At 43.7% G+C, this 59,200-nt stretch overlaps 3 protein-coding genes across 3 annotated transcripts; 1 reads left to right on the top strand and 2 right to left on the bottom strand.

Annotated features, from left to right (window-relative positions):
- Positions 1–28,363: 28,363 nt before the first annotated feature.
- LOC126563557 (keratinocyte proline-rich protein-like) lies at positions 28,364–29,197 on the bottom strand. The gene has a single exon (XM_050220206.1). It carries the CDS (start codon positions 29,195–29,197, stop codon positions 28,364–28,366), a length of 834 nt encoding a protein of 277 aa, XP_050076163.1.
- A 14,329-nt stretch (positions 29,198–43,526) lies between these two features.
- Positions 43,527–44,140, top strand: LOC126563546 (uncharacterized). The gene is made up of 3 exons (XM_050220195.1): positions 43,527–43,593; positions 43,668–43,811; positions 43,896–44,140. The coding sequence occupies exons 1-3, from the start codon at positions 43,527–43,529 to the stop codon at positions 44,138–44,140; spliced, it is 456 nt and encodes a 151-aa protein (XP_050076152.1).
- A 9,651-nt stretch (positions 44,141–53,791) lies between these two features.
- LOC126561794 (GATA zinc finger domain-containing protein 15-like) lies at positions 53,792–54,049 on the bottom strand (the record flags this gene model as incomplete). The annotated part of the gene is made up of 1 exon (XM_050218116.1): positions 53,792–54,049. A coding segment is annotated over one exon (258 nt), but the record flags the coding sequence as incomplete, so codon positions are not given.
- Positions 54,050–59,200: the final 5,151 nt, after the last annotated feature.

Here is a 59,200-nt window from a genome sequence, read left to right as displayed (position 1 = left end):
CCTTTTTGTACTCGATTTTATCGCTTGCCTGAGCAATCATTCCGGCATTGTGCCAGACACTGGCTACAATTTCGCAGCTGAATGCGTAGAATCCGATTAGGATCTAAGGATTAGCCGGTGAGTTTCTATAGTTTCCGATTCTTTATTTATTTGATTAGTGACACATTTAAGGGGCAGCCATTCGCCTAGTTGCCTAGTCAATAGATCCAGCGTTTTAGGTCTCTGTTTAGTTGACCGCCCTCGAAAAAGTTGTTGCATAAAACAAAAAAAAAAAAACACCCCTACTGACGCTGTCTGCTTCCGTTTACACATGGTCTCTGGTACCTTCGCACGAAAAACCCTTGAAAGCACAGCGTTCCGGGACCAATTTGCTGTGAGATTAATTTTTTATTCGAGTTTTTTGGTGTTTTTTTTTTCCCGTTGCTGTTGTTGGCTGCCTTCTCCCCTCCGGTGCTTAGCAGTCATTTCCGGTTTCCTGCCATCCGTGGTTCATCCTCCGCGGGACCATATGGACACCAGTTGGGCCGAAGGTTTCATGTTTCGGTGGCAACATTTGCGTTCGCTCGCGCCAACGCCATACGGTTTTAATTGCCCTTCTGGAGTCGTATTTCTGCTAGGATACGCGTCGGAGTTAGTTTTTTTGTGGCTGTTTTGGAATTAGGGGTAACTGTCATTTCTTGCTTTCTCCTCATCTTCGTCTGGTTCTCACACGCAGCAAAACGCGCTAAACGTTTGGTCCACGAAAAAAAAGGCTCTAGAGGATCCGGTACGGATTCATCGTTGATTCTTTCTCCGGGCTTTTCGTTCCAGTGTGTATGATTTAGTCCCTTCAGTTGATATGTAAGGCTGTGCAGCAAAGCCGGGAAGACAGAATGAGAGTAAAACGCTGGTAGTTAATTTTCTCGCTTGTCTGTTGGTCTGTTTTAGTTTCCTTTTTCTTTATCTCTCTCTCTCTCTCTCTCTTTCTCAATCTTGGTCCATCATATCTCGAGACGTACTGAACTAAAACTGAACATATTTGGAGTTAAATGAACCCGCAGGGAAGAGCTCTATAAACATTAGTGATGAACGGTAAAGCATGGCAATATGTAGGAAACACACACAAAAAAACAACAAACAGCAGTTAAAGAAACAACTTTGCACCGCTGCGAAGGAGACAAGGGCCAAACAACACCCGTGCTGCTAGTGACGATCATCAAACCTGGATGCACATACTGCTCCGATTGGGATCGTGCTGCATAGCCGGTACTAACCGACGGGATGTGCCACGAGAGTAAATAAATAAATCGGTGTAAAGCAGAGGGTCTTCTGATGGAACTGGTGAAAACTCAGGCACGAGTTTCAGTCTCCGCAGTCGGTGACTAATCCCAGCAAGGGCGGATAATCGTCTCTGATGCCGATGAAGATATCCAACTCACTTTGAGGGGCCAACATTTTGGGGAAGATGCATTAAACGGTTGTAAAGGATTATTGGAAAGTTATTTTCTGGGTTGTTTTTTAGTTGTGGCTGGGGTGTTGGAGAAGTTTAGGAAGAGTTTTTGAAGGCGTACGATTTGTTTTGGGGTTTTGGAGCTGCGTTAGCAAAATACGTTTTTATCAAATAATGGTTAATTCAACACCGTAGATTTAATACTTGAGTAGAGTCTAGATAGTGTTAGACACACCCTCGTGCAGAGAGCAGCTTGCAGGAGTTCAACATTTAGGTCAGTTTTCATAAGCAAATTGACATTGTGGTGGCTCCTTCCAATTGTTTCGTGAGAATCGTCTCTGTCGAGACTGGGAAATTTTCATCAGAATAGGGCATTTCTTGTGCGGCTCAATAAAGCTGGAGTTTGCATGACTTGTCCCAAGGGGTTCAGAAAGGCTATTGTTGGTTCATTTGGTATAGCAAGAGTTACATAAAAAATCTTGATTGAGCTATAGAAGGTGAATTCCGATGTTTCAACTTTGACAAGTCTGGGAGGGCCTTCTCTAATACCAGATTGCAGAGAATCCAGGTAAACCTATCGCTCCGACATAGTTGGTAGGTGAGGTCCTTGCGAACAATCTCTCCGGATTCTTCTGACCAGTAATCTGGACCACCAGCGGCCATGTGGTGTAGGGGACATCGGCGCCGGTATTCAAACGGCGGGACCTGTGTTCAAATCCCATCCGGACCGTCGTCTCCCCGTAGTAAGGCCGGAACTAACCAACTACGTGATATCAGCAAGTCTAGCAAGTCATTCGATGGCCGGCGTGACCTTAGAAGGTTGTTAAGCCAAGAAGAAGAACTTCTGCTTGTTGGAAAGCCCTACCAGACCCTAGGTCATCAAATTATTGTAGTTGGATAGTAAGTCCTCACTGCAAGGGAGCGATCCGGATGCGATTTAAACCTCGGTCCTGCCATGTGAAGTCCGGCGCGGTGTCTACCACTGGGACCGTCAAGTAAGCTAGTCGCACAATTGAAAGAAGTTTCTCAAGGACTTTAATCGTTGAAAAGATTACAATTTTTTACGACTGTAAAAATACTCGTTTTATTGAAGTCTTTAAAAGCTTAATTTGACCTAAATTTCTTGGTATTCAATGAAGACAGTGACTGAAGCAAATAAATGCTCAGTAAAGCAAAAGGAAACTATTTGAACAATGAAAAAAAAAAAATTTTACAAAAAATTGGAACAATTCTGGATCGACACAATGACGTACAAAGAAGAGATAGAAGAGCTATTGAGTTAATATTGCCAGTCATTTCAGCTTTTTTTCTGGCTTGAAGACTTGAACACCGGAAATACGCGGTACAAAGAGTCGCCAAAAAAAATCTTCTCCAAAGGAAAAAGGAAAAATGTCACCATTCTGCGTGTCGTATCTTGACAGTAATAATACAACGTGATGAATCGACGACTTCACCTGCTTCGATCCGTTTTCCCATTGAACTGTTGATCCAATACTGTAGCGTATACTCTGCCACACACACACTAGATAACAAAAGCCTGGGGCAATGGGTTAAGCAGTCATGTAGGATTTCCCACCGTTTTCGTTCAAAGATGTCTCTCTCTCTCTCGTCTAGTCTAGTTTTGCTTATGTTTGCTTTCGACAGATGAAAGAAAATTCCACCAGTTTTTTTTCCCGCATCTTGGGTGATCCTGGGATGATCAGGGCAAGAAGCAGCGCGTTGGTAACCGAATGACAGTGTTCCACCGAAGAAGAAGTTTTGTGAAACCGGGACCGACACGACACAAAGTTCTTCTTCTCACAATGCACATCAGCTGCGCCCTCCGGGTTCTTTGTTGTCGTTTTCAACTTTTTCCCCTCGATTTTATGACGGCACTTTCCGGACGGTCGGGCCGGTTTGCTTTCTTCGTTCGCTCCGTTGGTGGGGTTGCAGGGTTGCGGCCCGCAGGCAGACGGACGAGACGACATCATTAAGGGGTCACGGTGCCGTTTTTCGGCGAATGCATTTGCGCGTCCCGGTGCACATGTGGTCGGTGTGTTCCGCTCCAGTACGGTTTTGATGGTCCGGGTGCGAAGGATGGCGGGGAAAAGGAGGGGGGGGGGCCTTAAGATCGATCTTGACAGACTTGTCAGCGTGCGCGTTTTCACGGAGACGGTGCGAGGCTAATTGCGGTGCAAGTGGATTTATTTTTGTCAATCAGCTCGCCCAGTACCCGTTGGCCCTGAGTGCCTGCACTTCGTTTCGATGCAATCGACATAAAACGTCTATTTCGTGTGTTTTCGGTTGTTGTTTTTTCTCTCCTTCTCGGATGTTGCGGCGAATGGCAGTGAAAGCATCCGTAGCAGTGGCAGCAAAACAGAACGGTGGCTTTGTCTGTTCTTGTGAACAAATGTTTCGCTTCGTTTCACGTGTTCACCCCGGATGGAAGGTGTCTTTTATTCGCTAAGGAAACTGGTGGAAATTATGTCAAGTCATCATTGTGCGGATGTTAACTTATTTGTCCTTGCTAAAAACTAGAGCATTGCAGTGGAAGAATGTTTGGTGAAAGGTTTAAGAAATATTTGCAAAAAAAGGAAATATTCGCGGGAAGTCCTGTACTTGTCATTTGATGTCAGGGAAAGCCAGTGCTAGATTCTAATGAACGATTTCTCACTGCAAACTGGGCAAACATCTCAGATATTATAATAATCGGGATGTTTGTTACACTTGCATCTTCAAAAATCTTTGAATCTACGAAGAACAAGGCGAATAGAGGGCGGCCTGATGGTAGGGAGACAATGGAGCCGGTTTTTACACGGCAGGACCGGAGCTCAAATTCTATCCGGATCGTTCTCCAGTAGTGAGGACTGACTATCCAACTAAGTCTAAGTCTAGTAAGCCATCCGATGGCCAGCATGACCTTAGAAGGCCGTTAAGTCAAGGAGAAGAATAAGCAGGAGCAGACAAAGTGTCAAATAACACTTGGTTTATCCAGTTGATAACCACCCTAAGCACAACTCATGTCCGATTTGGTCTAACTTCAGAGTTATCTCCAAACACTTCCTTTAATTCGAAGACTAGAAGTGTTTTGTAGGTTGTCGTTGACGGGCTGGTAGGACCATTTGGAATTCTAAGGAAATTGCATGTTATTATTGTTAGTTTGAAGAATTTTTTTGAAAGTATTTTTAGAGTCTAGCTCTGCGAAGGACTTGAGACTAATATCACATTAATAAGTAACACACTTAAACAAAATTTTCACTTAAAATCACATACAAAATCTAAATCCTTGAAGAATAAAATAAATTTTTTGAAAGTATTTTTAGAGTCCAGCTCTGCGAAGGACTTGAGACTAATATCACATTAATAAGTAACACACTTAAACAAAATTTTCACTTAAAATCACATACAAAATCTAAATCCTTGAAGAATAAAGACTGCGTCTTTGAGTGACAGCTGGATGTTTATTCGTTCGAGATTCCTTTCGACTATAAACACTGGTGGACTCTGACGACTATAAAGACCAATGCCGAGTAACAAAAAAGACAAAATGCAACGGATCGTGAGATGTTTAGGAAGTCATCTTTGCAGCACTCCGATCGATCTGCAATTATTTGCTTTCCGAGAGCTCACCCCACGTATTTAATCCAGTAAACGATTTTCTCTTCGATCTATCACACCTCCGTCGACAAAGGCACGTGTGCTAGTTTTCCCCCTCGGGGTGTCTCAGTGAGTTGAGCTAAATAGAATTAAATCGATCGAATATCGAGTTAATTCCATCCACCTAGACGCACCATCCGAAGGCATTAGTTCGTCGCGTTTTTTTTTTTAAATTTTTTACTTTCCCGAACACACCAGCGATTCATCCATTAGTGCTGGCTGGTGCTGGTGACTGACTTTGGCTGCCGCCCGAAACGAGCAAATGGCCCTGCCGAAGTGCAGCAGCGTAGGCATTTGTTTTTATTGACAACCATTCCGCTACGCCCTGCGGGGACTGTTGTTTGGTCGGGTGCCGAGCCTTGTAGCGAAATTCGGTGTTTCGGGACTGTGGTTTGTGTTTTTTGTTTGCTCGGTGTTCGGCCATATTTTGAAGGCCGCTTTGTGATAAGTTTTCTGTTCGTCGTTAAAAGAGAATTAAGAGAGGCGTTATGGGTTGGTCTTTTTTTTTTAGAGACCGGCGAATCCTATCATAGCGCGCGGTTGGTCGGCAGGGATGAGATGAGCGATACTTTAAGTTTATGTGGCAATTTCTAGGCCATCACACTTTTTGAGGAGACATTATTGGTGTGACTTTACAGTAAAGGTTCACAAGTTTGACACGCTGCTCGGAGTTTGAGGTGAGGTGTGTATAATAATGAGCTAGAGGTTCAAGAGCACATTCTGAGGTATTATTTTGTCTTACGATTGTTCAGATGAAGAGTAGATAGGCAATGCTGATGACAAAGACAATAAGACAGCTTATCATAGTTGGAAGCAGCGGGATGTTGACAAAACAAGTCGATACATCCTGGACCTACCTTGTTCCAACCAAATACCAAATGTGTTTCAGGATTTTTGAGATTTTAAAGTAACTGAACACGAATTCTAGCTATGTCTTAACTTAAAGATTTCCATTCCACGACTAATCAATAGGTTTATCTAAAGGTTCCAATTCCTGACGCCATTTATGTCCCAAAAACAGCTGAACCAATATCAGTAAAAAACGCTTACGTCAATTTTGACCTCACTGTCATCAGTTCGGAAGTTTAGATTTTCGTACGAGATATCTTCACAATAATATTTCTTTCTATTGCTCCCTTTCGTTCCCACTCATCTGTGACATCTACCACCTTAACGCACTTTTCCAGCAAGATTTCTTCAATGTCGTAGAAAAACGAACGAAGGCTTAAGATGTTTTTGCATTTTAGGTTCGCTTCACCACACACACTCGCACACATACACCCCTACTAACGTATGTAAAACATCGCCCATTAAACATCTCCCTTCCCTCTAGTCCCTCTTCCGCACCGCTCTTTCCCGGCCCGACCGCTTACCCTCGTACACAGATCGTAGTGGTGCTGCGACGTATTGATGCGTGACTTTTCGTGTTTTCAATCGTTTTTGCTGTTGTGTTTTGTGTGTATGTGTGTGTGTGTGTGTGGGTGCACATTCTGTTCTGTTTCGCTGCTTGAAGTTGTAGCGCGAATAGTGTTTAGTTTCGTTGTTTTATAGCAACAAGTACGTGCATATGCCGCGCATTATTGGCGATGTTGTTTTACATTAATTTTGCATAAACATGCGCTTACTCTCTCGTTGGAAGACGTTTTTACTTTCACTCCAAGACTGGTGGGAGAAGAATCCTTTGTTGTAGTTTATAGTGTTTTTTTTTGTTGTTGGAGAAAATGAAGATTCTTTGAGGGGGAACAAAACATGTGTTTTTTTGTTGCGTGGCTACAAACTAAACGGTCAGCTGTGCCAGTGAAAGTCGTGTTGAAGAATTACCACGTTTGCAATACATGAATGATTCAGCTCTTAACTGTCTAGGTTAAGAAAACAAGCGTCCAAATGATTAAAACAATGCTCTGCTGGAGATACGAAACAGTTAGAGTAGTGTCGTCTTTTCAAGATCTCAAGACCTGCATCAAGATGTCATATTGTGGATCCTCTCTTTTGCGACACAATTATCCTGGATTCTTCACATCTTTATAGACTTTCTACTGGCGCTTGCTGTTTTATATTTGCTTCTTGTATGTGCACACACACATAAAAGTGTAAAGCAATTTCGTAATTATTACCTCTATAATCTTGCATACTCAAAATGCCCGCCTATATCTCACCATTTTTAACACATTTTGTGCTTAAAAGTTTAAAAAGCTGTCTCCATATTTATTTTACGACAGAAAATGTTATCCTTTTCGTAATTCTACGTGTGTGTTGTTTGAAATCTTGCTGCCGGGTATAAATCTTAGCATCCACCAGGCTCATAAATGGCGGAACATATATACCTTGACCAGACCTTGAACAGTAGTACAGCCAACACCTGGCTAGTCTCCGACCAGGAAGCACACCCTCCAGTTCTGTTTAAAGACATCCTTAAAGTGGAACCATTTTCCAACAGCCCAACATATGCGGCCTTACCAGTCCAGTACGCGTTCGGCTGAAGTGACGTGTAATGCCGTGCTCGTTCGCACGAATGATGCATTAAAAATTAACGATTATTTCAGAAAGTGCGTCTGCTGGTGCAGAATATGGTAAGACGTTTTTGAGTTGAAGAATTTAAGGAGAAAAAGAGAGAGAGAGAAAGAGAATGAAGTAAGACTGTTTTCTGCATGGAAAATGTAAAATTGTAATAAAAGAAAGGCTGTGTCACTAGCTCAAACGATGAGCTCGCGCGAAACCCATCCTCATGTGGACCCTGCGTTTATATAGTATTCTGTGACAGAAGAAGTAGTAAAAGAAACCAACGAAAAAGTAAAAGATGAGCACACAAAACCAGGTTCGGCGAAAGTAGAAAACAATTGGTATCCTTTTTTTTTGTCACAAAATGGCCTAACTTCCGATGACGCAGGTAACACACATACACACACAACACTTATCAAAGGCCGAACGAGGACCAAAAAAACCGTAATGATGGCTGATGGTGATGGTCACGATTCCCTCGCGAGGAGTTTGGATGGGGTGGAGTGGTAGTACGCGCCCGACAAAAGTAGGTGTCAGAAGGTGTGTGTGTGTGTGACCCACCCAAACGCCGTCCGAGAAAAGCACAATCGAAATGATCGACAAGGGAATTTGATATAGCTCGCTTTGTTATGGGGTTTTGTTCACTGGTTCGTTTGCACGTTTATTACATGTTTATTTGTGTTGGCAAAATAGGTTTTTAATGTTGGTGTTTTATTCATTCGATTGTGATTGAGTTTATTTGTTTTCGAAGGACTTCTTTGAGATGCGAATACGTTGTTGCGAGAGACTCTCGGTGGCATGTTTAGGAGGTGTTTATTACTGGAGGTTCATCAGTTTATGGATATAGAAGAACATACTGACATAGGACCTTATCCAGATGCGCTCGAAAAAACAACGGATTATAATGGTTGAGTTGTCGCAATGGAGCACATCCTGGATATCATTGGATATTTCAAGAAGGCATACTAGGACTCTAATGGATCTTCCGACCAGTAATAGGCACTGGTCTTAACGCTTACTTATCTAAATGCTTAGCTCTTATTGAGCCTTACTTCTAAACTTCTTCTTCGAAATTATCAGGACCGTCCTCTGGTCCCATCAGAGAAACATTTAAAAACTTGGATCTTATGTTGGTTGTACAGTATGTATCTTGTCTAATTAGCCTTGTCTAGTTCCTGAATATCTAGCTGAGGTTTGAACTACCTTCAACTAAACTGTCAGATTTCCGAACAAGATACAGTATTCAGTCGAGAGACCTCAGTCCAAAGTTACTTAGTGAATCTAGCACTAAACAGTCTGCATATCAAAGCCGCCGGTGATTGCAGATGAGGAAGCTAGGAAGCAGGAAGGTGTACTTTGATGAGATATTCAACAGATTTTTCATATCTCTCGTCTAGCTTTCCTGGAACTCGTACACGCTATAGCTAGGTGCAAAAAATACAATCAAGAGTTTATTTTAACGCGCTATAATCATCACTCCCAGGGCGTTAGCTTGTGGTTGGCTCTAGTCCTATTTAAAACGCCCCACTATATCATACCTATCGCTCATATATTCATCAGCTTACCCTCCCACAGCCAGAATTGACATCCCGATCGATGACATTTCGTGACCCGAATGGATAGATGGACATTTATCCAGTAGAATAGCACTTGCACCACATCGTTTTTTTTTTTTTTGGTTGTTGAAATACCCCAATTCTAATAGACGCCGAGGCCCTTTCTCCCGAGTCCATAAGTCAGTTCAGCGCGAGTTCGTTTTATTGCGCTTCAGATTACGTGCACGCCGAACGAGAGACGCCGGTGCAGGGGACAAAAGGGACGCCCGTTATCCAAAATTTATGTGTTTCCCGCTCGTTTTTCCGAAACGTTTACAACGCTCGCCGACCGGTTCGGACGTGCCGCCAAAAAAAGCCGTCAAAGGGAGTGGATTTTGCATGACGCCCTTCGATGCGTGTGTGTGTGTGATGATGGTTTGACTTTTGTTTGTATGTTTTCGTTGTTGTAAGTGGGCTTTCGGTGAGCAATCGGTATGGGATCGAGTGGTGATGTGGGATGTTTTCCGGAGTTTGAGGTGGCTATTTTGATAGCTTCCGCAACGGCTCCGATGTTTACACAAACCTCACATCGGTGCGGTGTCGTCTTTATTGCGGGGTCCCGTTTTGCGTACTAAACGGAGTCATTTTTTAGCAATTTGTCTTCCATTTAAGAGCCGTGCCTCTTGCGATGTAGATAATAATGCTATTTTAGGGTATTTGTGAAGCATGTTGTATCAATATTTCTTCATACTCTTGTAGAAGTCAGAGGTGTTTGTGTTTGAACATCGGACAGTTGGTGACATGAAGTTGGCAGTTTGTGGCGAATGAAATACGTTCAACTTCAAATGGCAAGCATCCACCGAACATGGTAAAACCTTTCATCGAAGGCTACAGCAACAGCTCACATATGGTTTCCACCGCACTATTTAACCATACATTTTGACAGGCTCCCTCCAATAATCGGTAAAGCACGCATTCGAGGGAGGATGCAACAACTTCCTACAGCTATTGAAGACCATCCAATTGCAACTGTTTCCTGGTAGGTGCGAGTGCAATAAAAATAACTTTAAATTCTTCGAAGCTGTTATGAGTGAACTTCAAATGAACCATCCCTCGGTACTTTAGGCAAGTGTTTTCACACTATCGAACGATCTGCGTCAGATGCGATACATGTACTATTGACACATTTACCACTTGCAGCTGCATCTTTAGCCGTACACTGGTGGGAATCCGTGACAGATCGTGGCAATTGAAATACACTTTTTGACTGTAGAGCTAACTTGGTACATTCAATTAATAATATCAATACTATTGCCTGTCACCAGAAGGTCCGGGGTACACATCTGCAGGCGATTACTTTTCTGCATCTTTCAATGAAGATGTCTTGCAGTTTCGTGACATCATTCGCACAATGTTAATGTCGGTAAGGGTTAGAACATCTTGGTCGATCGCATTAGAGGTACACTTGGTAAACACCGTCATCGTGTTGTGGTTTTGAGAACGAGACATGTACACGGTTTGTTGCCTTGAATTTCCTGATTCACTGATCAGCAGCATACATCTAAGGATAAGTTGTAACCTAAGAAAATGGGATCCAATTTTTTGAAGAGTCTATATTTTCGAATTATATTTTCGATATTTCCGAGATATCTTAGGGTCCTGTAGAAGAATGAAAAATTAACTAGAGTACGAGAAATCTCACATCGAGCCTCACATATATTTGTTGAACCTTTTGGTTCCTTTTAAAACTGTGCAGAAATGCCCAATTTGTTATATGAAAGGCATTAAAACAGCAAGATTATTGCACCAAAAGTGGTTCGTATTTTATTTTCAAAATTTTTTTTGAAGAACACTTTTGGGGGGAAATTCCTTAATTTTGGGGATACAAATCAAGAAATAACCGAAATCGATATTTTATTTTTATTTGGTTGGTTTACCATTTTTGAGAATTGTTTCACAAAATCCGTTTTGGACATTGAGTCAATGAGATATTCCAACATTTCCGATGGAATGTTTCGCCTCTTCGTCCCTCATGCATGTTTGAAACTTATGAACTGTCACAAAATGATGTCCTACACTGAAAGCTCGTCTCGTCAGGATTCCCCCGAGTTTTTCGATAGGATTCAGGTTCGGACTACAACCCAGCCAGTTCATAGTCTGGATGCTTCTATCGAATATTTCTGTTTACAAAGGTGTATAGCAATGTCATCTTGTTGAAAGATGTAGTTGTTGTCCATAATTTCCTCAGTAAAGGTCATCAAAACGCTGTCCAGGAACTACATATAGCTCTCTAAATTCATCCTGGTACAAAATGTCTCGATGGGAGTTTCATCTTTTCACGAAAAAGCAGCACACACCATTAGACTGCCTTCTTCGAAATTTCTGGTCAACTTTACCTAGGAAATCTTCCGGAGATCATGTCAATAATATGCACAGCAGTCATGATCATCGAGATTGATATGTTTTTCCTTCTGAAAATGCATTTTATTGCATTCCGCCATCCAATACATCCATCACCTTAATGAGCTTATGCTTTGTGACTTCTTCTGGCTAACAAAATGTCCAGAACCTCGTCAAATTTGACAAGCCCGTCTCTCGGATATAGGCAGGTTAAGTTCCTGCTTTATTCCCGAAATATTGAACTTTTTATTCTGACTAAGCTGTATGATACGGTAGCGTTCTCGATTGGATATTTTGAAATTACCCTTGTTTTCAGTTGCTGTTTCGTACTACTATTTCTCTACTACTGAGTCTCTTGGGTATTTCTCGAATGCTTAAGCCGATATCCTTCTACTCGAGGATCAATCTCAGCTCTGTTTCGTCCAAAAGTTTTCCTTTCGGCATCGTCCTTCAGACGCTTTATTCAGACGCTTTGACCACTGTTCGTTGTCGTAGACGAAGAAGCGCTGTGGAACCCTCAAATTATTCCTGTCAAAATAGCATCGTCAATCCGATGGAAAAGTAAATCCGATCCGAAGGTAGTGAACGTGTTAATCAATCGCGTATGTAGCGTCAAACTCTGTGATAGGTTGTTGAAATTTACGGACACGCTCCACTCTTAAGATATCGACCGCAATGAACGGTTCGCGTAATTCGCTTTCCAAAATTGAACCACGGAGACCAAACAAATGTACCTAGCTGCCTCACCTTCCAGCGCGATGATCGTATTTTGTAGGCACAAACCTGTAAGGTTCATTTAATTTAAAAGCGCTCATCGAACCCACTCCTTTTGTTTCGACCAGGGACAGGTTGAAGCTAAATTGAAACTGAAAGCATTCGTATCGATCACTGAGACAAAAGCGAAAGTAAGCCGTCCGTGGCTGTGTAGCTGAAGCAGGACACGCCTCGTTGGATGAGAAAATCGGTGCAAACGGGCTTATGTCCTAGCAGTAAGGTGTGTGGGTGGGTGGGATAAGAGATGTTAAAGGATGGTGCGATACAGTGGGCAGCCAATCTCACCAGCTCTCGGATTCAACGACACAACAATCTATTTCATTGAGAGTATATACATGTAGGTTCAGCAATTGAAAAGGGGGATTTTTTTTTTGTTGGAACATGTAGAATTGGTAAAACAAGACTGTTGATGGCGGGAGAAAATGGACGAGCGGGTATGTAGATTGGGACGACCAGTACACAATGCGATGAAAATACGAAACAACTACCAGGCATGGTAACATGTTACAGGTACTCGTAACAGGCAAGGGTATTTAACCTGATGGAAGATGATGATGATGAAGGGGGGGGGGGGGGGGGGGGGAGATGTGGTTAATGAAAATACTAAAAGTTGAAGATGTTGAAGTCGATCAACGATACGGATGGAGAAAGCATTAGAAATTTGGTTGGAATTCTTCGTTAGCTTAACGACTGGTTGGGTAATGTCGGCCATTTAATCGCTGACAAGATTTATTGATACTACGTAGTAGGGTGGTCACTCCTCATTACAAAGTCGGTTCGGTCAGGAGTAGATTTGAACCACGTTTCTTCGTGTAGAGATGTAACTACAAGCATGAGGAACAATATTGTTTGACAGATATCGGCTAAAAACTTCAATTTTCTGAGTGAAGTCATCATGACCCACTATTCCCCAGCAGAGGCGGATATAGTCTATCGGAGGCTCTAAGCGGAAATGGTGTTCGAACCCTTACGTGAAGGACCCTGTAATTCAACGTCTTCTGACCGGGAACCAAAGGCGAAATGAAGGCCTTTTGCGGAATGGACATCGAGGCTCATAAGAATCAAAATCAAAAATTGTCTTCCGAGGCAGGCCCTTCCATCCGCCAGTATTTACAACAACCCATTCGTATAGGGCTTCAACTCGAGGCCTTTTTCGAGCCGGGGGAGGGGGGGGAGGGCAACTCATTCGCTCAGTTCCACCTCTGACTGTCAGTTGGTATGCTATATTTCCGCGGATAACTTCGTCTGACGCGCCTGGTTGTCGTCATACGCCCAAAATTAAACAGTCCCTAGACGATTCGGCGAAGACGATGTGTTTGCAATTTAAATTAGAGTCCCCAGATCGACGAGAGAGAGAGAGAGAGAGAGAGAAAAAAAAAAGGCTTAAAAGGTGAAGCTACAGTAATTAAAGAAACGATGTTATTTGTATCGCGGAAAATACACCCACAAAACCGTAGAAATTGCTGCAAAAACCTTCGACCAACGCTCAATAATCCTAGCATTCCGAATCGATCCTTATGCCCCGTTGTATCGCCAGCACCACCAGCGTTGGAATGTGCCAAATGTGCGCTCCAATTGTTACGCAGCCTAGCAACTCGCCTGGGACGGTGAACGATTCACGGGTACGAAGTTGTCGACTGCGTAATTGATCGACCGGATGCGGAGGAGCGCTTTGAAGACAAAGATCCATCACGCCGGTAGACTGATTGGATAAGCTTCGGATCGGCTTCTTCTACCGACTCGGTAGGGTTTTTCGGCATCCGTGCACGCGGAGTGGAGCGCTTTAGACGGACGGAAGCCGGTAATTCCTGCTACCCACAGCCGTCGCATCCGTCCCCGCAGCACCATGCCCCAATGCGAATCTTACCCCCCCCCGGTGCCGGCGGTCCCAAAGGCAAATGAATGATAATGAAGGGCGTAGAGCTGTAGCTCTAGAGCACTCTGCACTTACGCTAATTATCTTCGCTCTTCGCCCGGGACGGGGAGATTTTTTTTCGGTGCCCTCGGTGGTGAAGCATTGTGCAAAAATAAAACCAAAGCTAAGGGTAAGAGCGGGGATACGGGATGGGAGGGAAGGGATGGTGCCGCTCATCCGCTTTTGCACGCACGGCTGACCGCCGTAAATGATGTGGAAGATAATGGTTTGGCTGGCTGACTGTCGAAGTGTGTGTCTGTCCGGAGTTGCCCACGAGAGTTCACGACACTGCATCTCGTGGACATCTCGACATGTTGACGCACGCACGTCTCGTCCGGGTTTTGGCGCGGGGTATGGAAGACGGTGTGTGTGTGTGTGTGCGCGCGTTGGCTTGGTGACAGTTTGTCTCCAGAAGAAGCCAAGCGTCTGACCGCATTCTTCCGATTCTGCTTGCCAGTTCTCTCCATCGAGTGGATGTAATCAGATATCGGAACGTTGGCTGAGTGATGCGTTCGCCAGAGAGTTCGACAGTTCAGACAGTGTCCCCGGTTCGACTACCCAGCGCCACACACACACACCGCATGTAGCATGTTTCATTAAGTATTCTTCACCGATGGCGGATGTTTCGATGGGTCGTAAGATGTCGAAGGCATCATGTAAACATCATGTCATCTACGACCCTGTACTGTACTGCACGGCTCGGCAAATGTGCGCAATTGGCGTGCGGAATAAGATAGAAGCTAGCTCAACCCGTGCACGAAACCCCGGGGAGGGGTTTTTTTTTTGGAGGGTCGTGGGTCACGGTCGGACGGAATGAATTAAGACCAGACACCAGCGCTCGGGGAACTGTCAATATTGCGACCACTTTTTATGATGAGCACCGTTTTTGGGGTTGCGATACTTCGAGGCGACGTGCCGTACGCAGTAAGTGTTTGGTTTTGGCATTGCTTGCCTCAGAATAGCCATTCCGAGACACACCTTATGAGCTGTCAAGTAAAGTATCTGAACCAACGCACCGGACATCACCTACTGGGCAATGATATCGGGGCCGAAAGTTATTTTTTTCTCTTCTGTATCGCTTTTCACCTTCCTCATCGTCTACTTCAACTCTCGACTCCTCGTTTATCTGCTTTTTTTTTAAATGTGGGTGTCATGAAAATCTTCACTGTGAAATGTGTTTAGTATCCGGTAGGTTTGAACCTCTAAACGCAACGCTGAATGGTTGGTGTGAAAATGAAAGTGGAAGATGAGAAAAAATCGTTTGCGAAAGGACAGCAAACTAGCAATAAAGTGCAATCAAAACCGTCCATCAGTTTTCGAGTGAGCTTGTGAGTGAGCGTGCTGGGCGATTCTGGAAAGGTTGCTAAGCTAAGACAGGCAGATCAGCAAGACTGGGCGACGGCGAATGGTGGATGATGTCCATCAGTGGCGCAAGGCAACTTTACGTCCGTTTGATGGGTCGTTTCTGCTTTCTGGGATTAATTGCGCAAAAAAAAAAAACACACACACACGAATACCACTCAACGTCGTTCTCGTTCGTCGGTTCCAGTGGCTATCCAATGTGTGCTCCAACGAAACGATGGATGGACGACAACGCCCTAAAGCTGATGAGGTCTTGCACCTATAAAATTGTGCTGGACCACATCTTGCCGACTCTTCGGCACAAAATAACAACTGGCTGAACTGTGTGCTAGCGGTATTTCGAGGGTCAAACTATCCAGAAGATTGCCTTTTGAGAAGAACATGGATTTTTCTACATGTGATGTAATGTGTAGTGATTGCAAAAGGAAGGGGTACAACAAACCGGGTTTGTGTATATTTATATTGAATTGAGTCAAGTAGAGAGCTTGATTTCATCAGTACCGATAAAAGAACACAGCTACCACGAAACTAAATCCAATCATTTGAATTATAGGCTAGTCACTGGAGAGATAATATGGCAGAGAAGGATATCAGCGATAAGGTTCGTACTGTGTGAGAGAGCGAAGTTGTTGATGTTGGACTTTTTGTGCGTGCAGCCCCAAAAACTCAACGCCTAACCATGAGAGAAAGAGAGAGAGAGAGTGTGTGTGAGATGGTTGGAGTAACCTAACCTCAAACCGTTCAATGTCGGTCTCTGAACGTTAGCTGTCTGTTTGCTGATGGGCTCGTACGGTACGGTACGGCTCGTTGGATATGCAGCAATCGATAGTGGGTATTAGCACTTACGCAGCTTGCGGTCACTGGGACGGGTCTCGTTCCATATTCTTGGTAAAGGACGCCTGCGAAAAGGTTCTCTCCCTGGTGGCAAATGCCGCGACGGTGTGTGTGTGTATCTGTTTATTGAGTTGAGTCCTCCACCTCCAGCTCTGTCAAGTGGTAGGGCCCTTGCGGTGGTAAGCGGAAACGGGGCCAAACCTGCGCCAAATCTCTTCCCAAAGCACACCACACCACGCACAACGCACGCGATAAAAATATATTACACCAATCAGGGGATAAATAAAAATTAATCGCCCTCTCGTGCGATGGGGCCTCACGGGGTTCTGGCCTAAAGGACCCTTACCGCAGGCAAGCACGAGTAGCGTGAATGCTTCTCCTTCCATCCTGGATCTGGAACTCATCGATCAGGATCTTGGTACCGGGGTGCACCCATCATGGAGCCGTGGCGCTAGTAGCGTGAGCAGCGAAGAAGCAAAACACAGGCAAAGAACCGAACGGCAATAAAAGGGAGGACAAATTGATATGACATACGATACGATTGGGTAAGAGTCGTCCTGGAGTTCTCCTAGCCTACAAATACACACACTCACATACACTTAATTTAGTGCCCATTGAAGGGGACGCGTTTGGCGATTTGTCTTCCTTTGGATTCACTCCCTGTGTGAATGGTTGTTTTTTTCCTTTTCTCTCGTCTCGACTCCAGTTGTGTTGTGTTCCCCGAAATCCCGGGAGTTTGTCGGCGCGTAACGTCAGCTGTCATCCGTCATCGGTCGGTTTTGCGATTGATACGGTTGCCATTCTTCTGCGTTTCGCAACGAGGGATCCCACTTCAACTGGCGGAATTCTCTTTTGTGTTCTTCCGGATGAGCTCTCGCGGGTTTGTGGGGTTTTTTTTTTATTATTGAAGTGACATGAGGTGGAGAGGGCAGACCGGCGGATAGGATGTTTGTGAAGTTGTACAAAGCGGTACAGCAAAAAAAAGGGACCGCACCCGAGAGGAGAATCGCGGAATGCGGGATTGAAGTGGAGGGTTTGGCTCTATAGTTCGTTGGTCCAATTATTTGGTCCAGGCATCCACCATCATCATCAGCCACTTTGGAAGGTTGGCCCACGGTCCCGGGTGCTGGTAGTTATTTTCAGCCCACCCAGAACGAGGTTTTTGTGGGTCACTCCGGAAGGTACTTCAAGGCTCGTGAACACACCCCAGTGCCAGAACGCGGTTACGCTCGAACAGGCAACCCATTGGCATCAGCCTGCAGGTTATGGCCAAACCTGGTGCAGAACATCGGCCGTGCCATACTCGGCAGCCGGTGAACAACTCCCACGCGGGAAAAGGGGATATATACACAAGCGAACAGTAGCAGGTTCAGGGGCTCTTGAGACCCGCGAACGTAGAATCAGCAGCAGTACGCTGTGCGATGAATAACTCGAAACGGTACCCGAATCTCATGGGGCACCCTCGTTTCCGCTCGTGTGCATTTGTACGAGAGTCCATGTGAGTTTGTGTGTGTATGTGTGTGTGCACGTCCTTCTCTTCATCATCAGTACATGGAATGGGTTTTGGATGAATTTACGGTTCAAGTGGTCGGTTACTGTCGAGCACTTTGAAGGAAATGCGGAAGAGCGACAACCGGCAGCAGGGTAACGAAGGAAAGATTTAACTATACGCCTCCTGTGCCTGAAACAACGGCAGGAAGGGCGACTGAAAACTATACCGACAATAAACCCCGATAAATCGGCGGAAGAGTCGTAAGGGTAAAGAAGTAAATGGATGCTGTTGCCGAGCGTAGAACACGAACGAGGGACCTAATGGGATGGGGCAGGCTCTCACGCAGTGCTCTTGAAGTTGAACGAGCAACTGTCAAAAATCGATCGACTCATTTACACTTGCTTTACATCGGTAAAGCAGGATGGGGAAAGGCAGGAAGCGTTCCTCACACGGAGTTGTAAGGAACACGAAAGCAAAAAAGAATAGTCTGTGTCTGTGTGTATGCGACGCAAACGAGGTGCTGATGAGGTGTATCAGTGCTTCTGTGTTGCGTTTGTTTTATTCGTTTCAAAATCTTTGTAATGCTGACAGAGCTACCCAGAATATGATCAGATTCATGATTCTTGGTCAAATTGTAGCTGTTTTAAAGATCCAAAGATCCCAGTTTATCTATTAGACAGCTTAATGTTGCCTTATGAGAGTTTGAAAAGAAAAGTGTGTCCTGGGTCTTGAAGAAGAATTCAGAATTCTGAAGAATTCTGGTAAGAATTCAAAGATAATACTTACATCACACACTCTATGGTTACTAGCTTGTCTGGCGCTATAACCGCTTTGTGGTCTTTGCCTGCCCATTCACGGTTGACTCCACCTTGACTCCATCTCCTCTGTCCATGTGGACCGCCCAAAAGACTTTGAGGTTTTGGTCGTTCGGCCTGTCCATTTCGCTGTACTATGATTTTCCACTCGAAGCGTTTCTGTGAGCAATTAATCGATTTTAGAGTCCATGGCACCGAGGTCTCCTGTTCATCCATCGCGATAGACGCTTTGATATATACGGAGAAGATTCCTCAGGCTGTAGTAGCAGTATCTCGACTTCTAATATATTTTCGGTGATGATTTTTGAACCCCGGATAGTGGAAGTCTTGGACAGAAATGACTATAGTTCAAACGGGCTCTATATGAGATTCGTCTAAAATCAAATTAGTTCTTCTTCTTGCTGCATTGTACAGCTTCAAGTGTACTTAAAGCAAATCAGGACTTTACACATAATCAAGGAAAATTGTTTTGGGGGATATAAATCACGCTGGATGCTGAAGTATTGCGATATAAAGCTAAACAAAATGACAATTAAAATGAGAGTTTGTAACTACTTCAAACACTGTTTCCTAATCTTACCCAACCACAACTACCACCGTGGTAACAGTTTCAATTGCTCTTTGAAGTGCTTTATGATGCAGGGGTTTTCCATCCGGTGTTGGTAGAAACGAAAGCAATACCATAATTCTCTACCCGTTCTCTTCATTTGCTTCCGACCGTTCCGTTCGGCACATGTGCCTGAAGCATCCAGGAACGGAGTGACTGTGAAGTGCTGTGCATATAAATTAACCGATCGTAGTTCTGTAAACTAGCTACAACACGATTGTTTTGGTTAGCTTTCTGGGTGGGGGATTTTTTTCTTCTTCTTTCCCTTCGGGTCGAGAAAACGGGAAACAGCACTAAATCAAAACAACCAAACTATGCAACCAAGTCGACTAGTTTTCGGCAGTATGTTTTCGTTGCGTTTTTTTTCCTTCTTCTCTGGTGCTGTACAGCCAAACACTCCTCTGAAGTAAGTGCTAGAACTTCTGAAGTGGACGGGTTTTATTTAGAATACGTCCAACCCGATCCAACACACATCAAGTGTAAGAGTGAGAGGAGTGTACCAGCCTTAAGCAGGGTGTCTGAATGAAGTATGTCGAGTAATTGTCGAATTAGCTTGTTGTCTTTAGTTTTTCGATGTCATCTTGAGCTTGCTGGAATAAATGTTGCCCCCGTACGTAGTGATGCACTGTGAAATTGATAAACTTGACTTTGATGCTGATTCGAGTTGACATCTGTCCTGGGCGCGCTCACAGCAACCGATTCCACGCAGCGGGTGTGAAGATTTGTGCGAGTGAATAAGCCGATTATGCGGCTCACGCAACCATTCGCTACTCCCGGTTTCAGCCCGGTCAAGTCCCCCATACATTCGATGCATTCTTCCTGCACACATTCCAGTGGGTGAGCAGTGCTCGTCTTCGCCTGTTTTTATCCATTTTCTCCGCGCAAGCATTATCTCACGCGTATGATCTCTCGCATACGACAATATAATGCACGGCCCGTACGGTTGCACTTGCTGCGTTTCGCGTGTTACGCGAACGAGCGCGAAGGGTGGGCCAGGCTTTATCTGATTGTGCGAACATGCTCTCTCACCCTCCTTCCACGCCCGGAGCCGATGATTGGTCGTGCTGGAAACGTGCTTGATTAAGATGTTTTTTTTTTTACTGACGTCTTTACCCTGGTGGTGCCATCCTGGTATGCACAGTTTCTAAGGGTAGACCCAGAAGAATGTAGGCCACGGCTTCCGGGTGAGGAATTCGGTATGGTTTGCCAGTTTACCACGGGCCGGATGCAACCACACAACCAATCGTGACGCAATCGAATTACGTCTGCGGAAGCCGAAAACAATAATTAGGAAAGTAATGAGCAATAAAGTAAAGGGCTGGAACTGAAACATTGAATTTCGGATGTCGGGTAAGGTGGTGAGAATGTGTGTATGTGTGGTTTTGCTTCAAATTATGGTGCTAATATGCTAAACGCTAGCATAAATACCAACCACTGTACGATGTAATGAATAATGTTCTTTGTATTTAAAGGGTTTGTCAAACGAGGTTTCGCACCTAGTTTTTAATTTATTTAAATTATTTTTTCCGACGATACGGCGTAGAGTCGTCATACTAAAATGAAAAATAAATTATTTTTTTCTATGATTTTACTCTAAAACTCTATAAGTGACTATGCTCAGCTTGAAAAAAAAAAAATGCTTCATTACAGGGGTTATGATAAGATTAGATTTCGTATTTAGAAAATTTATTCAAATTCGAACCATTTCTTGACTCTGGTATAAATTCTAGTGAACAACTGTCCAACAGAATAAGTCTTGGACCCACGAATGACTCAGCCTTATTTGCTCGTCTTTTATTCTGAAAGAATGCCCTGGCCGTCCCCTCAAATCTTTTACCTTTAACTTGCTCATTATTGCTCAAAAAGAAGTGGACAATAGAAATGCACGAGAAGTGGCTCTTGGTAGAACTGGAATAGAATATTTCAATCCGGTCAATGCTGAAGGCAATGTTTTCAAATGTTTTAAGTACAGTGCAGATCCGAACAAGTGCGGCAGTATCAAATTTCATCATTAAATTGTCTTCTCCAATCGTAAAGCAGATATCAGAACTATGGAAGAGCGAATATCCCTGCCTGAAAAACCCTGCAAAACGTTTGCTTTGTGTAAGCATACATTCATGCATGCTTACATGTGTGCTACCATTTAGAATGCGCAGTAATTGTGTTACCACGTTCTTATTTTCGCGTAGAAGCTTTTTAAAAGTAATTAATTAGATAGTTGAAGATTCCACACATATTTAAAAATGGGTACAAAATACCATCGTTAAATGATTTACACTCTATTGTGAGAACAGTTTCAAAAAAAAGGGACCATCATGTGCCCGCCATTAATTAACATGGAGTTGCATATTTTCTGGTGAGCAAAAAAAAAGCCAAACAAGAAAATTATAAAGCAAAAAAATGTTAAATGGGCAAAATTACATACGATTCCAGCATTCCAGCATAATTAGAACAAGCTTCCTGGTAAAATTATTACCACGTAGGAACAAAAGAAAAAAAAGAGAGACGCACACACAAATAAAATAGCCCGCTTCCAGGCAGAAGTCCACGCAGTGCAGAACATTCACACGATTCATAAATAGTTGATCCTTCTTCCGGGCTTTTGGACGCGACGCGAAAAGACACTCATCCACCGACCACTGGTTAGTCGCTTGGCAGCCCAGTTGCACCATAATGAAACAGCGTTCCATTACACACACGCACACACACACACAAAAAAGGTAAAACGTAGAATACTGGGCGCATATACAGGGTGCGTTCGACGGATGCGTGTGCGCGCGCGCTCGCGTTCTTGCCGTATAATGAAGTTTTTTATTATGCATGACTATTATGCGTCCATTTTCTTGTGCTCACCCCACCTCTCTCATACCCCCCTCCCCCCTCCCCCCCCTTCAAGGTTTACTCGCAGCCTCCTCATACAATGGGTTGGCATGGGTGGACAGCGCTCGGTACGTGATAGTATGCCCGAGTGTCGTGAGCGAGCGCGCGCGCGAACGCCCCTTAGGAGGGATAAGTAATGAATTAAACAAAGCGACTAAGCAGCGCTTCCTGTTTTCCCAATGTGGGTGGGTGCCGGTGTGGCACTTGGTATCATAATGCAACATAAGTACCATCCCGTTTTGGCATAATGAGCAACAAAAAAAAAAAAAAAAAAAGGAATGGAAGCCATAGGCGCGCTCAGCGCGTGCTGCAAGCGTGAACAAACCAGCAAACAAAAAATCTCCAAATGGTGGCCCTGCAGTGGTCGGTTATAATTTAATGAGGGCGTGATTGGAGCGTAGTAAGCACCCGGGTGGCGACGACAACGGCGACCCATTTTTTTGGTGCTGTACGAGATTGGATCGGCGGGAACTATTTCTTCTGCTTTTTGTTTCTCCCTCCGACTCCTCCCGCCCCGGTAACAAACAATCCTTTTTTTTTGCGCGTTCTTGCTTGCTATAATTGAGGTTGTGTTGTGCCATAAACATTTCAACGATGTTTGAGCGCGCGCGTGTGTGTACATTGCATTGGAAAATTATTGCACCGATGCAAGGGGATGCCGCTTAATAAAGCCATCATCATGGAGAAGCCACCGAGCAGCACTTTCGGTTAGGCGAGGAAAACGGAAAGACAGAAATTAGCTTCTGGTGTGAGCCGAACGTATTGCAACTTCTGATCGATTTAGGTCTTATCGTGTTGACTACCAGGCGCTTTTTGTTTGTTTGTTATCGTTTTGAAACGTTGATCTTAATTTGTACTTATAAAACGAACAAAAGAAGCGTATCCCATCGCAGTTAAGTTAATTGAATCGAAGCAGCTTCTTGCTGCGTTTATCATTTTTTTTTATTGGTTTGGTTGTGTTGTGGTTAAAGCACTTAACAGTTGGTGATGCTGGTTTAGTAAAATTGTTTTGAGATAATGTTTGAATTGAAGCTGAATAATCTACATCAATTGAATGCTCTAAAGCAGTGGTCGGCAAAGTCCAACCCGCGGGCCAAATGCGGTCCGCAGCAGCAATCAATTCGGCCCACGAAAGGATTAACCGTTGTACTCTTCGAGAATTTTCATATCGTATTTTGTTCTGATTTACATAAATAGAATAATCTCAACTCTTTTAGCAATCCCGATCTTATTCACAGTTACACATAGTTGGTTTTTCGCGTGTGCAACGATTGTAAAAGTGCTTTTTCGCGACGAATTAGTTGTCAATTTGTCTGAATTAGTTGTCGGACACTGCTCAGATGCTAATATTTATAACACGTATTACTTTTGACGTTACTGAGGAATTGTTTTCCCTCAAGAGTTTTCATGGAGAGGATGTTCGAAGAGCAATGGCTTGATGCAATGGCTTGAGCAATGGACACATGTAAGGGGTGGGTCATAAATTACGTAACGCCAAAATTGGAATGAATTTTACGTTACACACAGTAAATTCCCCTTACCCTCCTATCGTAACAAAACGTAACGCTGGAAGAGACTCCCCTTCAATATTACATAACGCGAAAGCGACCCCTTCCTCCCCCCCCCCCTCTTTAAAAGGTTCAAGTTCAGTGGTAGAAAGAATAGCAGTCTTTACACGGCATGAAGTTGTAAATGTTGGAAAACATTTTCGTCGATCGAAAATGGCGAGTCCGTCCGGCAATGGCGTCCTCCGTCAGCATAGTCCAAGATTCGTACCCGTAGAGGACTACCGGACGAATCAAGGTGCGGTAAATCGTGCATTTCGTGTGTTGTTGGAGTCTTCTGGGTCGCAGGAGTTTGTGGAGGCCGTAGTGGGCACGATTCCGAAGTTGTTATCCGAAGTTACGATCGTACCAAGGTAGCAGAACTCCTCTACCACCTCGAGATCGTCACCATCCCTCAAAAGTCCAGTCATTTATGGACCAAGGGTTATAAAATGGATTATTTTGAAATAATATTATAATTTTAGATCAATCGACTGAAATAAATAAAACATATACTTTTTAGTTTATTTATTTTGGGTATGACGGTATGCGCCGTATTTTTAACACCGTATGTGTTGACTGTTTATCTCGAGTTTTAGACACAATGTTAGTACCCCCTCCCCCTTGTGTAACAAATTGTAACACTAGAGGGTACCCTCTTCAAGCGTGACGTAATTTATGGACGCCCCTAAAGGCTTGTGAAGGTATCGAGAAGCCAAATCCTCTGGCTATAGATTGTAACATACAATAGCAGATTCTTTGTGCGAGAAAGAAACACATTTCAAGCGTAATAGAAGTAGTAACTCCAGTAGTATATTCCATCTGTTCGTGAGACACAAAACTACCGTCAATTACGCGCGTACTTGCAGGAAATTGAAGCGAAGTATTCAAATGCACCTTATCATACAGCGGTTAGATGGTTGAGTAAAGGAAAAGCTCTACTCAGATGTTTTGAACTAAAAAGCGAAACTTCATTCTTTTAGCAAGAAAAGAATTACTCATAACCTTTGTTTTATAATGAAGAATGGCAATGAAAACTAGCTTTGTGACTGCATGACAGATATTGTAGGACAACGATTTAATTTAAAATTACAAGGCAAAACATCATTCGATGGCAAAATCTTACAGACAAATATTTTCTTTATTTCAAAGACAAGCAGCAAACAATAATTTCAATCATTTCACCTGTTGTCATAAAACCGGTTGTCTGTGTCCATAACTTAAATTTCCAAAAACTTTCGCATCAGACATATTGCCAGAGCTTAACGAACAATTGCAGCAACGTTTTTCTGATCTGATCTGATATTACTTTCTGATGATTTTGTGTCTAGGATTGTATGTTGGAATGTTTTGAGTGAACAAATAAAATAATGCTTTCTCCTGGTCCGCGATCATTTACAAATTTTGACCCTTATCCTCAAAAGATTACCGACTCTTGCTCTGAACAACAAATCCAGCGTTTGCGTACTACTGAAAGTGTGTGAAATGTGTGAAATCTAACGTACGTAACGTAACGAAGACAACCTAAAACATTAGATTACCGACAAAAAAGACTCTTGTCGCTTATCTAGATTGATAATCCTAGAAAGTTCGCCAATATCTTCCAACCGTACCTCAACTTACAACCTGGATCCTCCTAAGTCTCTTTAGCCCCTCATTCTAGTGGAGCGGCCCCGTGGTAGAGACGTCAATGTCGCCGGTGTTCGCACGGCAGGACCGACAATTCTCCGGGGACTGTAAATCTCCTCCGGAACGTTCCCCCGTAGTGAGGGCTGGCTATCCAACTGCGTGGTTATCGACAAGTCTAGTAAGTCAATCGATTGCCAGCATTCTAGACATTACAACCTGAAGAGATCTTGGTTTAGTTTACCCTCAGATATATTGGCGAGATATTCATTTCTGTGTGTTCCGGTAGAAGGTCTCAGTCGACGTTCTATACCTGTCCCTGCAGCACTAGCAGCGTAGAACATCCTAGAATTCTTGACGAAGTATGTCTCTTGTCGCTTAACTAGACTGAAAGTCCTGAGTATTACTGCAAGATAATAATCTCAAAATACAGCCTGTATCCTCTTTGCCTGTATCCTTTCGGGGCGGCCCCCCGTAGTGAGGACTGACTAACCAACTACGTGGTGGTATCGGTAGTCTAGAAAGCCATTTCGATGTCCGGCATGACCTTAGAGGTCGTTAAGCCAAGTTCTTCTCCTCTTCCTCGAAGAAGAAGACCCACTTTACAAGTCTCTTTGTCACCTTAATCTAGCAGAGTCTTCCGATATAGTTATCTTTCTGGACTCTATAGTCTCTAAGGGTCGAGGGAGAAGAAGAAGCCTATAATGGTCTTGGACTGTCATTATTGGCTACCTTCGCATAGTTTACCCGTAGCGTGATAGCTAGTCCTGTTTGTTCGGGGAGATGAAGTTGTGAAGGCTGGCGATATTAAATCTTGCTGCCACCATCGACATCTTTGCAGGACAGATAAGTAGAACATCTTATCGTAGGTTATCAGTAAAAATTTGCCAGAATATTGAGCACCAATTTGAACTCCTTAGAAGATTTTCCTTAATTAACCGATAAACGGATAAATTGATTTGTTATGCTTGACAGTTTGCATTTAAAGAGCAAGCAGCAACTTAGTCACAAAATGTCAAGATGTCAGACAGGCAGATTTTAACTTTAGTATTGCGCCTGCTAAATATGCGAATACATGTTCTACCGAAGCTTTAAGCGTAACGATTTGTGTGACTTTTTTCCACAAAATCCTGCATCTGGTAATGTCTCCAGCCGGGGGGCCGGGCGGGATGGACTAATCAACACCACAGCCAGCTGCTAATCTACCACCGGCAGCTACGAGCAGTACCACTCGGCAGTTCCGGGAGGATGTAAACAGGAAATGAAAACGAAATAAAAGTAATTGTTTTCTATCGCTTGTAATTACATTGCTTCCTGCGTTTACATCACCGTACCACACGTCGCAGAACGGTGGCGGTTTTTTTTTTGTTCCTTCACCAAAAACCATTTTCATAATTTTCTCGCATAAATTTCCGAAAGAAGGAGAAGGAGAGCAACAACAAAAAAAAAGGAACGAAAGACACGCTCGGTCTTAAGACGGGAAGTGAAAATTGTTTCCCGAGACAAAGTGCTGCCGGGAGGGGGGAGAGATAGAGGGAAGAAAGGTGTTGGGATGATGTTGGTGTGGGAGGGGAAGTAGAAGACGAGGGAAAAACAGCAACGAGCACGAGTTTTAATCGCCGCGCTCGGATTCCCGGATGCCGGAAATCGTTTCCACAGTGGCTGTTGTGCTGGTGTTGCTCACTTAGCACGTCCCAGCTTGTGCTGCTAGACACACAGCTGAAAGCAATGCCCAATTTATGGAGCATTATTGAATGCTAAATCAAAGCCGTCGGGCGGTGGTGCATGGCGGTAAACGGGATTGGTTAAAAATTCTTGGAAAATCCTCGGGAAAACTTACACTCACGTACAGGCCCGTATGGGGAATTGGGGATGCGTGCCGCTATTAGGGCTAAGTTAGGGTCTTCAACTTCAGCGTGCATGTTTATCTTTGGGTTGACGTTTCGGACGCGAACGCGCGTTTGCCAGGGTTTTTCGGTGTTGTGGGCCTATTGGGAGTAAGGTGTAACGTTATGAGCGCGCGGCATAAATAACCCGGCTTTCTCTCTCTCTCAAAAAAAAAGAAGAAAAAAGGGTTAAAAGAAGGGCGAAGACATGCGGATGCGTAGAGACGATGCCGGTGCCGAACGGCCCGATGGGTTTGTTTATTTGTATGCCTTTGTTTACGGTTTTTAGGTAGCTGGGTTTTGTGCGTGTGTTTTTCACCGGTTGCTTCTTGATGGGGGGTGCCATAATGTAAGGTTGTCACGCTGCTTTCTGACCCGGTTCTGTCCATCACCACCACCAACTCCACACCTTCCGTGGGTTTGTTGTCCAACGCCAATTATTCAGCCGCAGCATCCAAACAGTCAGCGTATGTTTTGGGGAAAGCGCCCAAAAAAAAAAAAAGAAGAAGAGCGAGTGGGAGAAATTAGTCGTACAAATTTTCAAAAACCACAGACGACTGGTTCACTGGTGTGGATGAGGGTGAATGAGACTGGTGGCACGGTTGCACTGCTTGACGTCGCCGAATGAATTGCTGAAGTTAATAAAGGTGTTGTTCATAGATAATTAACATCCATGACGCCTGCTGACAGTCGCCTGCGGTGGTGAGGGTGTTGAAAAACCGGATTGGTAACTCAATCGGGTTCGTGGAAATGAATATGGTTGTTGTACTTGATGTTTGGTGAGGTGCAGAGTGTAGCTTATTACATTAATTTCTGTGTTCCCTCCAGACAGAGTCAGATTCGGGGTTGTTGGGGATGAAATTTGTTCGGCTTTGTAGGCGATTTGTTTGGTGCTACATGCTACATTGCGATCTGTAGCCTGGAGTTGAAGTCCTCACAATTGATATTAAAAAAAAAAGCATCCTAAACGAGGTTACTGAGACTGTTCTGGAAAAGGTTCCACACGAAGACTCTGGTGGCCGTTTACTACACATATTTTAACTTTTCGGACGAGACTTCATACATGAAATGAGTAAGGATTCGTAGGACAAGTTATCTTGACGCCAATTAGCTTCTTGGACGAGATTTATTAGACGAGGCTTCTTGGACGAGGTTTCTTGGACGAGGTTTCTTGGATGAGGTTTCTTGGATGAGGTTTCTTGGATTTGGTTTCTTGGACGAGGTTTCTTGGACGAGGTTTCTTGGACGAGGTTTCTTGGATGAGGTTTCTTGGATGAGGTTTCTTGGATTTGGTTTCTTGGACGAGGTTTCTTGGACGAGGTTTCTTGGACGAGGTTTCTTGGACGAGGTTTCTTGGACGAGGTTTCTTGGACGAGGTTTCTTGGACGAGGTTTCTTGGACGAGGTTTCTTGGACGAGGTTTCTTGGACGAGGTTTCTTGGACGAGGTTTCTTGGACGAGGTTTCTTGGACGAGGTTTCTTGGACGAGGTTTCTTGGACGAGGTTTCTTGGACGAGGTTTCTTGGACGAGGTTTCTTGGACGAGGTTTCTTGGACGAGGTTTCTTGGACGAGGTTTCTTGGACGAGGTTTCTTGGACGAGGTTTCTTGGACGAGGTTTCTTGGACGAGGTTTCTTGGACGAGGTTTCTTGGACGAGGTTTCTTGGACGAGGTTTCTTGGACGAGGTTTCTTGGACGAGGTTTCTTGGACGAGGTTTCTTGGACGAGGTTTCTTGGACGAGGTTTCTTGGACGAGGTTTCTTGGACGAGGTTTCTTGGACGAGGTTTCTTGGACGAGGTTTCTTGGACGAGGTTTCTTGGACGAGGTTTCATGGACGAGGTTTCTTGGACGAGGTTTCTTGGACGAGGTTTCTTGGACGAGGTTTCTTGGACGAGGTTTCTTGGACGAGGTTTCTTGGACGAGGCTTCTTGGGCGTGGCTTCTTGGGCATGGCTTCTTGGGCATGGCTTTTTGAACTAAGCTTCTTAGACAAGGCTACTGAGGCTTCATTGGAAGAAATTCCATAAAAAGAAAACTCTAGCAGCCACTACAACCAGACTAATTTCTAAGATAAGACCTCCTATATAATTTTCTTTCCTCCAAAATGTCCCAAACACGAAGACTCGAGTGGTCGCTCACTATAGCTATACTAGCTTTTTAAACGAGGCCTCTCAGACGAGGTCAATAAGACATTCTTGGACAAGATCCCTTCCACGAGTACTCTAGCAGTAACGTTCATTGGTCATTTACTTGATCCTTTAGTAAGCTTTCGTTCCGAGCGCTAAGAAAGGCTCATCAGCACACACCAGTGCCAAGATTGTCCAATAGAGGATTGTCTCGAATGAGGCCTACCGATCGCTAGGTTGAAGAGAGGAAAAAACAATCCCATTTCGTTTTTCCAGGACTCAAAGCCTTACAAATACTTCCTAATATCTACATAAAAGATCAAAATCGTCCAGGGAGATGTTTTAGGCATACTAATAAGCGTTTTCTGCTATGAATCTTGTAGCTTTTTTTTTTTTTTGACACGGATTGAGTCATTTTCATAGTTTATGGTGCTCTCTTACAATCTTAAGGACGTCTTTAAAACACACAGTACTTCCATAAAATCTTCCAAAGTAAAAGATATCAGTTCGGTACAATCTTTATCGGCTATCCTCACAACTAAACAAAAATCGCTTGTAAGCTGCCATCAACTACCATCGTTGCACAGTCATGACTGCTAGTTCACCACTGTCAGCAGTAATGGTCTGTGCGGCAAAATCTCGGTATATTACTTTTTGATGAGCACAAACAAACAGTTCCAGTGCGATGGAGTCGCCCGTTCGTTACCGAACCTCAGCCAGCAAATAAAAGAACCGATTGAGAAGCATTTTGCACCAGTTTTGCAATCCGGTTACCGAATGCCCGAAGATGCTTGGGCTGTGCCTTTCCGCTCGATTGGTCTCCTGCTACCATCATCAAACAGATATCGATGTTGGTAAGGTGGTGAATGCGGGTGGGGTCTATTAGTCTCGGTGCGATTAGCTAAACGATTGAATCATGACAGAGTGAGGGAGTTGCTTATGTGTGTGTGTGTGCGCGGGATTCTGGGAAGCTCGGATGAGGTCTAATTTATTTTATCAGCCGGGCAGATACCCCAAACGACACGCCATTCACGTTGGTAATTATTATTAGCATCGTAATACGCTCCGACCGAAAAACAGCTTTTACAGCACCAACCCGCCGGTCCGCAGCTAGGCAGCCGTGCAATTTTCCGATATCGATTACGCCGCTCGCTTCCATTGGACTCGGTCGCTGCTCATTAATGATGGCCTTCCCCACCACGTAACCGTAGCACTTTGTTCTTAACCACGCACATCATCGTTAATCATGTTTATCAAACAAACAACCGTAGCTTATGCGATTCGACCCAGGGGAGGAGGATGAGGTGGGAAGGGAGGGAGAGAGGGAGGGTGGGGGGGATCACTCAAACCTCACGCCTCGAACATTCTCATCTTCCGCGACCTAAGCGCTAACATCTCTTTCTGGCAACCAGCTAATCGGCTAAACAGTTTCGGAAAATATGAACACTTTGCAAATTTCCCGGCAAATTTACCCGTCCACCAGGTTCACCCAAGCGAAGAATTCTACATTCAACTTCACACTCAGCTAATCTACAAACTTCCGTGCTGGCCGAGGTGGACAGGATGAACCGGTTACCCGGCCGGTACAATTGTTACCAAGCCAATAAAGGCTTTGGCGATTTTGGAGAGGCTGAAATCGTAGCAAAAGCGAGCGAGAGAGGGAGAGAGGGAGAGAGATCCATCCCGACCGCCCGAATGTTAAATCGGGTGGAAAACGTGTTTTCCCCGTGCGCGGATAACTGTCAAAGTCAGAGCACGCGTGCGTTTCGTGTTCATCATGCCAATGCCGAGTGGTTTTAGCTGTTGTTGTTTGGTTTGAATTTTCACGTCCTTCAAATGCGTTTGTATGTTAGTTGTTGTTGTGTGGAGTTGGTAGAATAACATGCATGGACAAACCGAATAGTGGCATTAGGTTGTAATGTAATCGATTAACTGATACTAGCACGAGTCAAGGATTAGTGAGCTGTATTCGTCAAACACGGGCTGGAACATTTCAAAGGGTCCCAAGATAAAATACCCACCATATGATAGGAGCCCTTAATCCTGAATTAATGAGATATTTTAAGAATTAAAAAACCCTAAGAGGAATCCTTGTAGTAATAATTGCATCCATTTTTTTTTTCTTTTAGAACAGTTTGGACAATGACGTAGGCTCCTATTTATATTTCTGGCCTAAAAATGAAAATGCATATATTTATCATCAAAAGGTGTTTTCAAAGTATTCTTCACCACGAGCAATTTACTTTTGCATGCGCTCAAACCAATTGTCGAAGCACTTTTTCCACTCTGATTGAGATACCTCCAAAATGTGGTTTTTTAAACGCTTCAACAGCAACACATTTTTGTCTTCTGGGGACAAAAATCGCTGACTACGCATTTTTTTTCTTGATTTGCGCGAAAGAAGGAGGCATTGGGTGCCAAGTCAGGGGCTATAGGGCCATGAATTCGACGTTGTGACCGGTCAAATGAGCGATGGTTTGAGCCGATGTGTGAGAGCTCGCATTGTCATGGTGAAGAATGATCTGTCGTTCGTTTTTCGAATTACTCCAAAGACTGCTGGCAAACAAATTGTGTTTAGCATTCAGGAAACGATCATCCTACGTTCTTAAAGCGGAACAAGCGCCACATGATCAGTTTTGCCGAGGAAACAGGCAACCATTTGTTCCGAAGTGCTTCTTCCATGGATAACTTTCGTTGGATTTGGCTCGTCGATGAGTTTGATTCGACACCTGTCACGATCTTATGAACATCTTTTGAAGCACCATGATCGTATGTTTTCAACATTTCCTTGCACCAATCAACACGAGCCTTTTTTTTGAGCGATTGTCAACATGTGCGGGAATCTACGACAACCATTTTTTTTTAAGGCCAGGTGTTTGTGAGAAAATGGTGTTTATGCTGGTGGAAGGAATGCCCATTGGATCTCGAACGGCATCAATGTTCTCAGGCACAACAGACTGTTTTTGGTCGACCTTCTAGAAATTCGTCATTGAGCGAGCGTCGGCCAGGATTGAATTCATGGTGCCTCATCGCCATACAAAGATTTGAGTTCAACAAAGCAGTCTTGTTTCGAAAGTTACATGTTTTTGCAAATTTTAAGTACTGCAAGTATTATGAAAATAGCATAACGTGTGTTAATTTTTGTTGCATGTAACCATAAAATATGAAAGTAAAAAAGCTTGTTTACATATTTCAACTCTTCAACCGGCTAGTATACATTTTCCATATCATTTGCACCGGTTTCCGTAACTATTTTGGATTATTTCGCATCTATTTTTGCTGATTCGATAATGTGTTGGGAGTGTTTAGAACAATGCATATCTTTAGGCGCAGTTGTTGAATTGCAAAGTTTTGCTTTCTTTTTCTGCGTAAAATGGGGAAATTGTGTTTCAGTAATGTTGAAGTATTTAAGTAGGAGCGGCCTGGTGGTTTAGACGACAACGGCGCCGGTCTTCAAACGGCAGGACCGGGGTTCAAATCCCATCCGGACCGTCCTCCCGTAGTGAGGTCCAACTACGTGGTATCGGCAAGTCTAGAAAGCCATTTCGATGGCCGGCATGACCTTAGAGGTCGTTACGCCAAGAAGAAGAAGAATGTTTAAGTATTAAATTTTTAATTGCGCTTGCCTCAACTCAGTCAGTGGCGTTCACAGTTCTGTTGCTGTCGTCTCAGCTGAATGAGATGTTTGATAGTTGCGTACCTTCAGGCGTCAAATTGCAGATACGCAGTGCTGTTGTTACTGCTATATTTATTCAATTGCATGACTTATTGTCGAATCTTATGCACATGCAGTTTGTATATTTTTTCCTCCTTTTGCTTCGTTTTATAAATATTCGTTTGATGGCAATTCGCTTAAAGTTAGGAAGTACTTGAACTTGCGTGCTACTTAAAATGCTCAAATAGTTGAATATATTTAGGCTGTAAAATAAAAAATAAAACGTAATAAAACATTTCTTCGCAAGCAAGAAAGCGAAACATGTGGAGAGTGTGTTTAATTTATGCTACTTTTCAGTCGTATATTGTGTTAAAGTTCGTAACGTATCTAGTATTTATTCGCTCATGCCTTTAGTTGGCTGAGTACGCTTACGGCTAGGAGAAACTAATTTTGACAAGGTTTACTTTCTCCCGAGCTACTTCGTAACCACACCACCACGCACAACACGTTTATTCTAATCAACTCGTTCCCGAGGATTATCTGTAACCATACACTGGGGACTGGGTATTCAATCAGGAAGCGGCCGCATGATAGAGGTGATAGAGGGACGAGCTCAGATGTTGGGCAAAGTTTGCACTGAAAATAAGCTTCTTTCCCAGGTTGCATTTCACACAGGAGTACTGCCTGCACTAGAACGCGCGTATGTTGCTCGCCTGACAATAAGTGTGTGTGCGTGTGTGTGTGTGTATTGGTGTGCAGATAACGAATGCACACCCGTAGCTTTCCAAAGCCTGAGTGCAACTCCCCATTTCGCTCGAAGCTTTCGAAACACTGTGAGTATGTGCGCGAATTAAATCAACAGTAAGTTAGTTCGCGTTTCGGTTCTTGCGCTGCGAGATGCCTACCTTTCAGGCGCACACAAGCGCTCTAACGCACCTGAAGGTGGAATGGTTCGAGGTGTAGCTTTAATTTGATTTGTCATTTCCGGCACTACGGTTTTCTTCCTGCCGGAGCGGGGACTGCTAGCTATTCTGGCGGCTAGCGCTGATTCGATGGCGCTAGCCAATATTGTGCCCTTTGCCAGTACGCCGGGACGACCCACTGGTTTTTTGCTCGTCGACAAAAACGCGAACGCCAAGAGTTAGAAACTTGTGTACTGGTTGAACACGTTCGATAACAAAACAGCAACAAAAAAGTAGGGTTATGGTGAGTAAAAAAAAACACACACACACACACAAAGATTAAAAGGGCAAAAAGTCATACAGTTTTGCCATATTTTTTGTTTGTTTGTAAATTTTGTTTGTGAATATTTTTTCCTCACAACAATATGCCAACGAATGGGCCAAAAACGAAAAAAAAAACTCGCTTCGGTTTTGTACATTTCACGGATAGATTTCAATTTGGGGAATGTTTTATTTAACGTTTAACAGTTGATGTTTGACTCGCGCAACCACTTGCAACTGATATCGAGCGGGTGTGTGTGTGTGTGTTCGCTCTCATTGCAATCTGGAATTTATTTGCAACATGCTGACTATTGTTTTTTTTTACGCTGTTCATCATTTGTGTTGTGTCACATTTGTGTGTGTGTGTGTGTGTGTGTGTGTGTGTGTGTGTGTGTGTGTGTGTGTGTGTGTGTGTGTGTGTGTGTGTGTGTGTGTGTGTGTGTGTGTGTGTGTGTGTGTGTGTGTGTGTGTGTGTGTGTGTGTGTGTGTGTGTGTGTGTGTGTGTGTGTGTGTGTGTGTGTGTGTGTGTGTGTGTGTGTGTGTGTGTGTGTGTGTGTGTGTGTGTGTGTGTGTGTGTGTGTGTGTGTGTGTGTGTGTGTGTGTGTGTGTGTGTGTGTGTGTGTGTGTGTGTGTGTGTGTGTGTGTGTGTGTGTGTGTGTGTGTGTGTGTGTGTGTGTGTGTGTGTGTGTGTGTGTGTGTGTGTGTGTGTGTGTGTGTGTGTGTGTGTGTGTGTGTGTGTGTGTGTGTGTGTGTGTGTGTGTGTGTGTGTGTGTGTGTGTGTGTGTGTGTGTGTGTGTGTGTGAGTGTATGTGAGCATTCGTCCCTTCGGCTTTCTTTATAGTAGAATGATTTTAATTAATCGACATATTTTTGGCTCTAAAACTGAAGCATACAAATATGTACTCTAGTCGGCCCTTCAGGAGTGGTCAGCATTTTTTGTTCGCGAAGAAAAATGTGAAAAATATAGCAATTAAAATAGAACGCAAAATATAAACTACCACAGAATAGAAATGCCCAGAGAGCTAAAATGGAATGTATCTAGATTTATCCATGTAACAAGTAACCAAAGCGAAGCAGCTTGTAATATAGTATTTTGGGGTAATTTTTTTGGAATTTATGTCAATTTTTCTGTCATTGTCACGGTGGATGTCTTCCTTGAACATTTTTAAAATGCGGCAAACGCATTAGATTTGGTTACATTAAACAAAAATAAAAGCCCAATTCTTGAGGCTTGTACAGGGTGGTCAATATATTCGAATACACTTTAAAAACGAGCTCAAACAATTTAAACATAAGATTATATTTATGAGTAATTTTTTCTTGAAACTATGCGTATTTACTATCTTTTTGGCATATTAGATAAGAGCCAGGCCACCTCCCCCCTTTGTACTTTATCACGAGCTTGAGACGTTTCTCAAACAAATCGCACGCGTCACGCACCTGTTCCATCGGCATTTCGTCCCAAATCTTGGAAATAACGTTCTTGAATTGGTCGACTGTGTTCACTTTATACTCGCTTTGTTTGGCCAGCATGTATGACCATACATAGTAATCAAGGGGATTGAGATCCGAGGAACTGGGTGGCCAAGACATCTTATCTAGAAATCCCGTCAAATTCTACAGACACCTCGGTTGGACGACATTCGTCGTGTGGGCCGAAGCGCCGTCTTGTTGGAAAATTTAAAGATCCTTCCCGTAGAGATCCTGAAGTCCCGGAGCCACAACCTTTTCCAGAACCTCGGTTTTGTAGTACGCGGCGTTAATTTTGACGTTTTTTTTTTTCAATGAAAATCAGTAGGAGCTTCCCACGCCTGGATACGGCCCCCAAAACCATCACCTGGTCCCTGGCTGGCCAACATCGGCGCCCACAGTCGATCATTTTGAACATTGTGCGGCTGTTCCAAAACGAAGAGTTTCTCATCGGAAAACACGAACTCCTGACCTGCGTGCCGCGGAAGTATCAATTTGCATTTGTCCATCCTCTTCTTCCTTGCAGCCTCCGTTACTTCATGTACTTTACGTTTCATGTACGGCTTGTACCCTAGGTCCTTCGTTATAATAGTGTGAATCATCCCGATTGACACATACAGGTCAGCAGCAGTCTTCCGGACCGAGCGGGTCATTTTTAGACGGATCCGTTCCCTCACCACCTAGATGACTGCTGGCGGAATATGTCGCCGGGCTGCTCACCTCACACAAACAATTTTACTATAAGAACGCGGTACTGTTTCATCGTGTAGCTGTTAGTGTGTCACATCGTGTGACAGTTAGTCGACACCACAAACTGACAAAAATATTAATACACAGAATACACAGAGTGCACAACTACAACTCGATGAAAAGTTGTATTCGAACTTATTGAACACCCTGTAGTTCTAAGCTAATTTTGTTTTTCTTCAAAAACTGCCCGGCGCATAAATATGGCCTGTACTGTAGATGTTTATTTTGGTTATTTTCCATCGAGTAAAGTAACTTTCCCAACGCTGACAAACCATACTTGGAAAGAGGAAAGCAATATATGACCATACACACCAAAACCATAATCCGGTACAAGTTTTTGTTGTTGGGTTTTTCCTTTTTCTTTTGGTGTATATTTAGTAAGAGAAGAAAAAAGCCTTGAAAAGGTAGAAAACACTTCCCAAAAGTAGATGAACGCCATACAATGAATATATTGGAAAGGGCATAATTTGAGTGAGTGAGTGAGTGAGCAAAAGAAGAAAAAAAAAAAGAAATTGGAAACACTCAAAGCAAACGTAAGGAAAACGAAAAACAAACGGTAAGAAGTACGCCTTCGTTTCGCTTCTTTTATTTTGCTTGAGCGGTCAAAATTTATTGAAATGGTTTGTTTTTTGCTCGCGGTTTCTATGATGTGGGAAAAGATTAAGGGCAGGGAGCGAGGAAGAAGGGGGGGGGGGTGGGAGGTAAGTACGCACGCAAGTCATGAAGACGCTGGGTGTGTCTTTTAACCATAACTCTGGTAAGAGTGGGGGAAATAATGGCGAGGCTGGTGCCGTGGCTCTAAATAAATGAAAAGGGAAGTTTATTTATGGGGTTGAAGTTGTTTCGAGGCTTTTTGGCACACGAGCACACTCACAGGTGCGTTAGCTTGGTGGTAGAGGAAGAGCGTGGCGAAATTTTAGAGCAGGCGGAGCGCAATAAAGGTAAAAGATGAATAAAATGGCTCATATTTAAACGCAAAACGTCAGTGGCAGACGGGCTTAAACTGTCTGCGTCCGACGTTTTGGCGTTTATTATATGAGTGTGCTATATGTGGGTGGGTGGGTTGGGCTGGGTAAAAGATAGAAGCATTTACGTGTGAAAAGAAAAGAACGGGGGAAAACATGCTCACTTACCCGTGGCCTTTTTGGAGAAAATTGGAAAGGCTATCGGAAGGCTTTTTTTTTGTTTTTGTTCCAACGTGAGTGCAGTGGAGGGGAGGAGAGAGGGGGGGGGGGGGAGAGTTGAGCACGAATCGTGAGGGATTCATTTTGCTGCCGGCGTATAAGTGTGGATGAGGGAGTTTAGTGCAATGAATCGTGATCCTTTATGATGAAGTTTGAATCTGCCATTCTGGAAGAATGAAACCCACTGGTGACGCTTGCAGGGTGAGGTGAGGTGGGTGGGGCTGGGGTGTGAGGAGAAGGAAAGTTGAGGCAAAGTTTTTCCACTCGACCAGCTAATCAACTGCGAGCAAACTGTGAACGGAGATCATTTTCACTCCGCCACGACAAGTGACCGGACAACCGTACTGCTGCCATATGCTTTCAAGGGAGGGGGAGGGGGGGGGGGAGGAGTGGGATGGGGGTTAGAGTTTTTCCAATGCTTTTCCACTTTTCCTAGCAGTTGTCCTAGCTCCCTCTCCCTCTCTCTCTCTCTCTCTCTCTCTCTCTCTCTCTCTCTCTCTCTCTCTCTGTATTTTCACTTGTGACAAAGATCATCGAAGGTTCTAGCTTTTGAACCCGCAAGCAAAGTAATGTTGTTCGTTTGCTGTAGGGGTTGAAAAATCGAACAGAGAAGGGGAGAGAGAGAGACCCTAAACACTCGGTGCGAAACCCCCCTCCCCCAACTCTCACCGCTCTTAACCTCAAAAGCGCACATATAAGGAAACCAGCGTGTTGGGGGTTTTTTTTCCTGAAGGACCAACTTTTTTGGCTCATTTTGGTTGCGTCCTGCTGTTGAAGGGAAATTTTTCATGAATGAGCACCTGATACGATACGGCCTTTCCTCTAGCTGCCATGTTCGGAAAGCCCCAAAATGACCATCCGAATGGTTTAACGAAACAAAACAAAAAAAAAATTCGAAGCAAAAACGGCATCGCAAAGTTGTTCGCTCGCAACGAATCAATGACTTTTGCTTTCAACACTTCCGGTTCAGTGGTATGCCGGCGATTTTTTCTCTTCTTTTAGAAAGAAAAGTGAGGAGAGGGAGGGGGGGGGGGTGAGTGTATCAGGGAGGAAAGGTGGGCACACACAACTGCCCAGTGAAGGTTAAAAAAAAGTTGAGCGACAAAAGCGACGAAGCCATCGGCAATATCATTTGCTCGAGTGATTTTGCTTTCGGTGTGCATGTTGCCTAACTTCAGGCGCTGTTATGTGGATGAAGGACAAATATAGCAAGAGAAAAAAATATACTGCCTGGGTAGAAATCAAACTACAAAGAGTTTTCTCGCAAGAACCTGTGCATTTTTGTATGCATTTTAGCGAAGTAAAGTTCTCTTAAGTAAACAGTTAAGCGTGAATAATATAGTATTGAGTAGTGCAATTTTAAATACGGCTGAATGCTCGCCTAATAGTACAAAGCAGCAGCGAACGAATAGTAGTGTTTGATTTCATAAACATTATCTCGGGCAGTTCCTTAAAGCTCTTTCTCTGCATTTGGGCTTATTTCCGTTTCATGCTGTGCAGTGGTCAAGTAGCAGTTGCCGATCAAGTATGTGGAGCCGGGAGCCATCTTTCAACCTTCTACCGTGGTCCTGACGTATGCAAACGGTCCTTTGAAAGTCAAGTTTTGTATCGCAGCATAAGCAAACCTCTGTTGTCAGTTCTGTTGTCAGTGTATGTAGCAATACCGCACTGATACGGGTATGGTCCGACACCTCTTGAAGGTTAACATAGGATCTCCATACCCTACCCCGACTCAATACGTCCACGGCGTACAGAATATCTCTCCATATATCTGAGCTTGGGTACACGGGGAAACCCAACCCCTTGGGAAGGGTTATATGGCTAAATTGAGGGGGGGGGGGTGGGGGGGGTGGGGGGAAAACTAGCGTCTGTTCTCCATGTTAGGGGCGGCTGGATGTCCTTCTGTCCTGGCATCCTACGGGTCTTTAATCAGCTAGGATGCGTAGGCCCTCCGACGAGAGACAGGGGGTTGGGGGAGAGGCCTTGCAAGCCACCTCCAATACAATTGCAACGAAAGGGAACCAACAAATTTCGAATCGGATCAACAGATACAAACCCACGCCACGGAATAAGGATTACGATTGGAAACTCGGGCCATGGAACTGCAGATCCCTCACAGCACCCGGAAGTACCTGCATTCTTTCGGACGAAGTAAGGGCCCGTGGCTTCGGAGTAGTAACACTTCAGTAGGTGCGCTGGAAAGGAGTAACGGAGCGTCCCTACCGCAGTGATTGCATGATCTACCAAAGTGGTGGAGAAAAGCATGAACTCGGTACGGCGTTCCTGGTCAAAGGTGAGATGCGAAAGCGAGTGATCGGGTGGTGGCCGATCAATGAACGGATGTGCATGTTGAGGATCCGCGGAAGGTTCTTCAATCTGAGCATTATCAATGTGCACAGTCCGTACCTTGGAAGCACCGATGACGATAAAGACAGTTTTTATACGCAGTTGGAGAGGGAGTACGACCGCTGCCCACAACACGACGTCAAGATTGTCATCGGAGATTTTAACGCTCAGGTCGGACGGGAGGAGGTATTTAAACCCACGATAGGAAGTTTCAGTGCCCACCAGCTGACGAATGACAACGGGCTTCGGCTCGTGAACTTCGCCTCCTCAAAGTACATGACCATTCGCAGCACCTTCTTCCAGCACACACCTCGTTTCAGTTACACCTGGAGATCACCACAGAAGACATATTCTCAGATTGACCACGTTCTTATCGATGGAATGCACTCGAATCAGATCATTTCCTGGTTATTGTTAAGTTGCGCCAAAAACTCTGCGTCGCCAACAAGCTGCGCTTTCAGCCTACCCCAAGGCTGATGTGGCAAGGGACTTCGCAAATGCGCTTGGGGAAGCGCTGCCGGAGGACACCAACACCGAGATGATGTCCCTCAATGACCACTGGCGTATGGTGAAGCAAGCTATCAACAACACAGCCGATCGAACAATTGGCCCCGTGACACGTAACCAGAGGAAGGAATGGTTTGATGATGGGTGCAGGCGAGCACTATCCGAGAAGAACGCAGCGCGTACCGGCATGCTCCAGCGCGAGACCCGGCAGAACGTGGAACACTACAGACGACTGAGGAGGCAGCAGATCCGGCTCTACCAGGATAAGAAGCGGAGTTTCGAAGAGTCGGACGAGCAACTGATGCAGCAATTATCCCAGTCGGGGGAAACTCGCAAGTTCTATAGGATGTTGAATGCGGCACGGGGCGGTTTTACTCCCATGATTCCTATGTGCCGCAACGAGGAAGGATATATCCTGTCGGACGAGCGAGAGGTGATCAACAGGTGGAAGTGCTACTTCGACAGACACCTTAACGGAGCAGATGCAGGAGACACCGAACTAGGCGCAGGAAGCAGAGGAATGCAGAACTACGACATCCAGCATGACGATGACGAGGTACCCCCGCCATCCCTGGACGAAGTCATCAGTGCCATCAAACAGCTGAAATGCAACAAATCAGCTGGCAGCGATGGGCTGGTGGCCGTACTGTTCAAGATGGGTCCGGAGAGGATTTCCGCCATCATGCATCGGCTGATTGTTAAGATTTGGGATCAGAAAGAACTACCGGGTGAATGGAAACTGGGTGTCGTACACCCGGTGTACAAAAAGGGCGACAGGATGGACTGTGCTAACTTCCGGGCCATCACAGTCCTGAATGCTGCCTATAAGATCCTGTTCCGAATACTCTTCTGCAGACTGGAGCCCCTTGCTACAGATTTCGTCAGAAGCTACCAAGCTGGATTTGTTGGAGGCAAATCAACAACCGATCAAATCTTCACTCTACGGCAGATCCTCCAAAAATGCCGGGATCACCAGATCCCTACACACCACCTGCTCATTGACTTCAAGGCGGCCTACGATACCATAGATCGGACCGAACTATGAAACACCCTGCAGCAGTACGGATTCCCGGGAAGCTTGTACGGCCGTGCAAGGTGAGAGTTTCGAGCATGCTGTCGGAATCGTTCGAATCTCACCTTGGCTTCGCAGATGACAACTGTGGCGGTGTGCGAGGCGTACACCCGACTGAAACGTGAGGCCAATAGAATTGGATTGGACACCCTGCAGGGGATTGAGAATGCGACGAAGGCAAAATACCTGCTTGCCGGAGGCTCTAACCGTGATAGAGCCCGACTCGGAAGCAGAGTATCAGTTGACGGCGACGACGATATTCGAGGTGGTAGAGGAGTTTTGCTACCTTGGTACGATCGTAACTTCGGATAACAACGTAGGCAGCGAAATCCGAAGGCCCATTGTTCAGGAGAATCGTGCCTACTACAGACTCCACAAACTCCTGCGATCCAGAAGACTCCAACAACACACGAAATGCACGATTTACCGCACCTTGATATGTCTGGTAGTCCTCTACGGGTACGAGTCTTGGACTATGCTGACGGAGGACGCCCGGAGGACGTTTGCGGCTGCTGCAGTTACTACTGTGTCTAAAGCAACTGGCACTTTTCTCGCTTTGTCCGCCTATACCTTTAACTGTCATTGCGTACCGATTGTTTACACGGCGCTACTCAATCTGAAGCTCTCTTTTCCCCCTGGCCCTTATGGTATTCCCTCATCAGATGCTAGAAGTCTCTGTTCGTTTCCCTTGTCTGCTCGTCGTTGATCCCCCTCAGTAATTTGGTTCCCCTCTAGCGTGAGAGCTATTACAATGGCAGAGTGGATTCAGTGGACTTTTACTCGCTTTGTCATGCGCAAAGTATATGGCACTTCTGGCTCTGTGTTGCCGTCGTATTCTGTATGATGTCACTTGCTGGGTCTGAAACTCTTAGAATCTTAGAGCCACACATGCCACATGGCGAAACTTACCTTATTGTCTCCCTTTTCCTTAATGCCATTGATGCTCTTTCCTAACTCTTATCCATTAATCTTTATGTCCCCACGCACCGTCTTCGTCCTCGTCCTAACCTTGCGATTGCATCAAGGATATCATCTGTTGGTTGGCGAATGATCTGCTTTCCCTATCTATCACTATCTTCGTCTGATGCTCGTCTTCGTGCACCCTCTTTATCTAGCTCCTCTACCTAACCCATTACTTGGTTCGAATTTAAAAATTTTTGATTTGTTGTAATGTCCACAATTCGTCGAATTTGTTTTATTACAAGTTTATAATTAACGTAAAACAAACCATAAAACTTGCAGCGATAGAGTAGCGAGTCCTTCCCCTATTCTGGATATAGTTTTGAAAATTTTCAAATCTTCAAAATCTAAAATCTTCAAATTAAGCAATCTAGTGCTTGTTGGAGGGCGGTACCCCCTTTCGCTCGCTTGCTCGTTGTTGCTAAGCTACGACGACGACAACGAAGTTCGGTTCGGAGTTTGTTGGGGTGCATCTCGTGCTTGATCGTTACACTAGTTTTCTTTTATATATAGATATTCCAGCTTCCAGTCGTTTTAGCTTTATTTGTTTTTTTTTCTTTTTGGTGCCGGCCGCACTGGTTTTAGGCAAGATATAGCAGCTTCGGTTAAGGCTACTTTGAGAACAAGAAACATTCTATTTATCTAAAAAAAAAGGTGATTATTAATGCCATTTGCCATCTCTTCTCCTGTACGAGTATCGAGGGCATGCTGTGCAAAGTTGTTTAGTCGAGCGCATTGTTTAATCGACTGGCTGCTAAAACATTTCATGCGTATTGCATACCAACAGGCGTATAACGTGAAAAATTTAAATACGAAAATGAATCGGATATTTTCGAATGAAACGCGAAACACACACACATACCCCGTTCGTTTCGGACTTGTTTTGACAGGTCGTGACAGTATGAAAATTCATCCGCCTTAACAGCTCCATCACAACTGGCCGTGCCTGTTCCGTATTTTTACAAAAAAATTCTAGAATCTTTAATTTAATCTTCTTCAAAATGGCTGAACCCCCAGTTTTTTTCATCACGGTAAAAGGTTCAGCCTCAAACATACGCGAGTACATGAGTGAGTATTTTGGCAGAGAGAAAAACAATGGAAACAATGTTGCTGATTTTGTTACGTTTTGCGTTCTTAAATAGAGTACAGCATCCATTCGATCTTGTTTCTACGGGGCGTACATCCGGGCAGCGACTTCGTAACGGAGATTTACAACGGGGTACCATTTATGGTTTCACGCAATGCAGGCAATCATTTCATCGACGAGGATCTAAGCTACATCCAAGGTAAACAACACACACACTTTTACCCACTGGTGTTAGCTGCCCTGCCGGCAAACACTTATGGTCTGTTTTTCTGATTATTTGTAGATGCAATAATGGATCCTTTCCATCACGCATCACGTAACATCACGTATGTGTTTAGCCTCGAAACGATGGCGAGGGATGCAGAATTAGAGCGGTGGGAATTCCAAATTATGCCCCAGTTCGATGACAATGCCGGTGAGGGCAAAGAGAATCCATCCACTTCCACAATATCGGAAGATCAGATACAGATAGAGATACTGGACATTATGCGACAGATTCTTGAGGTGGTCACTGAAACTTCTAATTAAAGCTGCATACGAAGGGAGACGTCCCTCCTCATCTCTGTGGCTAAATTATTGTATGCCAAATTTCCTGAATCTTAAATTTGCTAGCTCCTAGCCTAGTATGTTCTCCTCGTATTACACTAAATCTTATCGCTATCCAGACAAATAATTAAATTAGTTTGTTGAACATAATTAAATCAAATAAAGAATTAAAATTTTTTGTGTTTTTTTAATAAGGCATAAAAAGAAAAAGAAGACGAAGCCTAGTTATAGATGATGCATTTTTTTATCATTCTTAGTACTTTATTTGAACATACGTGAATTTTCTTTTGTTTCATACGACCCTGTGGGAACAAAGACGAGATCGATGATTAATATTTTATTATTTTTACAATTAATTATGACGGTACAATGGTGTATTGTCAACACCCGCTTGTGATGATTAAATTATGGTGAACATAATGATAAGGCATTTTCTCCTTATTCTTTGCCTTATTCCGGGCATACTATCGTCCGGTTGGTGACGATCACAGACGACATTGGAATCACGGCACATACATAAAAACGGATCAGAGGCGCCAAATCGGGTACGGCGATCCTCTACGACGAGCATCGATTTTGCGCGGAGCGATCTCGGCGGGATGAGTTGATCCGGTTGACCAGGAGTCCCGCAATGAACAGCCTCCGGACGTTTTTAGGTTCGCTGGTTTAGCGACGCGCTAAACCATCGTAGCAGCGCACATCTTGCAGCGTAGTCCATTTTCACGCTCCAGAAGCGTTGGGCGAACAGGGGTCTGTTTACACCAGGACTGGAACGTGCCCAGAGTGGCTTGAAGGCGGAGTTGGTCTGACCGGTAGTGAATCGGTAGGAAGAGCTTAGCGTCGTCCGCGTACAGTAGGTGTCTGTTTGGAGGAAGCACACGAGTTACGTCATTGACAAAGATGATGAACAAAAGCTGCGTTGCGTCGCGACACATGGAATCCCACTTTCACACAGTATGATCGACCGGCAAGGTATGAGCGCATCCAGCCCAGCGTCTGAACGGGTAGACCAAGCTTTTGGAGCTTGGCGAGCAGCAAGGAGTGTGGCACGCTGTCAAAGGCAGCTTTGATTCGACATTCGTTCTGTGGCAGAGGCTAACGAATTCAACCAGGTTGGTGGTAGTTGAGCGCTTAGGGACAAATCCATGTTGACCAATGCTGATGTAATACGAGGCAGCAGCGAGAAGAGGTTCGTACATGAGTAGCTCGAAATTCTTAGCACAGGCACAAAGCAAGGTTACTTCTGGGTCTCAAGCAACTGGTCCTTGCCTCGCGTAGTTCAATACCTTTGACTTTCATTGCATCCCTTTGAGTATACCGATTGTTCACACGACGCTACTCAATCTGAAGCTCTCTTTTTCGTCTGGTTCTAATAGTATTCCCTCATCTATCTCAGAGGGGGATCTTTCTATAAGCGGACTGTGTGGCGGACATGTGGTGCTTGAAGTCTCTGTTTTTTTCCTAATCTGCTCATCGCTGGAATATGCATGAGTAATTTAGTCCCCCTCTAGCGTGGGAGCTATAGCAATGGTGGAGCGAATTCAGAGGACTTTGGCATGCGCGATGTGTTTGGCACATCCGGCTCAGCGTTACCGTTGTATTCTGTACGTTGTCACTTGCTGGATCTGGAGCCCTTATAATCTTGCCGCACCCATGCTCCTTAAAGCAATTCATGCTATTTACTTATTCTCATCCGTTAATCTTTATGTCCCCTCGCGATTGCATCAAGGATTTATCTTCTTTTGGTGCATATGAATCTATTTTGAGAGCGATAAGTTTTGTTTTGTCCGGGATAAGGCAAACGACAGGGAGGAAATGTCTTGTGGCATTTTTGTAAATTTCTGTTTATAACATAGTCATCACAAGCGATGTTGACAATAGGGCGCAAGCCGTCATACTTTAAAAAAGTGTTTTTTTTTAATTCTTATACAAATCTCTTTGACTTATACATTTCTCTTTTTTTCTTCTGTGCTTGGCTTCGTGCATCTTCACTATCTAGCTCCTCTCGCTGACCCCTTGGTCGAGTTTAAAAATTTTGATCTAATTGATTTGTTCTAATTTTTTTAAATATTTTTTTATTTGTTTGGTTTATTGTTTATTTTAAGCAGCTTAAAAACTAGTTTACAAAAGTAAAGTGGGTTGCATAAAGGGACGACGTACAAGTTTTTCAAAGAACATTTCAGGATATTTTCATCAAACACATCATTGTTGTTTCCAACAACGTGGATGCTGTAGTTTGCAAACAAACGTAAGATTGGAATCCTCTTACTTATGCTACTTAACTTAAAATAGTTTAAAAGAGGGAAGGGAAGTTGAGGTTGTGGTTTGGGACGATGGCTTCCATAGCCTGCATCAGTATGCTCCAAGCACTAGATACCCTAGCGCACAGGGCAAAGCAGGACTGAGCGGACTGAAGGAGCCCGATTCATCCTGTCGAGCAGTAGCCCGCGTAGCACCTTGTTGTGCACCAACAAATACAGCATCGAACGATGCTCGGATAAAAGTCCGTAGCTGGTGACGAACTCTAATAATGCTATAGTCCAGAATGTTGATAATTAACGTAAAACAAATCATAAATCTTGCAACGATAGAGTAGCGCATCCTTCCCGTTTGAGCTTCTGGATATAATTATGAAGTCCTCTATCAAGCAATCTAGTAGTCGATGTTGAAATTCTTTATTGTATAAATTGTGCAAATGAGAATACGAAAAGTGTCCCGATGAACATTTTCGACTGTTGCTTCTCTTATCAATAATCATACTTATACAAACCCTAACCCAAATTGGTAAATGGTATGGAACGTGCCAATCCATAGAGAAGGCCCTGTAGTAATATGCCTGGTAGGTTTTCAAAAAAGGGTCCTGGTTCGTGGTAACAAATTGTTGTGGTATCTCTTCAATCCCTCCTCTTTCTGCCGTTTTGTGAATAATCACAGAAATTCTCATCACATTCCCTCCTATATGTCCTTTGGAGCTCCGAAATATGTGACCTTTTTCGCTTACATTAAGCTCGTTTGTTTGCGGCTGCTGCAGTTACTACTGTGTCTCAAGCAACTGGCCCTTTTCTCGCTTTGTCTGCCTATACCTTTAACTGCCATTTTGCGTACCGATTGTTCACACGGCGCTACTCAATCTGAAGCTCTCTTTTTCCCCTGGCCCTTATGGTATTCCCTCATCAGATGCTAGAAGTCTCTGTTCGTTTCCCTAGTCTGTTCATCGTTGGTCCCCCTCAGTAATTTGGTTCCCCTCTAGCGTGAGAGCTATTACAATGGCAGAGTGGATTCAGTGGACTTTTACTCGCTTTGTCATGCGCAAAGTATATGGCACTTCTGGCTCTGTGTTGCCGTCGTATTCTGTATGATGTCACTTGATGTCACTGTAGCAGCTTCGCGTTAGGCTGCTTTGGAAACAGGAAACATTCTATTTATCTTAAAAAAAGGTGATTATAAATGCCATTTGCCATCTCTTCTCCTGTACGAGTATCGAGGGCATGCTGTGCAAAGTTGTTTAGTCGAGCGCATTGTTTAATCGACTGGCTGCTAAAACATTTCATGCGTATTGCATACCAACAGGCGTATAACGTGAAAAATTTAAATACGAAAATGAATCGGATATTTTCGAATGAAACGCGAAACACACACACATACCCCGTTCGTTTCGGACTTGTTTTGACAGGTCGTGACAGTATGAAAATTCATCCGCCTTAACAGCTCCATCACAACTGGCCGTGCCTGTTCCGTATTTTTACAAAAAAAATTCTAGAATCTTTAATTTAATCTTCTTCAAAATGGCTGAACCCCCAGTTCATTCCATCAAGGTACAATGTTCAGCCTCAAACATACACGAGTACCTGAGTGAGTATTTTGGCAGGGAGAAAAACAATGGCAACAATGTTGCTGATTTTGTTACGTTTTGCGTTCTTAAATAGAGTACAGCATCCATACGCTTTTTTTTCTACGGGGCATACAAGAGCCAACCGAATACCGAACGGAGAATTACAACGGGGTACCGGTGTTGGTTCCGCGCAATAACGACTGCAATACTTACATCGACAAGGATTTAAAGAAAATCCAAGGTAAACAACACACGCACTTTTACCCACTGGTGTTAGCTGCCCTGCCGGCAAACACTTAAGGTCTGTTTTTCTGATTATTTGTAGGTTTAATAATGAAAAGGAGAGTCAGCAAGTTTATCTTTTGCTTCAAAGTTTCTGATGAGGCAGGAGAATTGGAGCGGTGGGAATTCGAAATTATGCCCCAGTTCGAGGACAATGCCGATGAGGGCAAAGGGGAGGCGTCCACTTCCACAAATTCGCAAGCAAAGATACGGAGAGAGATACTGGACTTTATGCGACAGATTTTTGAGACGATCACTGCAGCTGCGAATTAAAGCTGCATACGAAGGGAGACGTCCCTCCTCATCTCTGTGGCTAAATTATTGTATGCCAAATTTCCTGAATCTTAAATTTGCTAGCTCCTAGCCTAGTATGTTCTCCTCGTATTACACTAAATCTTATCGCTATCCAGACAAATAATTAAATTAGTTTGTTGAACATAATTAAATCAAATAAATAATTAAAATTTTTTGTGTTTTTTTAATAAGGCATAAAAAGAAAAAGAAGACGAAGCCTAGTTATAGATGATGCATTTTTTTATCATTCTTAGTACTTTATTTGAACATACGTGAATTTTCTTTTGTTTCATACGACCCTGTGGGAACAAAGACGAGATCGATGATTAATATTTTATTATTTTTACAATTAATTATGACGGTACAATGGTGTATTGTCAACACCCGCTTGTGATGATTAAATTATGGTGAACATAATGATAAGGCATTTTCTCCTTATTCTTTGCCTTATTCCGGGCATACTATCGTCCGGTTGGTGACGATCACAGACGACATTGAATTCACGGCTTTTGGATATAATTAAGAAGTCCTTTTTCAAGCAATCTAGTACTCGTTGGAGACAGGTACTCCCGCCATGCACTCCTTCCTTTTTTCGCTTGGCTTAGCCTGCTCACTCTGTTGCTTAGATACGACGAAGACGATGTTCGGTTAGGGGTTGGTTCGGGTGCGTCACGCACTCGGGTATTATCCTTACGTTCTTTTGTATTTAGAAGATGGATGGAAGGCTATACTGTGTGTGCCAAAAATTGAACAAGCAAGAACAAAAAATAAATAAATGAGAATGGTTTTAATACGCTTGATGTTATGCCATTTTTAATATTATATTATTAAGCAATTGTGACGAAAATGGGTGATCATGGCAACAAAATCAAAAACACCAATCGATAATACAGTAAAATAATCGTGCCACCAGTCAAGGAAAACAACATCAAAAATACTTAATTATCAGGCGCTACAACCGCTTTGCAGTCTTGGCCTGCCGCAGCAGAGTTCAGAACCGCTCACGATCCCGCGCCGTCGTCCGCCAATCCTTTATCCCGGCCTTGATGGCGGATGATTCCACGCCATCCTCCCACCTTAATCTGGGCCTACCACGCCTCCTCTGCCCGTGTGGACGGCTTAAATGGACTTTCTGAGCTGGGTCGTTCGGTACCATGCGTACAGCTCGTCGTTGTACCGGTTTCTCCATTGACCTTTCACACATACGGGGCCAACGATCCTTCTGAGCATCTTTCTCTCGAACGCGGCTAAGAGGGCTTCGTCTGTTTTGGGCAGGGTCCATGTCTCAGAAGCGTATGTGAGTACTGAGACTATAAAGGTACGATGCAGTCCCAGCTTCGACAGTCGCGACATGTTGTTTGAGGTATGATGTTTCCTCAGGATGTAGAATGGCTGATGGTGCCACCATCAATTTGGTCTTTGCCTCGTTAATCTGCCACCCGAGGTTTTCTGCCACCTGCTTGATCCTTTGGTAGGCCTCTCCTAACTGGGAGAGCCTCAGACCAATGATGTCTATATCATCAGCGTATGCAAGGATCTGGGTCTCATCACCTTCGAGTCACGGATGGCCCTCTCTAGCGCCAAGTTGAATAGGAGACAGGCGAGTCCATCTCCCTGACGCAGACCTTTGGTGGTAGCAAAGGACCCTGAGAGTTTTCCATCCACTTTCACCTGATATGTGACGTTGGTCATGGTCATTCTAACAAGCCTGATCAGTTTGGCCGGGATTCCAAAAGAGCTCATGGCCTCGTAGAGTTTTACCTTGGCTATGCTGAAATCTATGAAGTGATGGTACGTATTCAACTGCTCTTCAGCCATTTTCTTCAAGATTTGCCGCATGGTGAAGATCTGGTCAGTGGTAGATTTTCCGTCACGGAATCCTCTTTGATAGTTTCCAACTATCTGTTCAACGAATGGGACAAGCTTACCCTGAAGGATTGGGGAGAGTATTTTGTAGGCGGTATTCAACACCGTAATACCCCTATAGTTGTTGCAGTCCAACATATCTCCCTTGTTGTACATAAAAAATACAACAAGAAAATGTTGGTTTATTAATCGTAAAAGAATTAGATGCAACAAAAGACAGCAACAGCCGAACAAGCGATGGCACATCAGCGATCAGGCACAAGGTGTTCCTTTTTTATTCTAATTGAAAGAAAACAAAAACTCTTTTCTACACAATCTCAGGAAAGCAAGCATACGCATCCCGGCTACTAGACTAAAAACACCTTACCTTCACACTGTTTATATTATCGTTGTTGTGTTTCTGTGGCCCAAACATGTGACACGGAAAGGACGTACATTTCTTCGCCGAGCGTAACAAAAGCTCGATGGTCCACTGGTTGTGACGACATTCAGGCGTCGATATTCGGTCGGGCGGGTGTTTTGCAGCTGTGTAATCGTTACCGATTATTAGCACAGAGCTTTTTACCCATGGCCGTCCTCCCTTTTTTCCGTTGGTTGATGTTTTTAATTCCTGTTCCACTTTTCCAATTACACTCGTTTTCGCTCACTAACGCTCACGCTTTCGATAGTGTGTGCTTCCCTCACCTGTCCATGTTCGTGTGTGTCTGTGTGCGTAGGGAGGAGGGGGGAGGGGGGGGGTGAGGAGGGAATCTTCTTCTTCTGCCGACCAGAATAGTTCTTTCCAGAAAGACAAAATTGTCAGAAATGGATTCGGTTTACCGCAAAATGTGACCGAAAAAGCTTGAAAACAGCACGAATACGCTCACCCGGTACGTGTCCCTGTTGTTTACCCCGCTTTCTTGCATTTTCCTGTTAGCTCGCCACACTCCTTCTTTCCCCGTTTGCAACCACTGCTCCCAAGGCCAACGAACGAACGTAGCCAGTTGCCGTCGCCAATTCGCCTGTTTCCATGTTGCCATGTTTTTGCACAAACCTGGACCTGATGTTTGTTTTTGACTTTCGACTGCTCTCGGAGCTAGGCAGACCGCACCGCACCGACCAAAAAAGGGAGTTGGGGGAAGGAGAAGGCAACAAAAAAAAAAAATGTCGAAATGGTCTGTACGTGCAGTGTTATGGAGCACAGTTTTCCGTCCACGGGTTTTGCCAGCGTGTCCAGTCCAGGACGGGCAGCATCCCGGCAGGAGCCATTTTGTGCTATCGTTCTGGTTAATTTCGATGACGAGCACGCTGTATACGTGAGCATGTCAGTGTATGTCTGTGTGAGGTTTCCTCCCTCCCAAAAATGCTGAAGTGACGATGGCTGGCTCCTAAGCGTCCCGGATGCGGATTTTCCGGACGGAAACGGCTTCGAGATGCATTCGATGTATGCATGTGTCTCTCTGTGTGTAGATATTGTGTGACGGAATATTGGTCCGTGGTCGGTATCGTCCTGCTTATGGTACAAATTGAAGGAGTAGTTGTCCCATACCGTCAGCCGATAAGTAGCCCGATAAAATGCCAACATTTGGACCATTTCTCGGAGTCGGGCGATCCAGCAGCCATCGAAAGAGCAGCATAGTGATGCTAAATGCATCACTATCGAGCACGAGGTACGAGGGTTGGAAAATCTAATTTATGTTCCCAGCGGGACCTCCCATTCGGGACCATCGCACGGGCTTGTTATTGTCGGGAAATGCACTTTGAACGTACCCCGCGCATCACGTAGGCTTAGGTTAGCGGGTTTACAAACTGCAAGTTCAATGTTTCGTTTTCGGTGATGCGCGTTGTCCCAGAAATGAGATTAGTTTGTTGCAGGTGGTGAGAAAAGTTGTGCGCTCTTCTTGTTTTTTTCTTGCGGTCTCTTTCTGTGTGATGACACTGGTCAGCTGAACAAAGGACTGGTCGGTCTGGAAAGCTAACACTTTGTCGTTTGGTGAGTGTATCGTTCCTATCAGAGTGGATTGGTGTCATTAGGAATCTCTGATGAGCTCAGAATATATACGGTATTAGTTACTGAGGAATCATACTTTATTTATTGATACTTTAGACGATTATGTCACGCCGCATTGACAAAAGAGACACATCAGCGACTAATTTTGATGGATGAAAACAAAAAACTGCAAAGGGCAGAGAGTTCTGCATTGGAGATGCAGCGATTTTGTTGCACTTACTTGAATACTTGGGTATGACCTCGTGCTTCTTCTTGCTCTGCTCAGGGTTCAGCACGTCACGCAGATATTGCCAGGTATGGGCAGGCGGTGGTAGTAGCTTCATACAAAATCTGTACAAGGGGTACAAGTCTGCAGAAGAGTATTTGGGGCAGGAAATTATAGGCTGCTTTCAGGACTGTGATCGCCCGGAAGATAGCACAGTCCAGCCAGAGTCCCTTTCTGGACCCTAGCCGATCAATTATTTCAACACATTAGGGATAGAAGCTTGGCCAAAACATTTTATTAAGGTGAGGTCTTTTGAGGCTGCTGAGGTCTCTTGAGAGGCTCTTTGACCTACTACGAGTCCACCTTACGCTTAGATAGTGCTAACAAGAACCAGACCGATGTTCAACATGATCAATAGGGCCAGGCCGTTCTCTGTCTCTTCTTGGCTTAACAACCTCTAAGGTCACGCCGGCCTTAGAATGACTTTTACTAGACTCGCCGCCACCACGTTGTTAGATAGTCAGTCCTCTTTATGGGAACACGAGTCAGAATCAAATTTGAGCCCCGGTCCCGCCGTTTAAGGACCGGGCTATCGGGTACACCACTGGGCCGCCCCCAAGGCCGTTCTATTTTTAGTTATTTATCTCCAAAATGACGACTCTTTCCAAATTTCTCATGGCATTTCCTCCTTGGATTTTACCTTATCCCGGACACATTCGGTTAATCAGGCTATCGTATTCTATAGGATTAAAAAAGGGGTTACTCATAAGTTTCTACTACATTTGAATTTGATACTTGATATTTGCAATATCAGTGTTCGGCCCTCAGTTAGTGTGAAGCGGCACTTACATTTTAGATCACTGCTCAATCAATTGTTTGTTCTATAGTCGCCTAAAACTGATGCAATCTGCATTACTCAGGGTGCTATTATTATTGTTATTTATTTATTTGTTTATTTTATTTATAATTAATTATGACGTTCCAGTGCCGCATTGTCAACACCGCTTGTGTTGAATAAGTTTTATAATCATATTGATAAGACATTTCCTCCTTATTCTTTGCCTTATCCCGGGCATACTCGGCTATATTATTGTTATTGTTATTAATATTATTATTATTTTCATAATAATAATTATTATTATAATTAATAGTATTATTATTATTATTATTATTATTATTATTATTATTATTATTATTATTATTATTATTATTATTATTATTATTATTATTATTATTATTATTATTATTATTATTATTATTATTATTGTTATTATTGTTATTATTATTATTATTATTATTATTATTATTATTATTATTATTATTATTATTATTATTATTATTATTATTATTATTATTATTATTATTATTATTATTATTATTATTATTATTATTATTATTATTATTATTATTATTATTATTATTATTATTATTATTACATTTATTGCTATTTTTATTGCTATTGTTATTATTATTATATTTACTATTATTATTGTTATTATATTTATTATTATTATTATTATTATTATTATTATTATTATCATTATTTTTATTATTATTATAATTATTATTTTAATTTAATCAATTCATATTTTCTTTTTCTATTTATTTATTTATTTATTTATTTTATCGGACATGTAAGTGTCTTACTAACTAGCAGACTGATAACGTAACGAGACGAATTGAAAAATGTTGGACGCATACGTAGACGCTCACGAAATGCAGATTGAGACATACCAAATTCATATATGTTGAAGTTTATATTAAATACGGTACACATTGCGTTCACAGGGTCCGATTGACCAAAAGTAGTCTTGAAGCGAGCAGCCCATATTATGTCTCGCAGCCTTAGACTCCTAGAGGGCGCAAAAAAGTTAACGGAGCTAAGGAGAACTGGAGTATCTATTTCGTTGCCGATCAAACCAGCTACAGCCATACACTGAGCTGTCGAACGACGAACTGGTTGGAGTCCCAAGAGAAGAACATCGAGTGTGATAGTCTGGGCATCGATCGTAGGGTCTCCATGGGATGAGTCTAATGGCAAATTGCGTAGCTTTTAGTTGTATTGTGTCTGTGTGCTGGCTCCAGATGCGTGCTGTGGGGCACCACACAACACTTGCACAACACTCTAAGCCTGATCGAAATAGGGAACAGAAGAGCGTTTTAATAGTAGTAGGGTCGCGAAACTCCTTTGTCATACGAAATACAATGCCTTGCATCTGATTACCACGGTTAATTAGATTTGTCATGTGAGGTCTCTAAAGCTGAGTTGTTTGTCAAGAAGAATCCCTAAGTCTCTAAAACATTCAGGACGTTGAAGTAAACTATTGTCAATGTTGTAGTCAAATAGGATAATAGAACTGCATCTCGAAAAGGACGTTACTTGACATTTATCGACGGACAATGACAATGCATATCTACGGCACCATAAACTAATAACATCAATCGCAAGTTGTAACCGAGCATAGTCTCCACTATCTTTCACCATGGTGAACAGCTTGACATAATTCGCATACATCAGCACGTTAAAATCAGCAAGTAGTATTGGAGCATCACTGATGTAGAATAGGAACAACAGCGGGCCCCGAGGATGCTGTCTTGTGGAACGCCAGAGTTGCTGGTGTAGGCACGTGACACACTATCCCCAAGCTTAATACTATATGATCGATCAGATAGATAGAAATTGATCCATTTGACCATACTATTGTCAAAACCTAGCTTCTGTAATTTTGCCACAAGAATAGGATGAGACACCGAATCAAAAGCCACCTTCAGGTCAGTATGGATGGCATCAACCTGGTACTCGGAGTCTCGATTTCTCTTGCAGAAATTGACGAGATCAAATAGATTTTCGGACGTAGAACGTTTTGGTACGAATCCATGTTGAGCAGGGCATAAGTAAGGCTTTGCAGCAGCAGGCATTAGGAATCTCTGGTACAACGCAAGAAGGTTTCCTCGTGCAAGTTGAGAATCTGATCTCTATTTAAAAAGACTTCTCACAATATTTATAATCTTTTCCTAGTTTCACATGCGTCATTCACTGCCAACGATTGAAAAACGATAAAACACCAACCAGCGTCAGTGGCATTGATGATTGCAGCGCGGGAAAATTAAAAAAATAAAATCAGAAACTCTGTAAGAGAGAGAGAGAGAGAGAGAGAGAGAGAGAGAGAGAGAGAGTGGAGGGGGGGGGGGGGGTAAGTCAGTTCAAAATTACGCTTCGTCGCAAGTCGCTGAGCAAGCGCTTAATGAACTGCTTTTGCTCATTTACTAATTGCTGCCGGGGGTTTTGGGTGGTCCCTTTTTTCCTTTGCTTGCTTGCTATTGCGAAACCGAAAAGTTGTTGCCTCAAATGCCCGCTCGTTCAGCAATCGCCTCCAACGTTGTCCGCGAGTGCTAAAACTTTAATCGTAACAAATGAAGTCAGCGTGAGTTGCCGGAAATTGATCGAACGTAACTAATCATTCGCATGGCTGCTGGACGTGTTTTGGGGATGTGGCCAATTTTTTTTTCCGGTTGTGCTCGTCTAAAGAAAATTATTTTGGAGCCAGATTCATGTGCTTTCAAAATAAATACAACTAATCTTCAAACCGTCAGAAAGCGGTACATTTTAAGGTTCTGTTTTAGTTCTTGAAATTTATTATCACCTTATTCATTTGCTTTGCGTGTTCATTTATAGCCACCAAACAGTAACAAGAAATAGGAACTGATCGATTCGAGCTCTGCCGAGAGGCGTGCAGTTTGGTTGAACTTTTTTCTACCAAGTTTCCTGTTTTCGAGTGTACGTTCTTACAATAACTTGCACCGTAGAATCTCCATAGTCACGGTACGGATTTTAATTTCGTCGTTTTTTGGCACATTTAAGCAGAAACTAGATGATAGAAAAAGGAAGGGAGAATTAGTTGAGATTTTGTTGTCGTGATGGTGGAAGCATTCGAAATCTTTGTAGTTAGGGTTAGGGCATATTGAAGCAAAAATGTTTGAAAAGCGTAAACTTACTCGTGGAAAAGCAAAGTGTAATATTAACGATGTTTGTGTTTGTGTTAAATATTCGTGATTGTATTATAAAAAATGATTGGAATTTAAGATACTGGATTTGCTTTGAGAATTTTTTGCATCTGTAGTTGAATATGTCATGTCTGGTGTGGGTCATTGCAATGATATAATGGAATTTTGCATAAATTTAGGAGTTAAATGTCCTAAAAATGTCTCCTGCATACATGACTCTTTCACAACAGACTCGCCATATTCCACAATCTATTTGAAGCATGCTCTTGAGCTATTTAACCGTTCTATCAGGTACAACAATGCTTGCCTTGTGTATGCTTTAATACTTCCAAATTTCTATCACCACATATGCGAACAAATTAACGAACGTAACTTTTCAACAGAATTGGTGCTTGAATACCGAACCATTCCTTACTGACATTGGGCTTTTCCTTTCTTTACAGTGGGGCTTTTACCGGGAACCATCGAGACCGAGCAACAATCAAAAGCGTGACGTTACGCCACCAGAAAGCAGCGATCAAGTTTCGTGCGTGAAAACAAATCAGGTGATTAAGAAGAAGCTACTTAACTCGTAAGAAGAGCAAGAAAAGCAAGCCTTACAACAATCCCCATACAGGGTACAATCACCGATTAAGGTCTGCTTATCGTAACGTAAGCATCACGTCAGTACACTCATTGATCCATCCAAATCCATCGCTAATCGCGTGTGAGCATTGTGAATATTGCGGGAGGTGTTGGTTCGTTTTTTTTTTGTGTGTTTGTTGTTGCCGTTGCTGCTCCCGTTGGGTTCTCATCGTTTCGTAAGGACCAACCAGTGTACAGCGGAACGTGCAAATTGGTGTTACCGTCCCGCTCGCCGTTTCTTCTGTAGCCATAATCCAGCCCGCTGGTGGATTAACCTCCCAACACGAGTGAGCGGAACGGTAACGAAGGAAGGTGGGTTGGAAATTCTGCCAGGCATTAAAACGAGTTGCAACCAGTCGCAATAGAGTGCTTTACATGCTGATGACTTTGTGTGAAGGTGGGATTTACTAGTTTACGAGCGCGTGGTGTGGTGCCGGTTGCCTACACCCAGGCGCCAAAAACCATATGAATCCTCGGCCGGTTGCTTAAGCATACAGCCCGAAATTAAGGCAGGAAGATCGCGAACAACTGGGAAGGGAGGGAGAGAAAGGGAAAAAGAAAGAAAGAGAGAGAGAGCAAGGAAGAGAAAAGAACAGGAAGGTGTTAGTGCGAAATAAATGGATTTGTGAGTCGAAAAACCAACACATGTACGTACGTGTGCAGTGGTACGCTTGCTTGGCAAGGAAGAAATTTTCTAAAATAAACACCCATTCACACACTATAGGCACGCACGCACGTCAACGAGGTGGTGGCAGTGGCGGACGAAAACAGCGTAAAAGGGGACCTAACTTTCTTGATCCTGTTAGCAAGGATAAATACGATATATTTGTTTTCGAGCTTCAATTACGACAAACGAGCTGAGCGAAAGAAGTTGTCACGTATGTGTGTGTGTATGTGTGACGGTAGGCGAGATATTGGTAAAGGAAGCCGAAGCACACTCTGCACAGCAATGCACTGTGGGCACTTACTGGGATGAAGTTACAAATTTGAACAAAAAACATCTGTAGTAGTTGTAATAACTATTACTATTCCATTTTTTATGGGGGCCCGGTGGTAGTGCGCCGCTGGACTTCACACGGCAGTACCGGTGTTCAAATCTCTTCCTGATCGTCCCCTGATCGTCGTAGTGAGGACTGACTATCCAACTACGTGGATATCAGCAAGTCTAGTAAGCCATTAAAAGTCCGTCAAGCAAGCCAGCGTGTCCTCAAGGGTCATTAAGCCAAGAATAATGACAAAGACAAAACTTAGGTACAAAAAATTGGCAAGTTTAAGATCTGTTTGCTTAATTTTGAAACGTGTGTCTTGGAATTAGGTGCTTGCGTAGTAGGTGACTCCATCATGGTATATTAGGGGACTTCTCCATAGGCACCATGCGTCTCCTTCAGTGGTGACAGGTGACTCCTCTAGAGATACTAGGCGCCTCCTCTGAAGATATTACATACTTCTATCATACTTACGACCGTCATAACCCAGACTGTTTCTCAGATAAACTTTGTAACTTTTTGAGTCCAACTAATGCTGGAGATGAGAAGTATTGAGGTTGAAGTGGTTAGAATTTGTGAAGAGAAAAAAAATATTTGGTTCTTCTTATTTGATGGTACGATTCTAGAAGAACTAGCAACATCATGGAGTTACAAACAAACCCTATCTAATGCTTTCGCTGACGTGTACAACTCTTGGATAATGATTTTTCTTGTAAACTTGACAGCTCCTCTCAAAATAAAATATTTAATCTTTTACCCGAAATGCGCTCCAAAGTGACCCATAGTGACAAGAGCGAGCTGGTGAGGGTTAGACGAGCGAGTGACAACCGCTACCATTACACCCACTACTCCTGTACCCATCTGTGCTCACGTATTAAAGACAGTTGTTATAAGAGTTTTACGGCAACAACAAACGACGTGTGCAGCGGTGGTACAATCTCGAGTATGCTTCCTACTT

The sequence above is a fragment of the Anopheles maculipalpis genome, chromosome X (assembly GCF_943734695.1).
Source record: "Anopheles maculipalpis chromosome X, idAnoMacuDA_375_x, whole genome shotgun sequence".
Taxonomy (NCBI): domain Eukaryota; kingdom Metazoa; phylum Arthropoda; class Insecta; order Diptera; family Culicidae; genus Anopheles; species Anopheles maculipalpis.
This window is presented reverse-complemented; position numbering and strand designations above follow the sequence as displayed.

Excerpts from the sequence above, each read along its gene's own strand:
- LOC126563546 (XM_050220195.1), top strand. The coding sequence starts at position 43,527 with ATGGCTGAACCCCCAGTTTTTTTCATCACGGTAAAAGGTTCAGCCTCA. Across the intron at positions 43,594-43,667 it reads AAACATACGCGAGTACATGA|AGTACAGCATCCATTCGATC; the intron begins GTGAGTATTTTG and ends GTTCTTAAATAG. Across the intron at positions 43,812-43,895 it reads GGATCTAAGCTACATCCAAG|ATGCAATAATGGATCCTTTC; the intron begins GTAAACAACACA and ends GATTATTTGTAG.
- LOC126563557 (XM_050220206.1), bottom strand. The coding sequence starts at position 29,197 with ATGCCCAAGAAGCCATGCCCAAGAAGCCACGCCCAAGAAGCCTCGTCC.